Source organism: Crassostrea angulata, chromosome 3 (assembly GCF_025612915.1).
Source record: "Crassostrea angulata isolate pt1a10 chromosome 3, ASM2561291v2, whole genome shotgun sequence".
Lineage (NCBI taxonomy): Eukaryota > Metazoa > Mollusca > Bivalvia > Ostreida > Ostreidae > Magallana > Magallana angulata.
The window spans coordinates 45,221,748-45,293,836 of record NC_069113.1 but is presented as its reverse complement, the minus strand read 5'-3'; the positions used below and the strand labels follow the sequence as shown (position 1 = coordinate 45,293,836).

Sequence of the window (72,089 nt, the reverse complement as noted above, 5' to 3'; positions counted from 1 at the left end):
ACAGGGTGATTAGAGTTTACAGTACGTTTAAGGGCCAATCTTCTCTAAATTGTCACCTTTTTTGTTTCTGTTCAATTTCAATCTGATTTAGAAACAAGAGTGAAACGGCTTGTTTAAAAAAAAGGTGCATAGCATTGAACTTCTTTTGACGTGACACTGAAATATTAAGTCTGAGAGTTTTTAATTATTACTGTTTCACTTTTTGGAAAATTGAAAACTGATAAAGACAGCTCATTCAGTCGATTGCATGATATGCCGGATATTTGATTAAGACAGTCACGCTGTGTTAAGAGATTATTTTACAGATTAATGTGTCAAATTTACAGATTAATGTGTAAAGTCTTCTGATTAAAGTGTGAATTTTACAAGTTATTGTATGAATTTTACAAATTAAAGTGTTAATGTTAAACTTTAAAGTAAATATGAATTATACAGACTGAATTGTGAATATCTTTATTTAAAAAGTAAATTTTAAATATTATAGTCTAAAAAGTACAGATTAAAATGTACATTTTACAGATTAAAATCTGATTTTACAAAATAAATTGTGAAATTTCACAGATTTAAATGTACATTTTACATTTTAAAGTACAAATGATGCAGACTGAAGTGTAGAAAATAAAAATAAAATGTTAAGTGCATATGTGGCACTAAAATCCACTGTAGATATCTTTTTTTTTATCCAAGTGAAACTGTACATGTCATTCATTAATAAGGTTTTAAAATTTAATGGACATAAAGGTTAGTTTTCTGATACACTAGCTCAACGTATAATTTATATGTTATTTTGCTTTGGATCAAATTAAATATATTTTGCAATGCACAAGCGTTTGATAAATGTGTAAAGTACTGTATCTTAATGTGAAGATAAATAACAATGTCAATCGTATTTAACTGTCACAACTTTAAATTTCTAAATGTCATCATACACCACGAGTTTACACGGCTGATTTTGATGATAAAAAACTAACATGATATTTCACTAAAGTACACCGTAAATTCAAAAAATAACAACCAAAACAAATAAAGGACTCTTCCTTAACATGTAGATAAGAGCACGATCTTTGTGCACTAAATACGTTTATTAATTTAAGCAAATAAGCAAAATATCAACTTACAGCACAAGTATTCTAGTTCCTCTGGAAACTTAATAGAATATTATTTATCGAATTACCTGTCGCACAGTTTAATAACATTTTTACTTCCCGTCAAATAGACCGAGTTTTTCAACGTACATAACATTCAATAAAATGTGTTCCATTTTTTGACCCCTTTGGTTCATGCACATGACTTGCAGTAAACTCTATATAAAGGTGTTCCGACACCAGATTTTTATACATGTACAACGATGGAGACATCTACGTCATTAATCATCTGTACAATCTTCATCTGGTTTTTTTCGAGTGTTTCGGCCAAACCGCCACATATTCTTTTCATCGTAGCAGACGACCTTGGTAAGCACATTTTTAAACAACATATTCTAGCGTGCGAGTACCCATAATTGCCGAAAATACACAAGTTTCCTCTAATACTCTCTTCAAGTCAGATGTCTTAGAAAAATATCAATGCAAGTTTCTATACTGTTTATTTATTTAACTGAAATTTTTTTTTACATTATTCTAATCAATATCGACTTACTTTTGACTAAAAATAAACCCTGTACATGACTTTTTTTTTTTACAGGAAGTTAAGTACCAATTGTTGCCGGTTATATATGTTCGTAATAATTAAAAAATGAATTGGTAAAACAGCTAAAAATTTTAAAGAATCTAACAACTTAAGATAATTGTAAAATTTTAATATATTAGTATTATATCAAAAACGCAATTCGGTGATATTTAAAGCAAGTCTGTTTTCGAATTCGCTGTGGTTGGATGCACACAAACATGAGAACATACTGCTCTACACGTCTTGAGACAGAAGAACTATAATAAATAATAAATGCACTCCATATATAAAAGCTTTATTGAAATCAGTTTAGTGAGGTCAAGTAATAGAAATAATATTTGTGAAAGTAAAGAGCAATGCCGCTTTGTTTCACGGCAGGTGCATGGGAATAAATCTTTGATCCGCCTCCGGTTGCACACAAAATAACGTGTTACAAGCAAGTATATATGCTTGCTAAGTATTGTGTTGTAAATGTGGTATTTTCAATATAAATATCATTACAAGGAGGTATATATCATTAGAATTTAACCCTATTGAAATGGCCTAAAAATCAAAGAGGATTACAGTCAAATATTCAAACACTGTGTCATCACCCGGATATAAAAGGGATACATTTTCACAGGCTTATCTTTTTGTTTGATATTGAGTTCTGATAGGTTCGACGTATTTTTTTCTCACTCCTAGCGTCTTAAGAATAGCGTCATTTAAGCTAAAATAAATGAATCAATAGCAAATCTGTTGTTTTTATACGATCGGTCTTAATGGGTACTCGGCAATAATGAGATCTTGCACGTTACATGCATTCAAAAATATACATCATAATGTAAAAGGTGCATGTCAGAAATTCAGGAAAATTAAAATTACTATCTACATTCAGAATAACAACCAAATTAATTGCAAATTGTATGAACAATTTTCTTAAGGTTGGAACGATGTCGGATTTCGGAATCGTGATGTTCTCACCCCGAACATTGATAAATTAGCACGTAGTGGGATGATTCTGAATTCATCTTACGTAAACCCGGTCTGCACACCGTGAGTTTTAATAAATGTTTTTATGTTTTGGATTTAGGCCTTTACAATTCTTTTATTCATATCTATAACTTATCAAGAATAAAGCCAAAAACGCATTTTTTTCTAAAATAAAAGAATATTAAGTGGGCATTTCACAATGACGATATAATTCAAAATCTTTACTGTATAGCCATGGATTAATAGATTTATTTACGTTTCTGTGCATTTTAGATCAAGAAACTCATTCATGACTGGTCAATATGCCTTTAAATCAGGGTTACAGGTATACATTTTTAACACTATGTAAATATGTATGTACATGTATGAACCAGAGTTACTATTTATTGCTGTAAATTGCCAAAAGAATACATGTATAAATGAACATTCCTATAAGAAACTATTGTAGGGAAAACCATATCGTCGATAATAATTGTTAAAAATCGATTTCAAATACCTTAATTCAAAAAAGGACATTATTTTTTGTTCCTCGTTTTGCAAAGAAAACAGATATTATTTTTAAACGTTTATCACCTTCATTCACACCATGGCTTAAAAAACTAGTTATTTATCAATTTAAAATTAAATACTGAACGTAATATCTATGAAAGGAATATCATTATATATTTTCTTTAGCGATCTTACTCTTGAAATATGCACAGGTAAATGAAAAAGTACTTACTTGAATGACTTTGCAGCATATCGTGATCCTTCCGCCACAGGCCACTTGTTCTCCTCTCAACTATACATTTTTGCCTCAAAAGTTGAAAGAACTTGGCTATGCTACTCATGCCATTGGAAAGTGAGTAGCAATGTAATTTACCTTTATGCTGCTGAAATTGGCAACGAATCTGTACTCATACAAACATATTAAAAAAAACTTTCAAAGGATTTAATTAAGGCACACAGTAAACTACACGTTTGTTTTCTATTTTCTCTCCTATGTGTATTTCACAACCTACATGTATGCATTTTGCATCAGCACGGAGCATTTAATTTTTTTTATGAAATTTCTACTTATACAAAAAAAAAACTTTCGAGTAATCAAATCAAGGCACAGTATACCACGCAATTGTTATCTATTTTCTCTGCTATATGTGTTTCACACCCTAGATATATACATTTTGCATCAGCACGAGGCAATCAATTTTTAATGAAATATATATGAACAAGATAACACAAAACACCATAGAGATTGCAAACGTTTGTTTGAAGGTGGCATTTGGGATTTTGTAAATGGGAGTGTACCCCTACGTATCGAGGATTTGATACATTCTATGGATTTTACAACGGCGCAGAGGACTACTATACTCTAAGTGTCGGTAAGGAACATCATGTGATACATGTATCAAATCAAGAACACGATATCATTCTAGACAAATTAAACTTTAATATTATATGTGTTGGGTATTTTCAAAAGATCATAAAGTGAAAGAATATAAACATTTAAAAAAAATGTTACAAGTTCAGATATGAGTTAATTTTTCAGTAAAAATTGGAGGTAAAGACTTCAGGGACAATAAAACCCCTGTAAACGCAACAGGTGAATACTCAACAGTAAGTAATTCATTTATTTTTCTATTTGAAGGATCAAATGAGAAACAAGATTATTTAAATTGTTCCCAAATACTAAGAAATATAACTTTTTCAAACCAATAACACTTCATGTGCAAAATGAAAGACAAATGTTTTACGAGATTGTTAGTAACTTCGGGTTAATAAAGATACGCAGCTCAAGACCCGCAATATATTTTATTGCATATCCTAGAACAAGGAATAGCAAATGTTTGGTATAATTAACATATTCTTATCACCATGAAGAAAAGCATAAAGAGATAAATTTAATTGTAATAAATAATCAAAGTACTGAAGTACTGACGGGAGTTGATTTTATCGATTATCATTTATTCTAAAATCAACTTATCTTGCGTGGCAATTAGTTTCTAGTCTGTATTTAAATTACGCACATTTTTATAATATGAATTTTAATTAGACTTTTCAGACAAGAATTTAGAGAAACCCCATATGAATCTTGTTGTGTAATATTTAAAGATAGATTTCAAACTATGTATTAGTAATCGAAACAATTCTAAAAATTGTGTGGATCCAAGCACTATTGATATTGAACCCCAGTCTCGTTCAACCAGACGCTCAGCTATCTCCGTTAATCTCCGACAAGCAAAAGAGCCTCTCTGTTTGTCGGAGACGAGCGTCTGGTTGAACGAGACTATATTAAACTCTGGCGTAGGAATACTTGAGACTACATAAATATCTAAATTGTTCGTATTATATAAAATCTTACTATTTTCAAAGTGTTTATAGATAAGTTTCCTTGAAAACAATGCTTCAGCATACATTACGTCGAATTTTTCTATTATATTCAAGAACTAAGACTTGTCAGCGGTGATGATTTGTGCTTAGGTCCAAACACTGTTTCACTTTCAGTTTGCCAGAGTGACTGCATAGGAGAGTTGATTAAAATCAACTCCCAAAAACTGTTGTAAATCAAACAGTTTACTATCTGTTATACTATCAGCAATAAATAAACACTACATGTAACTAACATTCATAACCAAAAAGGAAGTTCTTGCACTTATTTTATTTTGCCAACCAGTTTATGTATGCCAAGAGAGCAGAGTCCATTATTAGGGAGCACGATGCGTCCAGACCCATATACATGTACTTACCTTTCCAATCAGTGCACCAACCTCTTCAGGTTAGTCTTAAATTGTCCAGGTAGGTCAACAGTGTGTAAACGTACGTGCACATCACGCAAGTTCAATCGAAATCTATCAATTTATTTTAATCCATCACTAAACTATTTACTTAACTTTTCAGACTCTTTAAATAAGTGATTTTTATGAATGTATTTTGCAGGTCCCTAAGAAGTATAGTGACATGTACTCTAAGGTGCATACAGAATCCCGCCGGACCTACCTAGGTAACTATCGACTTCATGGGGGTGTGCATTGTGTGAGCGAAATCACAAAATCACATGCCTGTATGGCAACAATTTGTGTATTTAGAACCACTGTCTATATTTTGTTATGTTTTAAAGGGTTGTACATAAGTGCTCAAAATGTTTTCATCCCCTGCTACATATATTAAGAAATAATGATACAGTCTAATACAGATTTTTTGGAGTTTTCAAGACATTACCATATTCTGACCGTATTTTCCATCATCAGGTATGGTAACTGCAATGGATGAAGCTATCGGCAACATTACAAAAGCTCTAAAGTCCAAAGGAATGTTAAATGACACTCTTATTATTTTTACTACTGATGTAAGTAGTCTAAAAAGTATATTTTTTCACCATTTTAAAGTAATATTTTTCTGTTTAATTTCTGGTTACAGGGTAATTAATAAAATATATTATAAATATATTTACTGTCAGTTTTCCAAACAACATGTTTTGCAATTATCTTTCATTGGTTATTCTTACCGAAAACGAACAAATAATGTAAATGAATAAATGGTGATTTTTAAAAAATTCTTTAATTTGATAATTATGCTATATTTAAATGTTACGGCTTTTTATAGAATGGTGGTATGATTCCCTACGGTGGGAATAATTACCCTTTGAGGGGAGGAAAGACCACTTTGTTTGAAGGAGGAACTAGAGCAACTGCATTTGTGTCCGGAGCAGGAATAAAAAAGTCTAACATTGAATATTCAGGGTAGGTAATTTGGCTTTAGGATAAGTCAATACCATATACATATATACGACATTCTCACATCACACTATTATCTGTAAAATGTATGTTTTAAAACCTAAAATTATATATCAATACTGTAAAACGAGAAAATTTGGCGCATACGTATTTTAGCGCAAACGCAAGTGCCAGTACATTAGCGCAATTATATTTTAGCGCATGCATCTTTTCTTTATAAAAGAATGCAAAAAATGTTGTTTGATAAACGATCACGCCCAAAATTTAGTTCTGTGTTCACTCAAGCACGTGAACACAACGACTTTGATTTCTATCTCGCATGTACGGTAAACTGTCGTTGAGAACAATACACTTACTTTTGTGTAAATCGTCAGTAGATAGATATGAAAACTTCATTTATTGGCGATGATGTGTAATTTTTCTTGGTAAACAAATTTGAGTTATCGGACTTTGAATTTAACGTGTCGACTTGGATAACACAAGAAGAGTCCCGAAACTAAAAGTGAAATCGAATGCTACATTTACCACGAGTTTCGATAACCATGAGAGAATCTTTTTCACGGTAATTTTACATTACAATAACACAAAAAAGGTATCGTCTTGTTATCTTTATATCCACTAATCAGAGATCAAAGAAATTATGATCAATCATGTATTGTCAGCGTTAACGATCGCCACGCTTAATCACATTTTCACCTCGAGGCGCTAAATGGAAGTGGCATGGGGAGAAGCACAATTTTCAAGATGCTAATGAGAGATATTAAAAAGCAATTAAAACTGAATTAATTAATCCATGTTTAGGCACTTATTCCCGATAACCCATACCGTTTACCTGTGTAACAGAACCGACAGCATCTGATATTTAAATGAGCACTTCTATATAGCCTTAAAAATGGACTGACGTTATTGTTTTGCAACTTGATTAAATACATATGGAAAATCCTTGGCGTACTATTAATTTTAGCGCTCAGAGGCAGTTGCGCCAAAGGCGCTAAAATTTGTAGTGCGCCATATTTTCTCGTTTTACAGTAGGCATAAATCAAGATTTGCTGTAAAGTCGTATAATCACCTAGATTTTCGACTGATTGTTGATTACTATTTTGTAAAGATTTTTGTTTTCTTTTTTTGTAAATTAAAACGCTCAGCGTGCGCTTAATAGACAGTTTTGTTTTTTACCATACGGCTACTCCTTGAGATTACAGTAAAGAAAATTAGGTATTTTTCAAATACCAGTTGGAAAGTGAACGAATAGATATGCCTCCTTAAGACATTTAAACACTGTTTACTTCCATATCTGTAGGAATATTTTAACTTTCATGTCCTGTCTGTGTCAAGATATGCATAGCAACGTAACACTGTCTCTCCTTCTATTTTCTTACATTTTTTTTTTACAAACAATGCTGTAAAAATACAGAAATACATGTATAATTTTGCTCTTTTCATTTATATTCAGAGGCGAATTTTGTTTTGCATCGGAAACTGTGTTGTTAATTGCGCAGGCTGATTTCAGTATTATTCAGTACGAATTATACTTGACAATGTACCAAATGCATTTAATATGTCTAAAATTCTTACATTAATAAATCATTGTTACAACTTTACTTTTATGTAAAGATTGTTCGCATTATTAAATAATCAAGGTACTGATCACGTAACTAATCAGAACTTTTGTATAGTTATAATCTTTGTAATAATTTCACATTTGTTCGAGGAAGCATTCTATGATTTCATCTTTGAACGTTTCCAGTGAATAATTTTTAAGACTACTTATAATGCGATGGACAGTTTTGCTTTTACTTTAATAATTTGAATGAATTGACGTTAAGAATAAAACTCATTAACAATTTTTGCAATATAGGATGATTCATGCAGTAGATTGGATGCCAACAGTGCTAAGCGCCGCAGGAGGAACACCAGGTACTAGTAATACGCATGTTACACGTGATGCAAAGACCGACCACAATTTAAGGTTGCTCACTACACCTTGAAAAATTTTCTCAAATCAGCAGATAATTACTTGATTGTGATAGATATCATAATGGATAAAAAGAATTGAAGTCAAATAGGCCAAAAATGTGCAATTTTGGATGAAAAGTTTCATTTTTGAAAATTTAAACCTACGACGATATACAACCCAACTTAACGATATAAACAGTTTAACAAAACATTTGAAACGCCATTTTGTGACGTAGTGTCTTAAAAAGAATAAGTTTAGGTGTAGTGAGGTACCTTAATATTTTCCATTTGCAAATCTCCCCCCCCCCCAAGTCTTTTATATTTGAAATTAAACGATTCGTATACCGTTCCTGTCCACTAAAAAACCACCTTTTTGAATGTTGTGGAAAATTAAAGGGCATTCATCGAAAAAGAAAACTGATTTATTATGATTAAAAAGATTTAGTAAACCAATTTTATGAATAAATATATGTATGTATATATTTTCAAGACCCGACATTGGATGGTATTGATCAGTGGGATAGTCTTCAAAAGGCAGGAGAATCAAAACGAACCGAGTTTATTTACAACATCGACGATTTAAAGCCGGAGAATTGTGGCCACGCTGCTATTAGGTTTGCCCGTTGCAGTTTGTATGGCATTCAATTTTTCTAACAGAATTTGATTTAATTTGTTTTATATGCAATGTGTAAAAAATAGATCCTTGACTTTCGAAGGTAAACTTGATGATTATTAATTTACTAAGTAGTTTCTAAGAAAACAAATTTTTCAAACTTTAAGTGTATCTTGATGTAGGATGGGTGACTACAAGTTGATCGATGGTTATCCTGGGGCCTACCAAGACTGGTACAAGCCAGACCAAGTCGTGTCTGACTTGTATGATGGTTATCCTGGGGCCTACCAAGACTGGTACATGCCAGACCAAGTCGTGTCTGACTTGTATGAAGATGTATCGATAAACCACACTCGCCCATTTGACGACATAATGATGCTTTTCAATCTTAAAGGTAAATGAAGACATTGGTACTTAAAAAAAAATATTTATTAAGTAGATCATGATATGTTAAATTACATGTTTTGCTTTTATTTTAGATGATCCTAACGAACATGTAGATTTGTCCAAGAAGCACCCGGATATAGTGAAAAAATTGAAGTCGAGACTCGAGTACTATCACAAACAAATTGTTCCTGCAAATTTCCCAAGCATTTCGCCTTCGTCAGCGCCGAGCAATTACGGAGGATTTTGGACACCTGGGTGGTGTTAATTTGATGTAATCTGAAAAACTCTGTGACTTCGTTCTTTAACTTATTTTATCATGAATATATGGAGCCTTACATGACATAAGGATTTTTCAAAATGCTTTTTCATTGTAAATTTAAAGTAAATTTCATTAACTTTTTCTAATAACATCAGTTGGCATGTGAAGTTTACAAATACTCACACCTGTGTTGAATAAATGAGTTTGAGATTATAAGGACACTGGCAGTTAAAGAAGAATTATTTGTTATCAAAATATTCGTTTTCGAATAAAATTTGCTTGTTTTATCATAAGAAACTGACAGCTGTATCAGTGAACATCAACAAAGAAAAATCATGTACAATTTAATGGATTACACATTTCATACACATAACTCAAACACCCTGTACATTTGTTTTTCAATAAAAGCAATTGATATTAAAAATTGATTATTTACACCTTTTCAACTACAACTCTGAAAATTATCAACAACAAAAAGACTGTATTTTTTTGTTGATTTGAAGGTTCTTATTCTTGTTATGTTGGACTTTCCAAAACCCATTATTGCCTTTCATGTGTTTGCATTTTTAAAAGAGGTCTTAGGAATGTCTTGCCGTTTTATACATGTAAAAGTTATATGTATACATAAATGTAAAGACCAATATCTTTTACAACTCATGAATAAGTTATTATTAAATGATGACTTGAGAGCATGTACGGAACATACGAAACAAATAGCATAATTTATTGTCAAAAAGGGCGAAACTTACGAGTTAAAAAATGTTTTTCAAGTTATTCCATACATACACGAGTTGTCCATCACGTTAATAACTTCAATTGTGTCTCAAATTTTTGTTTCGGTTTGAAGTATGTGCGTGTTAACATCGATATTAAATCAGTGTATGCAGTTCCGCGGCATGATGTATATTTCTAATTAAAAGCGAGGAATTAATATCCACGTAAAATTGCGAGAGACGCATCTCGCAAATTTTAAAATCTTTTTATTTTTCGGTTTGTAAACTACATAAAATATTGATTAAAATTCAGCATTCTCGATTTTATATCATACTTGCAATTTAACCTATCTATTCACTTGTAGATGTGTTAAAATGAACAGTCGCTGCAATTTGAAGTTTGAAGAACGTGCAGGATGGGTTAATACAAATCGTTTAACGGTTTTCTTAGATTAAAAAAAACCCAGATATATTTAAACCACCAAAATAGTAGTTGTATTCTTTAAAAAAAAAGATCTACAAACTAAAAGACCCTGTAGATTTGTTTGATATGACAAAAGAATATTCTTAAACAAATTAAAAATGTGATCATTTAGAATAAAAGAAAATATCGTAGGAACATCTCTCTCACACATGTGCGTATTCAGCCTTGAATTTTCCCTAAAACATTCTGACCATCAGCTTAGCAAAATTCAAAAACGGTTTATAAAAAAAACAACCTTGTGTAAATGTTTTGCAGTTTGAAAATTAAAGCTTTCTTTTTTTGTGTTCGGTATATTTCTAACCGATGTTTTTATTAAATAATTTTTATTGGCCTTATATAAGCTTTTGGTTTTTTTAATAGTTGACGATCCAACCTCGCACATATATCTGATTAGACATATTCTATCGGGTATATATCTGATTAGACATATTCTATCGGGTAAATGTGTTTTACTCAATCAAAGGTTGAAAGTTCAGATGTTACTAATTTTTTCAATGTTTTGAAAATTGTTTCTATATATATTTTTAGTATTTATTCAAGGAATGAGTACTATGAGGGGATAATTTCGGTCGGGCGTGATCAAATCTATCATAAAGCCCTTTGGGCTTTATTGGATTTTGATCACGCCCCGACCAATTATCACCTCATAATATTCAAAGATTGATTTCGTATTACTTATATTTCTTTGATTTAAGACCATCAATTTGGCGTCATTTGAAGATTTAGGTTATATAGTACAAAATCGATAGGTAGTGTTATCACAGACAAAGACGCTGGAAAATGTAAATATTTTAAATTCGTATCAAAGTTAACTTAAACAAAGACAAAACAAAATATGCCTGACATTATGTAAAACAGATTTTTTATTGAAATGTACGCCAAAAATGAAAAAGTCCGTTTCAAATGAATCATTACGATTTCCACAAAATATTTACCAAATTCGTGTTCTAAATTTGAATCGATAATTGATTTAATAAAGTACTAAATAATCGCAGTTTTTCTGACTTCATTGTATTGTAGACATTTGCATTAATAAAAGATTTTGTCGCTGTCACGTACCTTGTCCTGAAGGTAGTTAAAAATAAACAAAGAACGCCAATTGATAAGACTCTAGACTTCAAATCTACAGGAACTAGTTTTCCCCGGTATTTGATTTTAATGAGAAAACAGATTTAGAACAATAGCTTTATTTCTATTGCGATGTGTCACTCAAGATGCATTCAATCTTAATTATATGTGGGATTTATTCAAAGTGAGACAGCATAAAGATATATTAGTTTGTTTTAAATACGTAAATACCCTTTTTTACAAAATCAAAAAAAGAAAAATTAAAATCCTGCATTTGTTTAACAAATACAATCTATCATTTATTTTTTTTAGATCAAAATCACAGATGGTTTAAAGGGATTTAATGAAATGAATAATGCTCTTCAAATTTGGAGGTTGTCGTCTGCTGTGAAGTATATCATTAGGCTGGATCAGTTCTTGTAAGTTTTCCGATTGTTGTAGAATGGGAAAGAACTGTTTGACTGATTAAAACATATTATGATTTCTTGGTTTGAGGATGAGAACAATTTTTCTGTTGTTGTTCTACAATTCTTAGAAGTTCATCAATTAGTGTGTCTTTCGCCCTACATATTGCTGATTTAGTGAGTTGTGTAGGATATGTGTGTCTGGTAAGAACATTTTTAAATTCGGATAGTATTGTTTTTCTAAAGACTGTCAGAACTTAAAATTGTCCAACTATTTACTGTAAGAACAGGAGGACAAACAAACAAGATTACCAAAATAAACTAAAACTAAACTAAAGAATTTGTTCCATATGCCTTTTAAGAAAGCTAGCAGTGTCATAGATTTGATATCAATTCGATGCTCGCAAAATATTTCAGAGACCAGGTAATTACAAAAGACCTGTGCATTTACACTCATCCAAATTAAACTTGGATTCTCTCGCTTGATACTTTGCAGTAAGATTATTAGTAATACTTCTTTTTGGATTATAGTTCATCATTGGGTAAGTAATACAGAGAAAGTGGATGGAAGGAAAACTACATGTATAAGGCAGAGTTACAGAGTATTCTAAACAGTTTTTTTTTAGGTTTGACAATGAAAAAAAGTAGTTTTTTTTAATCATATGTTAAACAAATTCTTATAATGATTAGTATGTTTAACAAACTTGAAAATAAAATAAGATTATTATTTGGTATTTTTCTGATTCGTAAGTATTTCGACGTTATCAAGTAGAACATTTCAATTGTTAAGGAAAGAATTGAAGAGTTATTACTGCAGAAGAAGTTGTTTGATTTTGAGTATCCGGGGCTTCCGAAACTATGATCACGCGTTCAAATCAAGGACGGCCGATGTGGAACTGTAGAAAAATCAAAGTACTCAAAGTACTGAGAGACGGAGGCATCATTGCGGAGGAAATTAATCTAATAATTCCAAGTATCGAAGTACCGACGGGAGTTGATTTCATTGATTGCTCAGCCTTTTGACCAACAGCTTAGCCTCAACTGTAAACATTTCATCGTGACTTTCTGCAAGGGATGAAAATATTACGAATTTATACAGATTTTACTTGTGGGGTAAACAAAATTTTAGAGATATAAATTTAGAATTTCGGAAAAACATTTAACTCGCAATTGCGAGCTTTTTTTGCTGTAAAAAGGTTCAATCTTTGAGTATATGCACGACTTCTATTCTTTTATCTAACTATTGTTAAAAAGGAAAATATCCAAGATGAAGAGAATTCGCTGTAATATCTCTATAAAGCTAAATCTAAAATAATATACCGCGGTAGATCTTGTAATACCCCGTACTTCACTTTTAAAATATGTCCATTCTGTAATATGTTTTTAGCCTTTTTAACGCGAAATTCTCTTATCAGCTTGCAAAAACACACTTACTTCACAACTTACTTTGAAATCGACAGCGCTGGCCAGAGAATGCAGGATTAATCAAGCTTCACAACATATGGCCTGGGTACTCTACCTATGCACACATTGAATGTGTGTGTGTGTGTGGGGGGGTGCGTTAAAGGGTGTAATCTGGATGTTTAATTTATTTGTTTCACTATCCTTATAGTAGGTTTAGTATGCATGCCAAGTAAAGCTAAACTAAAATGTGCCATGCTACGATCACGGTTGTCTGTACTTAATTGGGGGAATACTCAAGTACACATAGCAGTGGTTCCACTTGTTGAATAATCACTTTATTAGATCGATCCCAGGGGCGGGAGTGTAGCTATTTATAGAAAGATATATCTCCGCAGGAGATTAAATGATAACGCGCAAGTAATATACGATACAGACTAAGAACCACGCCGTGTTTATCCATTGAATCTCATAATTATTCAACATTTCGGTCAACACAAGATGGCTCTTGAGGAATCCTCATTATTTGACGTCACGGACAGGAAGCTGTATAAAAAGTATAAGTAGCCACTAAACGATTACACCATTGCTTTTCTTAAACTGATGCATATTCATACTTACTTGGAATTTGATATATAAACTAAAATTGTCGAGAGAAATTATGTTTATTGATCGCAATATGTTCTATTTGTTGTAAATGCAAATTAGATGCTTATTTCAATAATAATATTGCCGCTAGGTGGTGTCCGTCAAATCCACTATCGACGTCACATGTGAGCTGACCGGTAGCAATAGAGGAGGCTCATAGAGCCTCCGTCTAAAAAGGAAACAAAGTAGGTATTCAACTGAATGTAATCAATAGGATTAGAAATTGTTGCATTTTTTCATGATCTTTGACTAGATAAACATTTTATCTTTGTGTTGGATGGGCACGATTTTGGTTTTTTTTGCTGGAATACTACAATGCAGTACCAAACTCTTTAATTTTTAACCATGTGTAATTTACACCAACTCTAGATTATGTTTAAACATTGATGATAATCGATCATCTGGATTTTTTAGGGACCATCTCAAAATACAGGTACATTTAACAATTAAGGAATATATAGTAGTCATTTTCCGCACTTTGGAGCAGATTTAAAAAATACTACATTTGTGTTTTTTCTCAAATTGTAATATGTTGTTAGTAATATCATTTTCTTAACTTTATTGAATTCTACCGTCTGATGAAGACCACCTCAAAATATTGAAATGCACCAAATTTTGCTATATATTTAGAGCATTACAGATGTAAATTGATAAAAAAAAAGGAAAAAAAAGGGAAATATCTCTGAAGATGGTATTGTAATTTGTATAAAATTTCAACGCAGTATGATTTTTACTTTTTCTTTAATGTTATTTCATTAACGTACTACAAAGCTTTATTTTTATCATAATGCTATAAAAGCATAATGGCATCTCTCACCTACCGTACAACAGAAAATCTCTTAAAAAATTTCTATATGAAAAATGTGACTTGTGTGTTGTACCAACAATTAATTTGAAATTATTTTATTACATGTATAACTTGTTATTGATACTTGTTTGTTACAGTACAAAGGAAAAATGCATATAACATAACATGTATTGCCATATTATTCTGTAACAGATAATTGATGAATCAATATTAGTTTCTAATGAACTTTCTTACCCTATTTTAAAAGACATGCTAATATATTTAAACCATTCAAGAGATTCTGGGGTTATCATACTCTGTTGAAAGACATACATGTAGGTTTTATATTTGCTATAAGGTCCATGCGATTTTACAAATTGGCGTTTTTTCGTTGAATTACATCTGACAAATTTTTAAAAGTCGTATAAAATAGCTCCATTTAGAAGCTTTGTTCTTATTCCGCCGCACACCTGCAAGTTTTATCAGGATCAGACAAGATTTAATGATTTTATTACAATTTTCATTATCCTATCCAATATATTTTTCACTGATGTTTAAACGTAAGGGATTTTTTTAATTTTTATTTATTTTTTTTTTTTACAGATTTTATTAATTAATTAATAGTAAGCATTCTAAAATTTATTCATATCAATACAATCAGACGGAAGTTTTTTGTCATTATTTCATAACTAAATACATGTTTTAAAAATTTTTTCAACCTAAAGCAAAATTTTTGTTTGTCAATGATAGATTTTTAGGAGCTAAAGAGACATCAACGACAAGTGTGGCTGATTCATTTGTCACAAGGGGGTCATTATCTAAGGAATGGGTTAGATGGAGCATATGTTTAGGAAAAATTGACAATCTGTAAAATGGGCAATGGTTTGTGATTTTTTTGATACTGTTTTATATATTAAACCAAGACTTTCTACCATTATACTTCTGTTTTAAAAATTAAAAAAATAATAAGAAAATATGAATTAAAATGAAAATCTACTTTAAAATCTAACGTTAATTGTGATGATTAATTTTTATGCACAGAATTAAAATTTTCCTCGCTCATAGAGACCGATTTCAATGAAGAAATTTTTTAGTCCCCCGTAATAATTAACACTTTCGTTTTAAAGAAATAATTTGACCACAAATTTTATTTCAATATGATTCTATCAGGAATGTATTATACTTTTTTAGTATATAACTTTGTTTTTGAATATCTGACAGAAATTCCGAAATATTTAGATATAAATTTTGGCGGAAAACGAGCTTAAGCGTTCGCAGTACTTTGATAAATCACGATCAAAACAAATAGAAAATTCTACTTCAACGGGTAGATAGAAAATCGACCTTTGTACTATAAATACTTTTATTGATCCGAGTAAATAAATACATCTTCATAGCGTATAGCACGAGTTTTCTTGTTCCTCCAGAAACGTGATAAAAAGGTCATTCATCAAAATACCAGATGCGCAGTTTGTTTATTTACATACCCTACGTCAACCAGTCCCAGTTAGTGAACCATAAACATTCAACAGGATCTTTAATCATCTACGTGCCATTTTTTAACCCCTAGTTCAATTCACATGACTTGCAGTTACCTCAGTATAGAAGTATTCTTAGACGAGATATATTAATACATGTACAACAATGGACACATCGGGCTCATTATTCGTCTTTAGCATCTTCATTCATTTTCTTCCGTATGTCTCGGCCAAACCGCCACATATTCTTTTCATCGTGGCAGACGACTATGGTATGTAGATTCTAATTACTAATTAAGCATTATATCAATTCATTATCAAATTGGTAATGCACCATGATGTATAAAAGATTGATAATATTGCAGCGCATACAGAGCTAGGCGGCATGCAAAAATCTATTTTAAATATAGTATTGTTATGAAGTTTGTCTACTTAAAAATGAAAGTAAATTGATTGCAAATTAAATGAATGTTTTTTAAGGTTGGAACGATGTTGGATTTCGCAACCCAGACGTCCTCACCCCAAACATCGATAAATTAGCCCACAGTGGGATGGTCCTGAATTCATCTTACGTAATGCCGGTCTGCACACCGTGAGTTTTAAAATATATAAATATAAGAAATATAACTTCATTTTGCATTTAGCAATGTTCAAATCTTTCTAATACAGGCACGTAGCATCAGGGGGGGGGGGGGGGGGGCAGGGGGGGGGGGGCCTGGCCCCCCGACTTTTTCTCGCAGCAACAAATTTTTTTAAATTTACATATAAAAAATTGAATTATCATGGAGTTGCCCCCCCCCCCCCCACTTTTTTGCGAGTATGTAAAAAATTGATATGAAAATAAGGAAATGAGGAGTGATAAGGAAATGAGGAGTGCCCCCCCCCCCCCACTTTCAAAAACGATGCTACGTGCCTGTAATACCAGTAATTAAACAAACCGTAAGCCAGTGTTATCTTTCATCTCAAATAAATCATTAGTAAGAAGACATTTTAAAAACCAATTTCATTTTAAATAGCTCACTTAAAGGTCTATCAACGTTCGTTTGCTTTTTAGGTCAAGGAATTCATTCATGACTGGTCATTACGCCTTTAAATCTGGATTACAGGTATGTATATTGTTAACGCCAAGCTTAAATTGACCAGAACTAGCATCATAAATTGCAGGGAGGGGATGAAATACACATTATTATCAGAAAAAAGTGTAGAAAGTAACATATCGTTCTTATATCAAAATCGATTTCAAATACACAATATCAAAATAAAGCATCTGGGTATAGTCCACTAATGCATTTTCCAAAGACGGTAATGTTAACATTAGGGTTAATAGCTACAACCCTGACTTTCGTTCAGCAACGAGGGACACCTTGAATGGATGTACATCAAATCTTCTCGCTCCTTTTAAATTTTCGTGATGTGTTTAAGTAAGATTTGTTTTCCTGCAAATGCGCCTGAATTAAAAACACTGAAAATGAAAGTAATAGTAGGGAAATTCACAGTTTGGGGAAAGGTGTACACCAAACAATTTCAATTTTTTCCTTTAAATGATAATTCAATTTTGACACTTGCTTTTAAAATTGAAAATGCTCTTTTCTGATGAATGGCAAGCACAATGATTTTAAATGTCCCAATAAATTTATATGCACTTTGTAAATATACGAACAATTTTGCTTAATGGCACTACTTTTTTGAGTTACCGATTCTAAACATAATTAGAAGGATATACATGTACCCGTGTACATTATCATTTGTGTCTTGTTTTGCAAGAAAATTGGATATTATTTTAAATGTTTTTCGGTGTAATAATTTGAATTATTTACTTATCAATTTCATTAAAAAAGATTTGCTATAAAAGGAATAACTTTAAACGTTATTTATTAAAACTGTTATTTATTTTTTTTTCAGTTATTTCAAGTTAAAATATATGATGTATTAAAAGGAACTACTTGAATGACTTTAATTTGCAGCATCTTGCGATTCTTCCAAAACAAGCCGCTTGTGCCCCTCTAAACTATACATTTTTACCTCAGAAGTTGAAGGAACTTGGTTATGCTACTCATGCGATTGGAAAGTAAGTAGCAATCTAATTTACTTATTTGGGTTATGATAACGATACTGAAGATTTGGTAAACAGAATTTGAACTAAAATGAAAGAAAACAACTAATGCTTCAAATTTTTATATCAATAACGAAATAACTCTAGTTTTACTGAACATATGCACTCTTTTATCCATTTTCTCTTTTATTGAATGAATGAAATATGAATCAGATGTAGTAAAATACTATAGGGATTGGTAACTTTTGTTTGAAGGTGGCACTTGGGATTTTGTAAATGGGAGTGTACCCCTACATATCGAGGATTTGACACATTCTTTGGATTTTACAATGGCCAGGAAGACTACTATACTCTCAGTGTCGGTAATAACTATAATGTGGTTTCAAACCAATAAAAAGGATATTGTTTTTAGAAATTTAGACTTAATCATGTATTTCTGTTACTTTCAAAAGCTCATAAGTTATATAGAAAGAACGAACACTTTAAAAAGTGTACAGGTTTCAATATGAGTTATTTTCTGTTAACAGCCGGGGGTAAAGACTTTAGAGACAATAGAACACCTGTAAATGCAACAGGTGAATACTCCACAGTAAGTAATTTACTTATTTTTCGTTACAGACAATGTCCATAGAAATTGTAAAAGTAGCAAAAACATCAACTTAATAAAATCACTTCCAACATGTCTCTTTTTTAATAACCGATAAGTTTTGCATCAGCAACAATATCTGAATTTTCATATGAGAAAATAGATTATTATAATTTTATCCAGTATAAAAATAACATTCAATTTGGTTTTTGTTTCATATGCCAAATGAAAGAAATATATGTTACGAGGCTGTTTGTACCGTTGGGTTAATAAAGATACGCAACCCAAGGGCCGCGAAATATTTCTATGCATATTCCTAGATGAAAGAAAGCAAATATCTGGTACATTGTATAATGAAAATATTCTTAACACCATCTTCGCTAGCCAAGGGTTTTCGGTCCACTTTGCTCCCCATAGACCCTTGGCGGATTTCATTACGAAAACTCGGTGATGTGGTAGCTCCATCTAGCGAGCAACTTGAGTTGCGCCCCTTCCATATATACAAACAACGGTTTATATGCACATCATGGCATTAATACAACTTGAAAATATGTTGACTACCGAATATCGGAACATAATCAACGATGCAATTAACAGTGATGAAATAACCTAGGGAAAGCACGGGATGTTTTATTCATAGTGTTTTGTAAGGACCTGTACCAAGGAGTGAAATGTCGCCGATTTATATGAAAGCTTTCATGCCATAAAACCAGGTATCGTTGTCGTGAATATTGCAGACAAAAGAAATTAAAGAAAACACAGCTCATTGAACCTTTAAAAGCAATAACCATATGCAGGAACGTATATATTAACGGGATAGGCAACTTCTACATTCGCCAAGTTTACTTCTCATGCTATCACGCGAGCCTTGCCAAGTTTGTAGAACTGGGTTCAATCCCAGTAAAATATATAGGTTTTCTAAGCGATCTGGTTAGACCATCGTTGGAGAGGCACTGAACTCGAGAACTTGTGTCTCAACTTGTTAAAAGCACCGAATATTTTACCAACGATCACACGTGTGTTTCTTTTAAAGTTTATATTTACAAGCACTGCAATTGGATCAGCTACTCGCAGCTGCAGCCAATCATAAAACGGAGCTTGTCACTGAGTTTTCGTAATGGGGAGCAAAGTAGACCGAAAACCCTTGGCTAGCGAGGATGTCTTAACACCAGCTAACTTTAAAGTTAAATTTCCATATCCATTTAATTATTAGGAATACATAAATATTCGTTCTTTAGCACTGTCAATTATCTTTTTTTGCCAAACAGTTTCTGTATGCCCGGAGAGCAGAGTCTATAATTAAGGAACATGATGCGTCCAAACCCATGTACATGTACTTGCCTTTCCAATCAGTGCACGAACCCCTTCAGGTGAGTCTATAAATGTCCAGATAGGTCAACAGTGCATAAACGCACATGCACATCACGTAACTATGTAATCCATCACTATATTTTATGATTTTGAAATTAACATTATTTAACTGAATTGAATGCCTTTTGCAGGTCCCTCAGAAGTATAGTGACATGTACTCTAAGGTACATACAGAATCCCGTCGGACCTACCTGGGTAACTATCTACTTTGTAGTTTCATCTGTTTATTTCATAAACTCCGGATCAACAAAATCAAATGCCTATCGAAATTAGAAACATGATACAAATTTGTTAAGGGTAATTTTATTATGCGTCAGACACCCTCAGATTTTTCTTTGTAATAATGCATTAATTATGATCCGAATATGACTAAGACGTGTTTTTAAAAATGCAGATTTGGAACCATTGTCTACTAGTTAACATATTTCAAACCTGTGCAATTTACAATATCCACGAAAATTCATGCTTACGAATTTGAATATAACTAATGATTATAATTCAGAGCAATTTAATAGATTTTTATTTTAAACAGACTTTGGGGGTTTCAAGGGGTTATCCATAAGTTCTAAAAATGTTATTTCTTCTCTTCCTACAAAATATTTGGAAAATTATTACACTTATTATACAATCATATATTTTTTGACATCCCCTGACTTCTCTTATAATTTGACGGTTTCTTCTATCATCAGGTATGGTAACTGCAATGGATGAAGCTATCGGCAACATTACAAAAGCTCTAAAGACAAAGGGAATGTTCAACGACACTCTCATCATTTTTACTGCTGATGTGAGTTCTTTACAAAGAAAATATACTTCTCCATAAATCTAAATGAAAATTTTACAATTGTTAAAAATGCAATAGATTTACCGTATCTGTAGTGTTATAAGACGTTTGTTAATACCTACAGTTTCAAAGAACATAGTTGTTGGCTTGCTTTCATATTCACCATTCATACTTATCGAAAAAAAAAATCTAAATCAATCGTCGGGTATTTTTAGAATGGCGGTTGGATTACCTACGCTGGAAATAATTACCCTTTGAGGGGTGGAAAGGCAACGGTATTTGAAGGAGGAACTAGAGCAACTGCCTTTGTGTCCGGGGCAGGAATTCAAAAGTCTAACTATGTATATCCAGGGTAGGTTATTTGGCTCTAAGATAAATTTATATACTGTATTTTTGGGAGTTGATTATAATCAACTCTCATATGCAGTTACTCTGGCAAACCGAAAGTGAAACAGTGTTTGGACCTAAGCACAAATCATCGCCGCTGACAAGACTTAGATCTTGAAAATATTAGATAAATTCTGTGTACTGTATGCTGATCCATTAATTTTAAAGGAAACGTATTTATAAATACCTTGAAAATAATCAGATTTAAAATAGTAAGAACAATTTAGATATATTTTGTAGTCGTATGTATTCTTACGCCAGAGTTCAATTTAGTCTCGTTCAACCAGACGCTCGGCTGTATCCGTAAATCACCGACAAACAGTAAGTCTCTCTTGGTAGTCGGAGATTAACGGAGACAGCCGAGCATCTGGTTGAACGAGACTAGAGTTCAATATTGCTTGGATTCAGACATGTGTACAATTTTTAGAAATATTTCGATTACTGATACATAGTTTGATGGAATTAATTCTATCTTTTAATATTACACAACATGATTCATATGGGGTTTTCTCGAAATTCTTGTCGGAAATGTTCGAGAATTACAAAATTTCATATTATGGACCTTTCCTAGCTAATACTTCAGGAATGCTTATAATACGATCAAAAGATATGCACTATCTTTATACGTTAACAATGCCATCATGGGACGTTAAGAATTAACCTCTATTTTAAATTTTGCAATATAGAATGATTCATGCAGTGGATTGGATGCCAACAGTGCTTCGCGCTGCAGGAGGAACACCAGGTAAATCGGATGTCACACGTGTTGAAAAGAACACGTTTTGATTTTTCATCACAATTCATCACAAACCTAATTACTTAATCAAAGTATAACGTTTCTTATATAGTTTATATGCACAAAAACGCTACATTGTATATTAGAATGTGGTGGAAATTAAACGTGCACTTACTTTAAAAAAGATAGACAACTTAAAATACAATTATATAATAAACCAATTTTATGAGTAAGAATATGTATATTTTTATGAAGACCCGACATTGGATGGCATCGATCAGTGGGATAGTCTACGAACAGCAGGGGAATCAAAACGAACCGAGTTTATCTACAACATCGACGATTTAAGGCCGGAGATCTGTGGTCACGCTGCCATTAGGTATACCCGATTCAGCATGTACATTGTATAAAGACACTAAACTATTTTGATAGAATAAATTTGATTTTTTTTGACAATGTTTTGTACACAAAGTTTTTAAAACTCTGCTTTTGACAGGCAAACTTGCTGAATTATAAGGTCAGTTTTTTTTAAACCAATATTTTTATGTGAGTGCATCTTGATTTAGGATGGGTGACTACAAGTTGGTCGATGGTTTTCCTGGGTTTTACCAAGGTTGGTACAAGCCAGACCAAGTAGACTATGGCCTGTATGAAGATGTATCGACAAACTACACGCGCCCATTTTTCGACAAAGTTATGCTTTTCAACCTTAAGGGTAAGTTAAATCGTCGGTGCTCATGATATTTATGGAGTAGTTCATGATTTGTTATAATAACATATTTTTGTTTCATTTTAGACGATCCTAATGAACATGTCGATTTATCCAAGAAGCACCCAGATATAGTTAAGAAATTGAAGTCGAGACTCGAGTACTATCACAAACAAATTGTTCCTGCAAATTTTCCCAAAAATTCGGCATCGTCTGCCCCAACAAATTACGGTGGATTTTGGACACCAGGCTGGTGTTAATGTGATGTAGTCTGAAAGCGTCTGTGGTTTCGTTCTTTTACATATTCATCTTGAATATCTAGAGTTTTACATGACATAAGGATTATTTGATTGATCATATATTTGTTTTTATAAAGTAAAGTAGAATGTCATTTACTGTTACGTTTTCTTAATACATTTGTAGGTACATGAGCAGGCATGTGTTGAATAAATGTGTTTGAATTTATTTAGTCACTGGCAGTCGTGATTTATGTATAACCATTTGACCCCAGAGAAAACTTTCGTTTTCGAAAAAAAAATTTGACATCATTTATGAAATTATATCTCTCAACAAAAAAACCTGTCCAACATAAAGGCTTACACTTTTGGCACATAATTCTTATATTCATGTACACATGGGATTTTTTTCTTCAGAAATAGAACTTGTAATTTAATTTTGATGGTATCCAATTTTCTCTAAAAATCAAATACGTCAATACAATCCATTATTACGTTGAAAGGATTATGTGCGGTATGGTCAAATATCTGCCCCCGATTTCAACCAATTTTAAATAGTATCGTATAAAAATAAAATCTTCACAAATCATTGTATAGAAGATGCCTATAACTTTAATGTCGATTTTAGTCACCATTGCTCTTTGGCTGTGTATCTATGACGTCACCTAAATGACCTAATTCCCGCAAATTTGCAAACAAATGAAAATATGCTCATTTTTGCTCTATATTTTGCATTTGGAAGTATAGAGCGCAGGTCTGCTCAAGTGCGATTTTAATATATGTTTTTCTTCAGATAGTTATACAAATTATACTAAGAAATGGTACTTGAGCAAGCCTGCGCTCGATGTTTTCCAGTCGAAAAACCATATTTTGCCACAAAACATCAATTTATCAAAATAATGCAATCTTCATGACGTCATTTTTCCATTATGACGTCACTGTGGTGATAACCTTTTACACCTTTATTTCCAATATGATTTTAACTATCTTTCACCTTATTTTTAAAGCTCTTTCTAAAACTTTGATTTTTGGGGGCAAAAAATGCATAATACCGCACATAGTCCTTACGTGCATTTATAAAAGAAGTCTTAAGAATATCTTCCCGTCCTACATAGATTATTTATAAAAATAAAAGACCAATTAACGTCAATTGATAAAAATCAAGAAAAAATCTCATACTTGTTTTGCTCTGTTTAATTTTGATTGTTAATCAAATTTACATAAATTTTTAAATGTTTTAAATCCAAACTTCTGATTGATTCATTTAAAGTAAAACGCGATAAGGGGAAAAATGTGGTGACTTGACAGAAAAAACGCCCTTGCACTTGCATGTTTTATAAAATAAAATCTTGTCGTTTCATGAAATTCAATATAATTCTATGATTCTTTCGATCGATACGCAAAATTAAATCGATGACGAGTAAACAAGATTTATATATGTTACATGACGTTCCTTTGAAATAATAACGCTACACCTTTTATGATCGGGTTTCTCCTATAAATTAAATTGTGGCGATGGTTTACAGTATTCTAAATCAGAAATCCAAAGGAAAATACAAAATTATGCAACAGACCAAATACGGACTTCTACAAAATCTAATTCTATTGTCCAAAGTGGTTTTAAATTATTAATTATTATTAATGTTTTTGGGGGTTTAAAAAAAAAATTATGATTGCAAAGAAGACACGTTTCGGTAGAAATCTCGCTGCATTAATGATGAATATCTTAAGATACACTACGTTTTATATTTTAATAAATATATAATTAATCAAAAAAGAGAAAAAAGAAATATTAACTATTGACCTATGGATAAGAAATTGTGATATACATGTAATCACGCGAGATTATGTATCGAACATATTGCATATTTTATTTTCATAAGGGACGGAGCCCCGGCGTATCAAAAGATTGTACAAACTTTCCCATACATGCATGAGTTATCAAACATGTAACTGATTTGTCCGATATGATGATGACTAAAGGTTTCCCGATTGATTTTGCAAACTGTGTCAAATAACTTCGATGTAGGACCAGCTCAGTCGGTTTCGTGTCATGTTAAAGATATAAACGCAACGGTTTCATAATTTCATAACTTTAAACTACGGAAAGCTAATGTTTAAAAGCTTTTTAGATGATGATGCAGAATTCATTCAATTTGTAGATTTGTATTTTGATATACATGCACATGTACATAATCTGAAACTAAGTTTATGTTGTAAATACTTAGATTTTTATGCATACATGTACATTCGCCGTGATTTAAAAAAAAACGCAGAGATTTAATATTATAAACTAGATGATATCTCGCACAAGCTTCTGCTTCTCCTTCGTTGACTAGTATATTTATTTCTTAGTTGAAAATAAAATCTGTAATACCCCATTAGGTGAAAAATGATGTAAATGGTAACATATGTTGTTTGCTTGAGTTACTTTTTAAAACAATTATTGTTAAACCGCGAATGCATACTATAAAACTATAGCACTATTAACTACGTTACATGTTATCTTAACATCTTAACAGGCACGTAGCATCGGGGGTGGGGGGGGGGGGGGTGGCAACAATCATTTTACAAATGGAAAAGTAAATTAAAATGGAGTTGGCACCCACTGTTTTGCGAGCAAGTCACAATGGTATTGAAAGGGAGGAAATTATCAATGAATTTGATGCTATGTGATGTTACAGGTACATCCGCGTCCACAGATTATGATTTTCGTGGTTTTGTTTTGTTTGTTTTTTGGTTTTGTTTTGCTTGTCAAGAGTATTTAGATGAGTTAGCCACCCCCCCCCCCCCCCCCAATTTTTTAAAACGATGTTACGTGCCTGCTTAACTATGTAAATACACTATAACGTTACTTTGGTATAAAGAAGACGTTTGATTTTTACCAAACTTTAATAATAGTACTAGAATATGCACTCATTGTGAGATGAAAAAACCCCCCACCAAACACGTCTGAGTCGTAATTTATTGATCATTATCTTTGAAAATAGGTAAGAGAATCACTTTTTTAAAAAAATTAAGATTCTCTTCTTGGTGATGTTATTCAATATCTTTACCAACAGAACAATGTTTAATACAACTCTATTTTTTATTGAGGCATGAAAAATGTATTAATGTCAAAAGATAAGAGATAATTTCGTCTCTAAAATGAATCAATTGTTCTTCCTCTCGAAATAAACAAGTCAAATTTTATATTATTTTTCCACTTCCAAATGCATTACCTAACAACGCAGCGTGATGGTGGATGGTGTAGAGCGTTAACTACGTATATGTACTTTTTCACATTATTATCAAGACAAGACATGTTCATAGTTACATGTATCTGCAATAAACAGCAATGGAGACATCGGCCTCATCATTCGTCTGTAGCTTCGTCATCCATGTGCTTGTTTGTCTCGGCCAAACTATTACATATTTTTTCAATCGTAGCAGACAACTTCGGTAGGTAGAATTTTTGAAACCAATGCTAATTAATAATTAAGCATCATGACAATTAAATAGCATACATCGGCATTTAGAAGGTGCCTGTCGGAAATACGGGGAATGCAAAGTTACTGTATCTACATTCAAAATTACAATCAATTTCCTTGCATATTAAATGTATGTTTTTCTCAAGTTTGAAACGATGATGGATTCCGCAACCCCGATGTCCTTACCCTAAACAATTTTGAATTGGTGCACAGTGGGATGATCCTGAATTCATCTTACGCAATGTCGGTCTACACACCGTGAAATTTTATCAATAAATTAAAAAAGGGAAAACAACTTGTTTTTGCATTTAGCCATGTTCAAATCATTTACATGTTCCAGTAACTAATAAATGATGAAGCCCATTTAAGCCTTTTGTCTGAATTAAAACATTTTATAATGACAGTTTTATCTTAAATTTCTACGTTAGAGCTAAGGAAATATTTTGGTTTTTTGATACGTTTCTTTCCTTTTTAAGTCAAAGAATTCAACCATGACTGGTCATTATGCCTTAAAAACTTGATAACAGGTATGCATTGTTAGCACCAAGCATTTATTTACCAGATTAATTATGAATAACCGTATATTTTTTTTTTTTTTAGAAATATACGATTTCAAAATACAGTATGTAAAGTTAATTTACTCTTTCTTGTTTTTGCGATATTTTTTAAAAATGTATTTTAGCTTGATACATACCATGGTTTAAGTTAAACATTTATTAATTTCATTCAAAATATTTGACCCAATTTCTATGAAAGGAATAACAAAATGTAATGTTTTTTAAGTACTTCATTGTTAAAATATGCATAAAAAACTAACTTGAATGATGTTGCATCTTTTTGTGATTCCTCACCACAAGCCGCTTGCGCCCCTCTTATTTTAATATTTTACCTCAGAAGTTAAAGGAACTTGTTAATGCTACTCATGCAAATGGAAAGTTAATTGCAATATACATGTAATTTTTCGTAATGAGTGCTGCAAATGGTAAATAGAATTTGTACTTACACTTAGATAGAAGATTATCGACGAATTAAATTTAGTTTCAGTGAAGGTGCACTTTGGATCCATTGTCTTTGCTATTTCACTACCTTCATGTATGAATTTTACATCAGGACGATTCATTTAATTTCTTTATTAATATGAACAATAATAAGACGTAGAAGAACACTATACAGGTGAAACTTTTGTTTGAAGGTTGCATTTGTGATTTTGTAAAGGGAATGCACCCCTACATATCGAAGATTTGACACATTGGAATTTAATAACGGTGAAGACGACTTCTCAACTATCAGTTACTCTCAGTCACGTTAATGAACATCATGTTGTATCAATCTAACACCACTGTACCAATTTACAATTAAGTTTTTGCACTTATTTTCTACATCAGTTTTTTGTATTTTCGGAAAGCAATTCCAAAAGGAAAGAGCATGGTTCCATGTACATGCACTTACCTTTCAAATCTGTGCACGCACCCCTTCTGATGAGTCTTAAATCATCCAGGTGAGTCAACAGTGCGTAAACGTACATGCACATCACGCAAATTTGATTGATCTTTGGTATTGTGTAGCAATCCATCACTTAACTATTTACTGTACTTTTAAGAGTTTTCAAATTAGTATTATTTTCATGAATGCATTTTGCATGTCCCTCAAAAGTATAGTGACATTTACTCTAACGTACATACCAAATTTCATTTTTTTTCCGGCAAAGTTCGTACTTTAGCGGATCTACAAAATCAAATGCATAGGAAATGCATATAAACAGGAAATACGGCACCTATGAATTTAGAAACATTGTCTACTGAACGTATTTTCGAAACTGCAATAGCATTTTACAAAATCCATGAAAATTAATGCCTGAGAACACGAATATTGAAAGCAAAGATTATGATTTCAAAATTTATTACATTTGATTCGAACATTTTTATTGCTATGTTTTCACGAAGTTATGCACTAGTTCTTATGATGTAATTTTCATTGTCTTGCATTTATTGAGAAGAATATTATTCACTCTTAATACACACTTTTTGAGTTAAAAAATCTTTACTATATTCGACCATGTATTCCATCATCAGGTATGGTAACTGCAATGGATGGAGCTATCGGCAACATAACAAAAGGTCTTAAGACAGCGGTAATTTTTAATGACACTGTTATCATTTTTAATGCTGATAAAATCAGCCAAAAAGTATATTTTCTCATCTTTTAAATTAATATTTTTAAGTTAAGGACGGTCTACGCTCAATGTCATTTTAGGTTAAATGGAATCGGGCTACTCTTAAAATATAAATCGGATAAGAATCGGATAGTCTCTCTGACTGAAAATTTAAACTTCTGTTAAATCTAATATCCAGAGACAAATGTTATTCCTTAAAGAATAGTAAAAACCTGAATGCTTAAAATATATTGCTTACAGTTTTCAAAAGATTAAGAGTTTAATGTTAAGTCCAAGGTATTTTTTCATCGGAAAATGTGTTGTTTATTGTGCAGGCTGATTTCGGTATAATTCATGGCAAATAATACTTGTGTCAAACACATTGAAAATGTCATAAATGCTTCAATGAATAACCCAATAACCAAATATTTGATTTTTTTAATGTATGTAAAGTTTTTAGCACAGTAATTAAAAAATCTAGTATCTGATCACTTGAAATGACAACCTTCGTATAGGTATAACATTTGTATACAATGTATTTTGACATAAATTAGATTGGTTTGATAAGATGACGCATTTTATAATTTCATCTCCGGACTTCTCACAGTGAATTATTTTCAGGACCCCTAAAAATGCAATGGAAAATTTTGCTTTTACTCTTTTTATTTGAAAGATAAGAATTTAAATATAAACCTCTTTTTCTTTTTTTTTATTTTGAATGATTCATGTAGAAGATTGGATGTCAATCATTTAAAGCGCTGCAGGAATAACGCCAGGTAATTTGCACGTTACACGTGCTGAACAAACACGTTTCGATATTTTACATTCGCAACAATTCATCACATACCCTACTTCATATTCGAAGTAAAAAGGTTTCTTAAATCGTTCACATGCAAAAAGCCACGCTATCTAAGAAAACTGGAAAGTTAACGTGCATTTATTGAAAAAGAAAAGTAACTTAATCTTATAAAAATGATTTAACAAGTTTATTTTATGAGTTTGAATACACACACACACACACATATATATATATATATATATATATATATATATATATCTTTTTCTTAGACTAAAAATTAAATGGTATTGATCAGTGGAACGTCTTTGAAAAGCAAGAGATTCGAGACGAATCAAGTATACTTACAACAGCGACGCTTTATTGCCGTAGTATTGTGGTCACACTGCTATAAGGTATGCCTGTATGACATCAAAATTTCGAATAGAAATGGCTGATTTAATTTGTTTACCAAGGTGTTTAAATATTTCTCCGGCTTTCGAACTAAACTTGATAATTATTACCAGTCGATTATTAGAAAGCATTTTTTAAATCAAAGTGTATCTTGATGTAGGATGGGTGATTATACGTTGATCAATAGTTACCCTGGGTTTTATAGAGGTTGGTACAGGCCAGACCAAGAAGACTATGGCCTGTTTGAAGATGTATCGATAAACTACAAAATTGTCGACAAAAATGTGCTTTTCAACCTAAAAGACAAGTGAACACAGTGGTGGTTATAAAAGATGTTAGTGAGAAGATCATGATATGTTAAATTAAGTATTGTTGTCTTTATTTCAGACAATCCTAGCACTTGATCAAAGAAGCACCAAGTTACAGTTAAACGTTTAAGTCGAGACTCGAGTACTATCACAAACAAATTGTACCTGCAAAGTTCCCCAAATTTCCTGTTTTATCAATCCGAGCAATTTCGATAGATTTTGGACTCCGGATTGCAGGTGTTAATGTGATGTAGTCTGAAAGGGTCTGAGATTTCGTTCTTTTACATATTTAACCTTGAATATCTAGATCTTTATAAACATAATGGTTATTTGATTAGTCATCTGTTTGTTTAAAGACCGGGGTTGACCTAGTAAAATATCCACACGGACGGCAATTAAGCATATAAGGAGGCAGGCAACACCTCCTCACTGATAACACTGCAGAGTGAAGTTATTTATAGATAGCTGCATACCACAAGCACGTGCTGATAAGAGAATTAAAAGATCACAAGAAACCTGATTAATTTTTATTATTTCCTTCGTTTTGAAAACACAGATTTAATGTATCTTTTCCAAATGTTATTTCTGAACTGATATGTTTGTTTCTTGTAGTTCTTTTTACCCACTTTTCTTCTTGGGGCTTTAGGGTCACTTTTGTAAGAAACTGAAGTGAAATCCCTCCCAACATTTTCATTCCAGTGACATGTACCTAAAAATGCCCGCACTTTATACTGGTCACTACCGAAAGCAATCCTTTTGTCTTCATAAATATTTAAAGTGTTGTTAAAACTTTCAACATAGTAAGTGTCACGTCCTAATTTAAAATCTTCAGGGTATTTATAAATCAGTGAATTGATAATGACATTTCTCAATAATTTTTCAGCGACTGGGTTCTGTATAACAATTTTAGATGGTTCATAGTTAGGTCCTTTTTACATCTTGATTCCGAATGACACTGCTTGTGATTCCCTTTGTAGTGTTCCACACAGTTTTCTAACATTGATCTTAAAGTGCTGGAATCTCCATTGCAATTCTTTATCGCCCAATAAAAATGAGTTGCTACAGGTTCAGGTTTGTCATACAACTCCTCGGACCAGGTTTCCCCTCTTTGTATCTAGGCCCGCTAGAAACTAATGACATTGCCTTTTTTACACTTTTAATCCCATGCCAGATATCATTTTGGTTTGTTGTACTCACTGCTTCCTTCACCATTTTATTGATGGAAAGGTTGCGGTCATGGGTGTGAATTTGAACAGTGACTTGTTCTGCTTCTAAATCACGGTAAATTTTTTCAGTCCCGATTTTTTCATGTCGCTGTGTTACAGGATCATCAGCAGTGGTAATGTGCACGCAATTTAAAATCTTGTGACTTTTTTCGCCAACTGCTACTACACTCGTGTCCTTGGCATTTTTCCGCCACCCGTGCCGAGCATCTGTGATAATCAACTCTCCAGTGCAGTTACTCTAGTAAACCAGATGTGAAACAGAGTTTGGACCTAAACAAAAATCATCGCCGCGGACAAGAATTACATGTAGGTCTTGAAAATAACCAATGAATTTGCTGTAATGTATGATGAAGCATTGTTTTTCGAAGAAACTAATTATGAATACCTTGAAAATAGTCAGATTTCAAATAGTACGAACAATGTAGATATTTTTGTTGTCGTATGTATTCCTACGGCAGAGTTCAATGTATTCAAATTCAACCAGACGCTCGGCTGTCTCCATAAATCTCCGACAAACAGAGAGTCTCTCTTGCTTGTTGAAGATTAATAGAGGCAGAAGAGCATCTGGTTGAACGAAAATAGAGTTTGATATTGTTTGGATCCATACAATTTTCAGAAATGTTTACTGATAAATAGTTTGATGGAATTAATTCTATCTTTGAATATAACACAACATGATTCGTTTGGAGCTTTCTCCATATTCTTGTCGGAAAAGTCCGATAAATCGTATTCTACAAATGTGGGTCACTATTTAAAATACAGACATGAAAACACATTGACGCAAACGTCAAATGGGCCACAAAAAATATAATTGTTGTTTGAATCATCATTTGTTGTTTACATAAAAAACACACACCACAAAGAAGAAAGTAACGAGTTGATTGTACTAATTTAAAGCTTAAGGTAAATTTAAATATATTTTTAGCAACACGTTTTGAAGTTTAACAACTTTCTATTATTTTTAAGAAAAGGTTTGTTACTGTAAGCATTTTTAACGGTAATTGTATCACCATTGCCATAGTATGGAGTAATGGAGAACACATGCATGAATTTGTACATCATTCTAATACAAAGTTCAAATCGTCATTATCCTCTTGGAGATTATGTATTTCAAACCATTTTTATTTTTTATTGCATTGTATTGAATAACAACTTAATGCATTAGTTTATAGAATTTCAAGGGACCACATTATAAAATTGAAATGGATTATTTTAAAGGTACATGTAAGATCATATGCTCATCCGGTAAAAACTACACAATTTTAAAGGTAAAAAATAAGCCGGATAATTATTTTTCTAAATGGAGTTATAAATCTTATCTACACTTCAGTTTATGAAGATATAATCATTGTTATTTAATGAGGTTCTCAAAAGTATTGAAAATAAATCAGGTCAGCTCAAATTTTCAGGTCCTTCATATTTATGCGCAAATAATATTTATATGGATGTAATTTAAAAAAATTTCTACCATATTTCACATGGAAATGTAAATAAATAAATACACGCACAAAGTCATTTTATTTGATGCAGAACATAGAAATTCAAATATATCATTCATACAAAATTATATGTCGTTCAGGTCTGTAGTATTTCAGGTCTTAAGTATGTCCCGTATACCGATCCCGATATATTGTTTTGAAAAGAATGAAAAATGAAGAAATTTTCCGAATAGATAAAAGTATCGATCAAACGCGCCTAAAAAGACAGTCTTTAACCTAATTTACATTTAAAAGTAAAACAAAATCTATGTAATATTTTTAAAGGCATAAACCATATTTCTACATGCAAATTTACTTTAAATTAACAAAAATAAGCATAATATTAATTTTAAAAAACCTATCCCACAGAAACGCAGTTACAATATCTAAATGTATACTAGTAACAAATAACGGACCGCCTCCTGGCGGCCCATAATTAGAAACAATTTGACATGCAAAATAACATATCGTTGAGTTTAAAATAAAAAAAAAACAATAAAATCAACTCCCTTTAGTACTTCATTACTTTGATTTTCCATTAAGTATGACTTGAATTGAATACAGCATATGCAACTTTTAAGTTTCTTTAAATGAAAGTATTTTTATCTTTGTTTTTTTTTTTTAAATTTGGCTACTCTTTTAGACATTTTGTTCTTTCACTGGTGTTTACAAAGAGTATTAATGCCACATTTGCACTTCACATCTTTTTATTTTCTTTACCTTTAACTGCAAAACTTGCACAATGAAGTGAACAATTTACTCCAAAATCTGTAAATTCACACTTTAAAGTGTTAAGTTCACACTTTTATTTGTAGATTTTGCACTTTGAATTGTAAAATTTACACTTTAATCTATAAATTTTACACTAAAATCTGTAATTCACACTTTATCCTGTAAAAGTGACTGATATATACACATACGTTAGAGATTTTTTATCAATTGCAATGTTTAATCGAAGCATTATGCACCGAAATTTTTTAATTAGTGGATGTTTCAAATTCGGTTTTAATTACAGTGACATCATTAATCAAAAGTGGTTTTTGTAAGGAAAACATGTGGTATTTAAAAGGATTTAAGAGATTTTATGTCCCGGCTTATTCACTTGCGCTTTATGTTGATTTCACAATTACAAATACAAACTATATAAATTAACTGTTCATTCAAAGCGTAATCATGAATCATGAATCACATCGTCTAAACCTCAATTCAGTTTAAGTACTTTTAGTACCTTCATTTGTTAATGCACTACAAATACATAATTAGATAAAATTATACTGTATCCAAATGAATAAAATGTATGCTTTGAACAAGTTAAAGTTGACGTTCACTTTACATTTAGCTGAAAGACTGTGTATCTGCATAAATTTTAGTAAACAACTAGTAAAACCCCCGAAAATGGTTACAGATAATTCTACATTTTATGTGGCGGCCGCATGAAATAATGCGGTGGCCGCAAAATAAATAAGAGGCGACTGGTATTGAGACCGCCACTTATTTATTTGCCACCGTCACATAAAAATATAGCGGTCTCCAAATCAGCAGCGGCCTGCTACCTTATTATTTGGCGGCCGTCAGATAATTAACTTGTGGTGGCCGGCTGATAAACAAGTGGTGGCCGCCAGCCTATTGTATGACGACCGCTCCTTCTATTATTTATCTGGCGGCCGCCAGATAACAATCTTCATTTGTTCATTCATTCATTATTTATTTTTTAAGCTTTGCAGCTCATCATATTATACAAATTTATACCGAAGAACATTGTAAGGTACAGAAGTTGTTTTCCAAAATTTGTGGTGGCTACCAGATGAATAAGTAGCGGCCACCAGATATTATGTGGCGGTTGCCAGATTATTTGGTTACACTGTGACAATCTGGCTTCCTTATGTTACGTACATTAACTTTATTATTTAATATCTCGTAAAGTCTCAGATTTATCTTAAAGTGCCTATGAGAAAACTGCTTAAAAATGAGTTTAAAAAAGTACGCGTTTGACAAACAAATGTCATCATCTTAACATTGCAAATTCGTAGCTAGTTTTATTCTCTATCAACATAATTGATGCTCAATTTTACAGAAAAAAACCAAAGGAAAACCTGAAAATAATGCATGATGATTTGTGCAGTGTAAGGTACATTCGAAATTCAGGAACAAATATTTTTAAGACAGGGTGATTATAGTTTATAGTACCTTTAAGGACTTCTCAAAAATTTTTTTGTTTCTATTCAAATTTCAATCTGATTTAAAAACGGTGCATAGCATTGAACTTCTTTTGACGTGACACTGAAATATTAAGTTTGAGAGTTTCTAATCATTACTGTTTCACTTTTTGGAAAATTAAAAACTGATAAGACAGCTCATCGTCGATTGCAATATTTATTATTCAAGCATGATCAAAGAAATGCCGGATATTTAATTAAGACAGTCGCGCTGTGTTAAGAGATTATTTTACAGATTAATGTGTCAAATGTACAGATTAATGTGTAAATTTAAAGTGTGAATTTTACAAGTTAGTGTATGAATTTTACAAAATAAAGTGTTAATATTAAACTTTAAAGTAAATATGAATTATACAGACTTAATTTTGAATATTATAATTTAAAAAGTAAATTTTAATTATTAAAGTATAAAAAGAACAGATTTAAATGTAAATTTTACATTTTAAAGTGCAAATGTTGCAGATTGAAGTGTAGAAAATAAAGAGAAAATGTTAAGTGCATATGTGGCTCTAAAACGCCACTGTAGATATCATTTTTTTTATCCAAGTGAAACTGTACATGTCATTCATTAATAAGGTTTTAAAATTTAATTGCCAAAAAGGTTAGTTTTCTGATACACTAGCTCAACGTATGATTTTATATGTTAATTTGCTTTGGATCAAATTAAATATATTTTGCAATGCACAAGCGTTTGATCAATGTGTAAAGTACTGTATCTTAATGTGAAGATGAATAACAATGTCAATCCTATTTAACTGTCACAACTTTAAATATCTAAATGTCATCATACACCACGAGTTAACACGGCTTATTTTGATGATAAAAAAACCACATGATATTTCTCTTAAAGTACACCGTAAATTCAAAAAATAACAACCAAAACAAATAAAGGACTCTTCCTTAACATGTAGATAAGAGCACGATCTGTATGCACTAAATACTTTCATTGATTTAAGCAAATAAGCAAAGTATTAACTTACAGTACAAGTATTCTAGTTCCTCTGGAAACTTGATAGAATATTATTTATCGAATAACCTGATGCACAGTTTAATAATATTTTTACTTCCCGTCAAATAGACCGAGTTTTTCAACGTACATACATTCAATAAAATGTGTTCCATTTATTGACCCCTTTGGTTCATGCACATGACTTGCAGTAAACTCAATATAAAGGTGTTCCGAGTCAAGATTTTTATAAAACTACAAAGATGGACACATCTGCAACATTAGTCATCTGTACAATCTTCATCTATTTTTTTCCGAGTGTTTCGGCCAAACCACCACATATTCTTTTCATCGTAGCAGACGACCTCGGTAAGTATATTTTTAAACAACATATTCTAGCGTGCAGGTACCCATCAATGGCGTTGCTAGACCAGAAACAAAGTGCATGATTATAATAAGGCAGGGGGTGTTGGGGCCGCCATGAGGCCCCCAGTGGGTCCAGGATGAAGCCTGGTGAGAGCCCAGGGGGCGAAGGCCCCGGAAGCTCATGGTCATTGGATTCTGACGATTTTTAAAACAAAAAATCATCGCAGAAATTGAAAGGAATGCTCACTATTTAAGCATATTTTTAAGCAGTTAAAATTGTTTTGGTAATAGTTTAGGCATAAAATAAAATTACAAAACTTATTAAAAGCTAACAGAAGAAAAAAATTTTGACGTTTGTTTTTTACCCATTCAAAGCTTTTATTATTAAGTTCATTTTTACCTCGTTTATGGTTATGAATATCTCAATAAAGCTGTGATATTCTATAGGGGAAATTTAAAATTAATGATGTGTAAAACTAAGTTCAAATGCAAAATAAATCTTGCTTTAGTCGTTGTTTAGCATTGATTCCGGATAAGTAGGACCGGGTGACGGAAACGGGTTGATGGAATAACTGAGTATGGACCTTAATACTTGAATTCTTTTTTTTTTTTTTTTTTTTTCTCTTTTTTTTACTGAGTTTCTTCCTTCCCCCCAAATGATGTGCATGCTCAGGCATATAAGCATACATGGTAGCTACGCCACTGCCCATAATTGCCGAAAATACACAAGTTTAATTTCCTCTAATACTCTCTTCAAGTCAGATGTCTTGGAAAAATATCAATGCAAGTTTCTGTAATGTTTATTTATTTAACTTAAGTTTTTCTTTTACATTATTCTTATCAATATCGACTTCCTTTTGACTAAAAATAAACCCTGTCCATGACTTTTTATTTACAGGAAGTTAAGTACCAATTGTTGCCGGTGTAATGAAGTATAATGACCCCCGTAGAATAATGACCGGGGGTCATTATTCTACGTAGAATAATGACCCCCCTTGCTGAAGAATAATTGGATTTTTCTGAAGAAAAAAGACCCAGGGGTTATTTTTCTTCATTTTAAACATGAAGAAAAATGACCCCCATAAAAAAATGACCCCCCCCCCCCCCACGTAAACATGAATAGAAATTGGTTACCCCGTATCCAAGATATGACTTTGAAATTACTTTATTTTTCACTCTGTTCAACTGATTTTGAAGTTATAAACATCGATCTTGTAAATAAATCGCTGTATATAGTTTTTCCTATCCGTAACAAGCACACGCAAAACACTCTTACATTGCCACAAATTGATTGTTAACAGTTACGTTACTTCTCTCGTCGACAAACGGCGGGAACTGACGCATATAAAGAAAAATTCATACACAATGAGGATATTGTGTGATAATTAACGAACAATAATCATGAAAGAATAATTGTTGTAATAATATAAGCAATATTCATTGGTGAATGAATTGTCATATGAATACTTCTTATTTTCATTTCTTGGGGAAAGTGATTTTTAAAAAAGCATTCTGCGTTAGTTTTGTTTTCTTCTACGTAATACATGAACATCAATATTCTAAACATTTGTTGTAATGTTGTATTTGTGATCATGGGTAGACTTTATTCTTTTAGAGCAAATTTGTGAAGAGTACCTGACTATAGTAAATCTTAATAGATAATAAACACTGATCGATTATAATAAGAAAAGATTGTTTCTAAAAGCGTTGATAAGAGGTTAGGACCCATGTTAGGGGTTTATATCCCGCTTGATTTTGATCACACGATCTTTATTGTATCCAACGTTACCAATGCTCATACAAACTATTGATGCATTAATCATCTTGATATTAACTAAACTTACTAAAGTATGCCGAGGATAAAGTAAAATAAATTTTCTGTACGAGTACTCTCAGTACTTTGACAATTTTCCGTATTGGCCGTTAACCTCTACTGGCGTAATGGCTCTAACTTCCGCTTGGTTATGATGCCTAACAGTGGAGTAAACTTTTCAGAATTTTGGTTAAATCATTAATTCTGGGTGATGCACTTGTATACCCAGCAGTTTGTATTGCGGAAATCCTCAATGCAAGTATAATTCATGAACAATATGAAGCTTAAGAATATAGAAGATGCGATGGCAAAGCGCGAAGATGCGAAGACGAAAGTGCTAAGTTGCGAAGGCGAAGAAGTGATACTACTACCGCTTCTTCGCCTTTGCAACTTCGCACTCTCGCCTTCGAATCTTCGTGCTTTCGCCTTTTTAGCTCACCTAGACGAAGTCAATGGGCGCATATGCTATACCCCCGGCGTCGGCGTCCGGAGCTGGTTAAAGTTTTAGTTGCAGCTCCTGTATCTAAGCTATTACTTGTCCTCTCTTCACCAAGGTTACAAGGAGGATGCATCTGGACCTACTGAATCTGGTTCTTAACTTTCAGATGCTGGAGGAGGTTAAGGTTTTTGGAGCAGGTTAAAGTTTTTGTTGCAGGTGTCTTAAATAGCAATATCTAAGTTACTGCTGGTCCGTACGTCACCAAACTTGCATTGATGGTGTGTCTTATGATACTGATACACCAGACAGGCTTGAATGCTGAATCTGAGCTATAGGTTTCGGATGCAGGAAGAGGTAAAGGTTTTTGGAGCTGGTTAAAGTTTCTGTTGCAGGTGCCCTCTAATGATAATATCTTAGTTACTACTGGTCATAACTTCATTAAACTTGTATGGATGTTGCGTCTTATTATAGGGATGCACCTGACAGGCTTAAATGCTGAATCTGAGCCACAGGTTTCGGATGCTGGAGGAGGTTAAGATTTTAAGAGCTGGTTTAAGTTTTTGAAACAGGTGCCCTCTGATGACGATATCTTAGTTATTACTGGTCCTAACTTCACCAATCTTGCATTGATATAGTCTTATGATACTGATGCACCTGACAGGCTTGAATGCTGAATCAGAACCATAGGTTTATGATTCTTGATGAGGTTTAGTTTTTTGGAACAGGTCACATGTTTTATAGCTAGATAGATAGCTTGCATAGTTGATTTAACTATATTATAAATGAAACGCAAAGGTTGCTTCAGATGCAGAGCCTGATCTCCATTATCAAGGATGCTAAAACAATCTCCTACCTCAGTCAAACCTGCTTGATAGATAGATGTAGTTGTTGTTAAATGCTGTAACATGATCCTTATGATATTGTAATATTATATAATATCGTATCATACGATATTGTATAATACGATATTGGTTTATATGATATATTATCATATCACATGAAATTGTATTTATGAGATTTTATCATATATTATTGTATCATATGATACAATGTGTATAGTATGATTGTATTATAGCGAGCGCAGCTCGCCGGCGCGCAGCGCCGGCTAGCGAAGCGAGCTCTAAGAACCAGTGTGCGCGGGAAAAAGAACGAGCTAAACCTACAGTTCATCAAACAAAATTTTTTGTCTACGTCCCATAATGCTCTCTAATGTTTACACCCGTGGTGCTATGCCAAAAATGGCCGACTTTTAACTCGTAATTTACGGTGACTTAAAGTTTGAAGACACGTTTTGAGTACCGCATATGCTTTGGCGAGACTCAAAAGATTTGTTACATGCTTCCATACCTTCGTATTGAGTCGAGAAACGTAAACAAAGACGAACAAAGTCATGGATGACGTCACAGTGCACTCGCGCTATATTTCCCGCGAAAAATTTAGAGGTGGATCAAACATCTGTAATGAGTGTACTGGCTATTTCAGTATAGTCTGCGATACCTGCCTCATTGACATATGATTTGTTTTTAATCTTTTTTTAATATAGAGATTATATATATATATATAAACTAGCAAGGGCCATACTTTACTGTCATGTCGATCCATTTTTAAAGTAATTGTGCATGCATGTACCGTGCAGTAGGCAGGTAAGTATATGAGTAGGGAGGAAATAAACAATAGGACATTTTGAACTAAATAAAAAGGAATAAAATGAAAAAATAAACAGGTAAAAAAATTATGTAGATATTGCATATAGTCATACCATTAAATAAAAGTGGGAAATTACACACCTACAAACAGGTACCGGGCTCTCTCTCTCTCTCTCTCTCTCTCTCTCTCTCTCTCTCTCTCTCTCTCTCTCTCTCTGGGTAGGGGGTTGCGCTGTATATATCATAACCATTAAAATTAGTACATTTGGCAAACTTATTGTAAAGCAATACTCTCTCAAAAATTCTTTGACGTTCGTTGATACCTAAATAAAAATATAAGTTGACAATGATGCAAGGTACAGTTTGTGTAATTCTTGCTGCGCTCGCCAGAACGGTAGCACCGTAAAACATATTATTATATTTTCCTTTATCACATGATATTGTTTCATTTGATATGATACAATGTTTATCAAATTATATTGTATTATATAATACAATATCATACTATGTATCAAATATGATACAGTATCATACAATACAATATCATACTATAATGTTTACATTCACTTTCTTTCCCTCTATTAAATTGCATTGGTTAAATTTAGTGATATTTACACACAACACAGAAGACTTACTCACCAAATCTGGTGCGTAAGAATACATTAAGTATTTCTTCAGTATTTCTCGAAGAAGAACTGACTCTTCTCGCGACTTCAATCCGGATAACGACCTGATATTATACTTACGCTGATAAATATTTCATTGATGTAAATATATTTTGGCAGTTAAATGAATTCAATTGATTAATTTCTTAGAATACCAAGAGTAAATTCATTAAATTACAGAAATAAAAATAAAATTGTATTATTAGAATTTAAAACACTGCGTACTATTTTTGTCAGCATATTGTGGCTGTTCCAGTGGCCATTCTGTTAATTTCGCTTTACTTGTTGAATAAGACAGAGCCTTTTAAAAAAATCATATTTGCGGGAAGGAAATACATGTTTAAAAAACGTAAATATAAGCATTGAATCATTATTTTTTGAAAGATGTGGTCTCATAACTGCAACAATGAGTGCAAACAAATTTTCATAACGCGCTAGCGCGCGTTATACAATTTGTATGCACACACCGTTGCAGTTATGAAACCACTTCTTTCAAATAATATTGATTCAATGCTTAATTATACAATGTCATATCAGACGTTACAATTTCATATTTCACAACTTTTTACGGTATTTTATGGTATTATATTATATATATTGTAATTATGATAGGATGCAATTTCAATTTTATATCATTGTATTGATTAACATATGATTAACATACAATTTTTTAACAGATGATATACGATATTGTTTCCAAACAGAATCCATGAATATCCAAGATAATAAAGGATGGTTGTCATATAATATGATAAAGGTAGTCTCATAAAGGTGATGCCTCATAAAGGTGATGCCTCGTCTCGGTGAGCTTTGTAATCTGTGATTACCTATGTTTTATAATTACGAGCTCTCCATCGTTTCAAAGGTTCCGAGGCATATTTTGGAAATTTTATTTTTATAAATTTAATAAAATAAAATTATCCAGGGGGATGGGGTCCGGACCCCCTCTCCCCTTTTACTGCGTGAAATTATTAATATTGAATTTTCCGGGGGGGGGGGGGGTGGACCCACTATCCCCCTCTAGATCCATGCCTGAGCAAGGAGTGTCGCATAACGAAATTACATTGTTACTGTGTTTGGTCCACGGTAAAGAGACGGCTGGTAAGTGACAGGAGTCTAAAAGTGCATATGTACACATTATGGCGGACATTAAATTTTGTGTGGAGTAGATAATAATTAGGCATAGCCAGCACTGGTAAACATATATGTTACATGTACACATTAAAATATTTATAAACATTCATAGTTAGCGCGATGGCCTAGCGCATGCGTACATGTACCAATAATACCATGGATTAATCGGAAAACCTTGGCAAGTACGGTGTCTGTATTAAATTCTATGTAATCGACCGAGACTTGCTGAATGCAATCAAAAAAGGCGAAGGCGAAAGTGCGAAGATGCGAAGGCCAGAGAGCAAAGTTGGGAAGGAGCGATAGAAGTATCGCTCCTTCGCCTTTGCACCTTCGCACTTAAGGCATCACATCTTCGCGCGTCGTCGTCGCATCTTCGCACTTTTGCTCTTTCGCCTTTGCAACTTCGCATCTTCGCCCTAAGGTCAAAGTGGCCCTATCGGAACACCATAGATATATGTAAATGTAATTGTTAAGATGACAACCATACCCCGATGCAATACGTCAATATCTTGTTATAACGGAGGGATTTTTATTTTCTAAGATATACCCCTTCTTTCACTTTAAGTTTATTTGAATATGAATTATAATTTCTATTACCTTCTGTAAACTTCAGCAGTAAAAATTACAATAATGTAAAGACTATTTCACAAATAATAAAAAAATATACTGAAAAACTTTAATCTACAAGGGGGTCATTCTTCTACAGGGGTCACTTTTCTTCATGTGGAGTGTGCTCATTTTTATGAAAATGACACTTATTCTTCAGGCAAAGGGGTCATTTTTCTACGTAGAATAATGACCGGGGGGTCATTTTTCTGCGTAGAATAATGACCGGGGGGTCATTTTTCTACGTAGAAAAATGACCCCCGGTCATTATTCTACGGGGGTCATTATTCTTCATTACACCGGTTATATCTGTTCGTAATAATTAAGTAATATGTTGGTAAAACAGCTAAAAATTTTAAAAAATCTAACAACGTAAGATAATTGTAAAATTTTAATATACTAGTATTATATCATAAACGCAATTCGATGATATTTAAAGCAAGTTTGTTTTCGATTTCGCTGTGGTCGTATGCACACAAACATAAGAACATACTGCTCTACATGTCTTGAGACAGAAGAACAATAATAAACAATAAATGCACTCCATATATAAGAGCTTTATTGAAATCAGTTTAGTGAGGTCAAGTAATAGAAATAATATTTGTGAAAGTAAAGAGAAATGCCGCTATGTTTCACGGCAGGTGCATGGGGATAAATCTTTGATCCGCCTCCGTTGCACACAAAATAACGTCTTAAAAGCAAGTATATGCTTGCTAAATATTGTGTTGTAAATGTGGTATTTCCAATAAAGGACAATGTGCGATATGGTCAAATATCTGCCCCCAATTTCAACCAATTTTTAAATAGAATCGTATTAAAAACAATCTTCATAAATCATTGCATAGAGGATGCCTATAACTTTAATCTTGATTTTAGTCATCATTGCTCATTGGCTGTCCATCTATGACGTCACCTAAATGACCTTATTCCCGCAAATTTGCAAACAAATGAAAATATTCTCTCTTTTTCTCTATATTTTGCATTCGGAAGTATAGAGCGCAGGTTTGCTCAAGTGCGATTTTAACATATGTTTTTCTTTAGATAGTTATACACATTATTCTAAAAAATGGTACTTGAGCAAGCCTGCGCTCGATGTTTCCCAGTCGAAAAACAATCGGAAAACACCCATATTTTGCTACAAAACATCAATTTATCAAAATAATGCAATCTTCATGACATCATTTCTACGTTATGACGTCACTGTGGTGATAAACTTTTAAACCTTTATTTCCAATATGATTTTAACTATCTTTCATCTTATTTTTAAAGCTCTTTCTAAAACTTTGATTTTGGGGGCAAAAAATGCATAAAACCGCACATAGTCCTTTGTCAAATATCGTTACAAGGAGGTATATATCATTAGAATTTAACCCTATTAAAATGGCCTAAAAACAAAGAGGATTACAGTCAAATATTCAAAGACTGTGTCATCACCCAGATATAAAAGGGATACATTTTCACAGGCTTATCTTTTTGATTGATATTGAGTTCTGATAGGTTCGACGTATTTTTTCTCTCACTCCTAGCGTCTTAAGAGTAGCGTCATTTAAGCTAAAATCAATGAATCAATAGCAAATCTGTTGTTTTTATACGATCGGTCTTAATGGGTACTCGGCAATAATGAGATCTTGCACGTTAAATGCATTCAAAAATATACATCAGCATGGAAAAGGTGCATGTCAGAACTTCAGGAAAATTAAAATTACTATCCACATTCAGAATAACAACCAAATTAATTGCAAATTGTATGAACGATTTTCTTAAGGTTGGAACGATGTCGGATTTCGCAACCCCGATGTCCTCACCCCAAACATCGATAAATTGGCGCGAAGTGGGATGATCCTGAATTCATCTTACGTTAACCCGGTCTGCACACCGTGAGTTTTAATAAATGTTTTTATGTTTTGGATTTAGGCCTTTACAATTCTTTTATTCATATCTATAACTTATCAAGAATAAAGCCCAAAAACGCCTTTTTCTAAAATGAAAAATATTAAGGGGGCATTTCACAATGACGATATAATTCAAAATCTTTACTGTATAGCCATGGATTAATAGATTTATTTACGTTTCTGTGCATTTTAGATCAAGAAACTCATTCATGACTGGTCAATATGCCTTTAAATCAGGGTTACAGGTATACATTCTTAAGACTATGTAAATATGTATGTACATGTATGAACCAGAGTTACTATTTATTGCTGTAAATTGCCAAAAGAATACATGTATAAAAGAACATTCTTATAAGAAACAATTGTAGGAAAAACCATATCGTACAATAATAATTGTTAAAAATCGATTTCAAATACCTTAATTAAAAAAGGACATTATTTATTGTTCCTTGTTTTGCAAAGAAAACAGTTATTATTTTTAATTAATGTTTATCACCTTAATTCACACCATGGCATAAAAAATTAGTTATTTATCAATTTAAAATTAAATACTGAACCTAATATCTATGAGAGAAGTATCATTATATAATTTCTTTAGCGATCTTACTCTTGAAATATGCACAGGTATATGAAAAAGTACTTACTTGAATGACTTTGCAGCATATCGTGATCCTTCCGCCACAGGCCACTTGTTCTCCTCTCAACTATACATTTTTGCCTCAAAAGTTGAAGGAACTTGGCTATGCTACTCATGCCATTGGAAAGTGAGTAGCAATGTAATTTACCTTTATACTGCTGAAATTGGCAACGAATCTGTACTCATACTAAAATTAAAAAAACAAAGTTTCAAAGGATTTAATTAAGGCACAGTAAACTACACATTTGTTTTCTATTTTCTCTGCTATGTGTATTTCACAATCTACATGTATGCATTTTGCATCAGCACGGAGCATTTAAATTTTTTATGAAATTTCTACTTAAACCAAAAAAAAAATTCAAATAATCAAATCAAGGCACAGTATACTACGCAATTGTTATCTATTTTCTCTGCTACATGTGTTTCACACCCTAGATATATATATTTTGCATCAGCACGAGGCAATCAATTTTTAATGAAATAAATATGAACAAGATAACACAAAACACCATAGAGATTGCAAACGTTTGTTTGAAGGTGGCATTTGGGATTTTGTAAATGGGAGTGTACCCCTACGTATCGAGGATTTGACACATTCTATGGATTTTACAACGGCGCAGAGGACTACTATACTCTAAGTGTCGGTAAGGAACATCATGTGATACATGTATCAAATCAACAACACGATATCATTCTAGACAAATTAAACTTTATTATCATATGTGTTGGGTATTTTCAATAGATCATAAAGTGAAAGAATATAAACATTTTAAAAAAATATTACAAGTTCAGATATGAGTTAATTTTTCAGTAAAAATTGGAGGTAAAGACTTCAGAGACAATAAAACTCCTGTAAACGCAACAGGTGAATACTCAACAGTAAGTAATTCATTTATTTTTCTATTTGAAGGATCTAATGAGAAACAAGATTATTTAAATTGTTCCCAAATCCTAAGAAATATAACTTTTTCAAACCAATAACACTTTATGTGCAAAATGAAAGACAAATGTTTTACGAGATTGTTAGTAACTTCGGGTTGATAAAGATACGCAGCTCAAGACCCGCGATTTATTTTATTGCATATCCTAGAATAAGGAATAGCAAATGTTTGGTATAATTAACATATTCTTATCACCATGAAGAAAAGCATAAAGAGATAAATTTAATTGTAATAAATAAAAACTGTTGTAAATCAAACAGTTTACTATCAGTTATACTATCAGCAATAAATAAACACTACATGTAACTAACATTCATAACCAAAAAGGAAGTTCTTGCACTTATTTTATTTTGCCAACCAGTTTTTGTATGCCCGGAGAGCAGAGTCTATAATTAAGGAACATGATGCGTCCAAACCCATGTACATGTACTTACCTTTCCAATCAGTGCACCAACCTCTTCAGGTGAGTCTTAAATTGTCCAGATAGGTCAACAGTGTGTAAACGTATGTGCACATCACGCAAGTTCAATCGAAATCTATCAATTTATTTTAATCCATCACTAAACTATTTACTGAACTTTTCAGACTCTTTAAATAAGTGGTTTTTATGAATGTATTTTGCAGGTCCCTCAGAAGTATAGTGACATGTACTCTAAGGTGCATACAGAATCCCGCCGGACCTACCTAGGTAACTATCGACTTCATGGGGGTGTGCATTGTGTGAGCGAAATCACAAAATCACATGCCTGTATGGCAACAATTTGTGTATTTAGAACCACTGTCTATATATTGTTATGTTTTAAAGGGTTGTACATAAGTTCTCAAAATGTTTTCATCCCCTGCTACATATATTAAGAAATTATGATACAGTCTAATACAGATTTTTTGGAGTTTTCAAGACATTGCCATATTCTGACCGTATTTTCCATCATCAGGTATGGTAACTGCAATGGATGAAGCTATCGGCAACATTACAAAAGCTCTAAAGTCCAAAGGAATGTTAAATGACACTCTTATTATTTTTACTACTGATGTAAGTAGTCTAAAGAGTATATTTTTTCACCATTTTAAAGTAATATTTTACTGTTTCATTTCGGGTTAAAGGGTAATTGATAAATATATTATAAATATATTTACTGTCAGTTTCCCAAACAACATGTTTTGCAATTATCTTTCATTGTTTATTCTTACCGAAAAAGAACAAATAATGTAAATGAATAAATGATAATTTTAAAAAAAAATTCTTTAATTTGATAAGTATGCTATATTTGTAAATGTTACGGCTTTTTATGGAATGGTGGTATGATTCCCTACGGTGGGAATAATTACCCTTTGAGGGGAGGAAAGACCACTTTGTTTGAAGGAGGAACTAGAGCAACTGCATTTGTGTCCGGAGCAGGAATAAAAAAGTCTAACATTGAATATTCAGGGTAGGTATTTGGCTTAGGATAAATCAATACCATATACATATATACGACATTCTCACATCACACTATTATCTGTAAAATGTATGTTTTAAAACCTAAAATTATATATCAATAGGCATACATGTAAGTCAAGATTTGCTGTAAAGTCGTATAATCACCTAGATTTTCGACTGATTGTTGATTACTAATTTGTAAAGATTTTTGTTTTCTTTTTTGTAAATTAAAACGCTCAGCGCGCGCTTAATAGACAGTTTTGTTTTTTACCATACGGCTACTCCTTGAGATTACAGTAAAGAAAATAAGGTATTTTTCAAATACCAGTTGGAAAGTGAACGAATAGATATGCCTCCTAAAGACATTTAAACACTGTTAACTTCCATATCTGTAGGAATATTTGAACTTTAATGTCCTGTCTGTGTCAAGATATGCATTGCAACGTAACACTGTCTCTCCTTCTATTTCCTTACATTTTTATTTTTACAAACAATGCTGTAAAAATACAGAAAAACATGTATAATTTTGCTCTTTTCATTTATATTCAGAGGCGAATTTTGTTTTGCATCGGAAACTGTGTTGTTAATTGCGCAGGCTGATTTCAGTATTATTCAATACGAATTATACTTGTACCAAATGCATTTAATATGTCTAAAATTCTTACATTAATAAATCATTGTTACAACTTTACTTTTATGTAAAGATTGTTCGCATTATTAAATAATCAAGGTACTGATCACGTAACTAATCAGAACTTTTGTATAGTTATAATCTTTGTAATAATTTCACATTTGTTCGAGGAAGAATGCTATGATTTCATCTTTGAACGTTTCCAGTGAATAATTTTTAAGACTACTTATAATGCGATGGACAGTTTTGCTTTTACTTTAATAATTTGAATGAATTGACGTTAAGAATAAAACTCATTATCAATTTTTGCAATATAGGATGATTCATGCAGTAGATTGGATGCCAACAGTGCTAAGCGCCGCAGGAGGAACGCCAGGTACTAGTAATACGCATGTTACACGTGATGCAAAGACTGACCACAATTTAAGGTGGCTCACTACACCTTGAAAGATTTTCTCAAATCAGCAGATAATTATTTGATTGTGATAGATATCATAATGGATAAGAAGAATTGAAGTCAAATAGGCAAAAAATGTGCAATTTTGGATGAAAAGTTTCATTTTTGAAAATTTAAACCTACGACGATATACAACCCAACTTAACGATATAAACAGTTTAACAAAACATTTGAAACGCCTCTTTGTGACGTAGTGTCTTAAAAAGAATAAGTCTAGGTGTAGTGAGGTACCTTAATATTTTCCATTTGCAAATCTCCCCCCCCCCCCAAGTCTTTTATATTTGAAATTAAACGATTCGTATACCGTTCCTGTCCACTAAAAAACCACCTTTTTGAATGTTGTGGAAAATTAAAGGACATTCATCGAAAAAGAAAACTGATTTATTATGATAAAAAAGATTTAGTAAACCAATTTTATGAATGAATATATGTATGTATATATTTTCAAGACCCGACATTGGATGGTATTGATCAGTGGGATAGTCTTCAAAAGGCAGGAGAATCAAAACGAACCGAGTTTATTTACAACATCGACGATTTAAAGCCGGAGAATTGTGGCCACGCTGCTATAAGGTTTGCCCGTTGCAGTTTGTATGGCATTCAATTTTTCTAACAGAATTTTATTTAATTTGTTTTATATGCAATGTGTAAAAAATAGATCCTTGACTTTCGAAGGTAAACTTGATGATTATTAATTTACTAAGTCGTTTCCAAGAAAACAAATTTTTCAAACTTTAAGTGTATCTTGATGTAGGATGGGTTACTACAAGTTGATCGATGGTTATCCTGGGGCCTACCAAGACTGGTACAAGCCAGACCAAGTCATGTCTGACTTGTATGATGGTTATCCTGGGGCCTACCAAGACTGGTACATGCCAGACCAAGTCGTGTCTGACTTGTATGAAGATGTATCGATAAACCACACTCGCCCATTTGACGACATAATGATGCTTTTCAATCTTAAAGGTAAATGAAGACATTGGTACTTAAAAAAAAATATTTATTAAGTAGATCATGATATGTTAAATTACATGTTTTGCTTTTATTTTAGATGATCCTAACGAACATGTAGATTTGTCCAAGAAGCACCCGGATATAGTGAAAAAATTGAAGTCGAGACTCGAGTACTATCACAAACAAATTGTTCCTGCAAATTTCCCAAGCATTTCGCCTTCGTCAGCGCCGAGCAATTACGGAGGATTTTGGACACCTGGGTGGTGTTAATTTGATGTAATCTGAAAGACTCTGTGACTTCGTTCTTTAACTTATTTTATCATGAATATATGGAGCCTTACATGACATAAGGATTTTTCAAAATGGTTTTTCATTGTAAATTTAAAGTAAATTTCATTAACTTTTTCTAATAACATCTGTTGGCATGTGAAGTTTACAAATACTCACACCTGTGTTGAATAAATGAGTTTGAGATTATAAGGACACTGGCAGTTAAAGAAGAATTATTTGTTATCAAAATATTCGTTTTCGAATAAAATTTGCTTGTTTTATCATAAGAAACTGACAGCTGTATCAGTGAACATCAACAAAGAAAAATCATGTACACAGCAAAATGTGCCACATACGTTTCACATACGTTAAACATGTGTGATACGTATGTGACCTCACGTACGTTTAACGTGATTTAAGTACCACGTGTGTTTAACGTACGTTAATGAACACATGTGAAACGTATGTTACACGTGTGTTAGACATACGTGATACATTCCATACGTTTTACGTATGTGGATCCAACGTACGTTTTTTACATGAATTACATACGTATCACATGTAAATTGCTTAAAATTGAATTACTTGAATATTTTTAATTTTTCAGTTCATTCTTGATATACTTCATCTTGCTACTTGAATCACTTCAATTGATTACTCAGTTACTTCAGTGGATCTTTGGAAATATTCATTTTGCATTTCCAGCTTCTTGTTAATCTAAAACTAGAGTTACAGAAAAAAGACAATTTCGAGATTAAAAATGAATTTTAATTCCTTGAATGATTACATTTAGATTTATATTGTTGTCATTCTTCTGTGCTTTAATAGTTTCTGGAAAAAAAACAAAGAATTTTACATTAATTTTCATTTTATGATAAAGTAAAATTTGTCAATGCCTCAGTTGCATTTTTATTCAACAATATTGTTAAAGAATAACAGGATCCATTTAGATTTTATTGCAAATACAACATGAAGAAAGTTTACAATTAATCATTTTTTCTTTTATTTGCAAGCTCTCAGAAAGAGAGAGAGAGAGGGGGGGGGGGGCAAAATAGAAGGTCAATCACAAGTATTAATTTGACAAAACAATTTTTACCTCTAGTATATTCATCCTGATTTTTGTCCACCTCCAACTTCTTCCTTTTTCATGTTTTCCCATGACAATGCTTGTTTGAACTTCTTTCTAAAATATTAATGCAAACTTAAGTACATACAATCATTAGAGTTTTTAAATACACGATAAAAAAAATAATTTATACATGTAAGCGGAAAACAACGTATACAGGTAAATATTTTTTATGCAAATAAGCTTGAATCATTTGGGTGAAATGATATTCTAAAGTACACTTGCACATAGTTTCACATAGTCCCCAGAAAAGTGTGTGTGTGTGTGTGTGTGTGTGCATGCATTGAGGGGGGGGGGGGGGCAACTCCTTGATAATTCACTTTTTATATGAAAATTTAAGTAAAATCTTTGCTGCAACAAAAATAGGGGGTAACTGGATACATGCCTGTATTAATTCTTATCTATAAATTGAATTACCTTAATCTGTCACTAAATTAGCAACCACATTGCAACTGTCTTTGAACTCCGCGAAGAACTTTTGGATCCTGGATCATTCATTACAAAATCTTCAGGCTACATCAAAACAGATCTTTGAAATTTTTGTATTATATCCATTTGCTACAAAATATAATACATGCATTAGATAATTAGATATATCAAAATTTTACACTTACTTACTAAGAAATACAAATGTACATGTAGGTGTCATGCAACAGATTATCATTAATGATCCTGAACACCCAGTGACTTCCACTTTTAATGAACTATGTCATAGAAATCCATACCTTTGAGTTATTTATTAGGTTGGATTTGTATGGAAAAAAATTTCCCAGCGGTGTTGATGACCCTTAAAAAATGTTTAAATTGTGAAATGCAATGGTATGTGTACTTACATTATGATTTTATCAATTCAAAGAGGCATCTGTCATTGACTGTGTTAGCTAGTTGGTGTCCTCTTCCAGGGATATGTCAAGCAGCCAGTGCATGCCTATAAAAAATTTCAATTACCATGCAATAAGAATACAACTTAATAGAGGCAATTCAATAATCATCTCACTTAGTTGCAATGGAAGACCTACTCGTTACTTTGCATAGGCTTTGCTCTAGTTTTTCTCTACTTTCAAATATTTCAGTTTTCAAATGCGTCTTATCCAAGATCGACATATATTTGATGGGTTTTAATAAGTATTGGTTCTTCTATATTAACTAAACCAAATAGCTGCTTAGTTGTAGCTTTCTGGGGAAACATCATTTTTATCGTCATTTATTCAACCCGAATTTTCCCGGAGAACACAGTTACAGCTCCGTGCTACATGTTTACTCTTTTGACATCGGTAATTGTACGGTATAATTTTCAAATGCAAGTAAATAAAAACGAATACTTGACAATCATTAGGCCTACCTCTGCTAAATCCTGCAGTTCGATCTTCTGCCTCCGTGACGTAAAAATGTGACGTATATTTTGTCATCGACAAAACTAAAACCGATTTCGTATTAATTCCGGATTCGTTATCGAATTGACACGTGGCTTCTGTTAATGAAACAACTTTATTTATGCAGAGTTTAAACCAATAAACACGCACAGTAGCAAGGCTTTTCTTCACACATGTTCACATGCATTCATTTCAGAGACATGAGTGATAAAGCAACATCAGACATGTACATGCAGATCATGCGCGGATCCAGAAATTTTTTTCCGGGGGGGGGGGGGGGTCCGAAGGATAATTGTGTTTGCCGGGGGGGGGGGGGGTCCGAGGCATATTTGCGATGATTTTACTGTGTAAATTTCATTAACTTTCATTTTCCGGGGGGGGGGGGGATCCCTCCGACCCCCCCCCCCCCCCCGCCCATTAGATCCGCGCATGCAGATAATTTTCATGTAAAGTTATTCAAATGCATGCCTTCAGTTCACACATATGTAAAACATATATATTATTAACGCACGTGTAACATGGTTTTTAGAACTCATGTTAACCATGTGTTTATTAACATATGTGTAACATGTGGTTGAGATCTACATATGTAAAACATGTGATTCACATATGTTAAACATATGTAAAATCTAACGTATGTTAAACATATGTGATGTTGAACGTATGTTATCACACGTATGTTAACCATGCGTTTCTCAACATATGTTTAACGTACGGTTTGATTTCACATGTGTGTAACGTATGTTTAACGTATGTTGTACGTGTGTTAAGTTCAAACATATGTGAAACGTATGTGGCACAATTAGCTGTGTACAATTTAATGGATTACACATTTCATACACATAACTCAAACACCCTGTACATTTGTTTTTCAATAAAAGCAATTGATATTAAAAATTGATTATTTACACCTTTTCAACTACAACTCTGAAAATTATCAACAACAAAAAGACTGTATTTTTTTGTTGATTTGAAGGTTCTTATTCTTGTTATGTTGGACTTTCCAAAACCCATTATTGCCTTTCATGTGTTTGCATTTTTAAAAGAGGTCTTAGGAATGTCTTGCCGTTTTATACATGTAAAAGTTATATGTATACATAAATGTAAAGACCAATATCTTTTACAACTCATGAATAAGTTATTATTAAATGATGACTTGAGAGCATGTACGGAACATACGAAACAAATAGCATAATTTATTGTCAAAAAGGGCGAAACTTACGAGTTAAAAAATGTTTTACAAGTTATTCCATACATACACGAGTTGTCCATCACGTTAATAACTTCAATTGTGTCTCAAATTTTTGTTTCGGTTTGAAGTATGTGCGTGTTAACATCGATATTAAATCAGTGTATGCAGTTCCGCGGCATGATGTATATTTCTAATTAAAAGCGAGGAATTAATATCCACGTAAAATTGCGAGAGACGCATCTCGCAAATTTTAAAATCTTTTTATTTTTCGGTTTGTAAACTACATAAAATATTGATTAAAATTCAGCATTCTCGATTTTATATCATACTTGCAATTTAACCTATCTATTCACTTGTAGATGTGTTAAAATGAACAGTCGCTGCAATTTGAAGTTTGAAGAACGTGCAGGATGGGTTAATACACATCGTTTAACGGTTTTCTTAGATTTAAAAAAACCCCAGATATATTTAAACCACCAAAATAGTAGTTGTATTCTTTAAAAAAAGAGATCTACAAACTAAAAGACGCCTGTAGATTTGTTTGATATGACAAAAGAATATTCTTAAACAAATTATAAATGTGATCATTTAGAATAAAAGAAAATATCGTAGGAACATCTCTCTCACACATGTGCGTATTCAGCCTTTAATTTCCCCTAAAACATTCTGACTATCAGCTTAGCAAAATTCAAAAATGGTTTATAAAAAAAACAACCTTGTGTAAATGTTTTGAAGTTTGAAAATTAAAGCTTTCTTTTTTTGTGTTCGGTATATTTCTAACCGATGTTTTTATTAAATAATTTATTGGCCTTATATAACCTTTGGTTTTTTTAATAGTTCACGATCCAACCTCGCACATATATGTGATTTGACATATTCTATCGGGTATATATCTGATTAGACATATTCTATTGGGTAAATGTGTTTTACTCAATCAAAGGTTGAAAGTTCAGATGTTACTAATTTTTTCAATGTTTTGAAAATTGTTTCTATATATATTTTTAGTATTTATTCAAGGAATGAGTACTATGAGGGGATAATTTCGGTCGGGCGTGATCAAATCTATCGTAAAGCCCTTTGGGCTTTATTGGATTTTGATCACGCCCCGACCAATTATCACCTCATAATATTCAAAGATTGATTTCGTATTACTTATATTTCTATGATTTAAGGCCATCAATTTGGCGTCATTTGAAGATTTAGGTTATATAGTACAAAATCGATACGTAGTGTTGTCACAGGCAAAGACGCTGGAAAATGTAAATATTTTAAATTCGTATCAAAGTTAACTTAAACAAAGACAAAACAAAATATGCCTGACATTATGTAAAACAGATTTTATATTGAAATGTACGCCAAAAATGAAAAAGTCCGTTTTCAATCATTACGATTTTACAAAATATTTACCAAATTCGTGTTCTAAATTTGAATCGATAATTGATTTAATAATGATCGCGGTTTTTCTGACTTCATTGTATTGTTGACATTTGCATAAATAAAAGATTTTGTCGCTGTCACGTACCTTGTCCTGAAGGTAGTTAAAAATAAACAAAGAACGCCAATTGATAAGACTCTAGACTTCAAATCTACAGGAACTAGTTTTCCCCGGTATTTGATTTTAATGACAAAACAGATTTAGAACAATAGCTTTATTTCTATTGCGATGTGTCACTCCAGATGCATTCAATCTTAATTATATGTGGGATTTATTCAAAGTGAAACAGCATAAAGATATATTAGTTTGTTTTAAATACGTAAACACCCTTTTTTACAAAAACAAAAAAAGAAAAATTAAAATCCTGCATTTGTTTAACAAATACAATTTATCATTTATTTTTTTTAGATCAAAATCACAGATGGTTTAACGGGATTTAATGAAATGAATAATGCTCTTCAAATTTGGAGGTTGGCGTCTGCTGTGAAGTATATCATTAGGCTGGATCAGTTCTTGTAAGTTTTCCGATTGTTGTAGAATGGGAAAGAACTGTTTGGCTGATTAAAACATATTATGATTTCTTGGTTTGAGGATGAGAACAAAAGAAATTTTTCTGTTGTTGGTCTACAATTCTTAGAAGTTCATCAATTAGTGTGTCTTTCGCCCTACATATTGCTGATTTAGTGAGTTGTGTAGGATATGTGTGTCTGGTAAGAACATTTTTAAATTCGGATAGTATTGTTTTTCTAAAGACTGTCCGAATTTAAAATTTTCCAACTATTTACTGTAAGAACAGGAGGACAAACAAACAAGATTGCCAAAATAAATTAAAACTAAACTTAAGTATTTGTTCCATATGCCTTTTAAGAAAGCTAGCAGTGTCATAGATTTGATATCATTTCCATGCTCGCAAAATATTTCAGAGACCAGGTAAGTACAAAAGACTGTGCATTTACACTCATCCAAACTAAACTTGGATTATCTCGCTTGATACTTGTGCAGTAAGATTATTAGTAATACTTCTTTTTGGATTATAGTTCATCATTGGGAAAGTAATACAGAGAAAGTGGATGGAAGGAAAACTATAAGGCAGAGTTACAGAGTATTCTAAACAGAGTTTTTTTAGGTTTGACAATGAAAAAAAAGTATTTTTTTTTATTATATGTTAAACAAATTCTTATAATGATTAGTATGTTTAACAAACTTGAAAATAAAATAAGATTATTATTTGGTTTTTTCTGATTCGTAAGTATTTCGACGTTATCAAGTAGAACATTTCAATTGTTAAGGAAAGAATTGAAGAGTTATTACTGCAGAAGAAGTTGTTTGATTTTGAGTATCCGGGGCTTCCGAAAGTATGATCACGCGTTCAAATCAAGGACGGCCGATGTGGAACTGTAGAAAAATCAAAGTACTGAGAGACGGAGGCATCATTGCGGAGGAGATTAATCTGATAATTCCAAGAATCGAAGTACCGACGGGAGTTGATTTCATTGATTGATATTTATCTTAAAATGAACAATATGTAATTTCGCATGCCAAGTAGTTTCTTATCCGTAATTGAATAACGCATATTTCATAATATGAATTTTCGGGCTTTTTCGACAATTTTAAGAATTCTAGGAAAACATCATATGAATCATGTTGCGTAATATTTTAAGATAGAATAAATTCCATCAAACTATGTTTCAGTAATGTAAATATTTCATGAAAATTTTACGGATCCAAGCAATATTTAATTATAATAATATTTAATCCTCAGAATGCATTACATCGAATTTATCGATTATTTTCGAGAACAAGGTCTTGTCAGCGGCGATGATCTGTGGTTAGGTCCAAACACAGTTTCACTTCCGGTTTGCCAGAGTAACTGCATAGAAGAGTTGATAAAAATCAACTCCCAAAAATAACAATGGGTTTTTCTTCTTCAAATTTTAAGGTATAGAAGGTTTAGAGTATCAATTAAGAGTTTGCAATACTAAATACTACAGGACAGAAACTACTTTGCTAATATATTCATGCACTTTTATGGAATATGCAAAAACAAATTACAAACAAAAAATATTTTGTTAGTAAGTACTATACCTAATGATTCACAATACTGAAATTTATGATATATAATCAATAAAAGCTTCTGAACAGTGAACTTTTTTTCATATGAAAAAAAATCGTTCATGCTTAAAAACCCGTAATGTTACATGTTGCATAGCTGTTGTTCGTTTTCTTTTGCAGAATGTACGATTCGATTGCAGAGAGTGATCAGATACATTTCTAAGCGTTTCAAAAAGTTATGAAGGTGAAATATTTATATCTAAAAGACGCTACAGCTCATTTTGTTCAATTTTGCTCAAAATTACCGTTAATTTAATCATTTCAGGCGGTCCAAAAGGTAAATATTGCTAGCTCAGCCTTTTGATCAACAGCTTAGCCCATCAACTGTAAACATTTCATCGTGACTTTCTGCAACGGATGAAAATATTACGAATTTATACAGATTTTACTTGTGGGGTAAACAAAATTTTAGAGATATAAATTTAGAATTTCGGAAAAACATTTAACACGCAATTGCGAGCTTTTTTTGCTGTAAAAAGGTTCAATCTTTCAGTATATGCACGACTTCTATTCTTTTATCTAACTATTGTTAAAAAGGAAAATATCCAAGATGAAGAGAATTCCCTGTAATATCTCTATAAAGCTAAATTTAAAATAATATACCGCGGTAGGTGTTGTAATACCCCGTACTTTACTTTTAAAAGAAAATATGTCCATTCTGTAAAATGTGTTTAGCCTTTTTAACGCGAAACACTTTTATCAGCTTGCAAAAACATACTTACTTCACAACTTACTTTGGAATCGACAGCGCTGGCCAGAGAATGCAGGATTAATCAAGCTTCACAACATGTGGCCTGGGTACTCTACCTATGCACACATTGAATGTGTGTGTGTGTGTGTGGGGGGGGGGGTTGCATTAAAGGGTGTAATCTGGATGTTTAATTTATTTGTTTCACTATCCTTATATAGTAGGTTTAGTATGCATGCCAAGTAAAGCTAAACTAAAATGTGCCATGCTACGATCACGGTTGTCTGTACTTAATTGGGGAAATACTCAAGTTCACATAGCAGTGGTTCCACTTGTTGAATAATAATTTTATTAGATCGATCCCGGGGGCGGGAGTGTAGCTATATATAGAAAGATATATCTCCGCAGGAGATTAATTGATAACGCGCAAGTAATATACGATACAGACTAAGAACCACGCCGTGTTTATCCATTGAATCTCATAATTATTCAACATTTCGGTCAACACAAGATGGTTCTTGAGGAATCCTCATTATTTGACGTCACGGACAGTAAGCTGTATAAAAAGTATAATTAGCCACTAAACGATTACACCATTGCTATTCTTAAACTGATGCATATTCATACTTCCTTAGAATTTGATATATAAACTAAAATTGTGGAGAGAAATTATGTTTATTGATCGCAATATGTATAGTTCTATTTGTTGTAAATGCAAATTAGATGCTTATTTCAATAATAATATTGAAATTTGAATCCCAAACGAATATTGCAATTTTTGCCGCTAGGTGGTGTCCGTCAAATCCACTATCGACGTCACATGTGAGCTGACCGGTAGCAATAGAGGAGGCTCATAGAGCCTCCGTCTAAAAAGGAAACAAAGTAGGTATTCAACTGAATGTAATCAATAGGATTAGAATTTGTTGCATTTTTTCATGATCTTTGACTAGATAAACATTTTATCTTTGTATTGGATGGGCACGATTTTGGTTTTTTTGTTGGAATACTACAATGCAGTACCAAACTGTTTAATTTTTAACCATATGTAATTTACACCAACTCTAGATTATGTTTAAACATTGATGATAATCGATCATCTGGATTTTTAGGGACCATCTCAAAATACAGGTACATTTACAATTAAGGAATATATAGTAGTCATTTTCCGCACTTCGAAACAGATTTAAAAAATACTACATTATATTTTTTTTTACAAAATGTATTATGTTGTTAGTAATATCATTTTCTTAACTTTATTGAATTCTACCGTCTGATGAAGACCATCTCAAAATATTGAAATGCACCAAATTTTGCTATATAATTGGAGCATTACAGATGTAAATTGATAAAAAAAAAAGTAAAAAAGGGAAATATCTCTGAAGATGGTATTGTGATTTGTATAAAATTTCAACGCGGTATGATTTTTACTTTTTCTTCAATGTTATTTCATTAACGTACTGCAAAGCTTTATTTTTATCATAATGCTATAAAAGCATAATGTCAACGCGCACCTACCGTACAACAGAAAATCTTTTAAAAAATGTCTATATGAAAAATGTGACTTGTGTGTTGTACCAACAATTAATTTGAAATTATTTTATTACATGTACATTGTATAATTTGTTATTGATACTTGTTTGCTACAGTACAAAGGAAAAATGCATATAACATAACATGTTTTGCCATATTATTCTGTAACAGATAATTGATGAATCAATGTTAGTTTTTTATGAACTTCCTTATCCTATTTTAAAAGACATGCTAATATATTTAAACCATTCAAGAGATTCTGGGGTTATCATACTCTGTTGAAATACATACATGTAGGTTTTATATTTGCTATAAGGTCAATGCGATTTAACAAATTGGCGTTTTTTCATTGAATTACATCTGACAGATTTTTAAAAGTCGTATAAAATAGCTCCATTTAGAAGCTTTGTTCTTATTCCGCCGCACACCTGCGTTTTATCAGGATCAGACAAGATTTAATGATTTTATTACAATTTTCATTATCCTATCCAATATATTCTTCACTGATGTTTAAACGTAAGGGATTTTTTTTTATTTTTATTTATTTTTTTTTTTACAGATTTTATTAATTAATTAATAGTAAGCATTCTAAAATTTATTTATATCAATACAATCAGACGGAAGTTTTTTGTCATTATTTCATAACAAAATACATGTTTTAAATTTTTTTTCAACCTAAAGCAAAATTTTTGTTTGTCAATGATAGATTTTTAGGAGCTAAAGAGACATCAACGACAAGTGTGGCTAATTCATTTGTCCCAATGGGGTCATTATCTGAGCAATGGATTAGATGGCGCATATGTTTAGGAAAAGGTGACAATCTGTAAAATGGGCAATGGTTTGTGATTTTTTTGATACTGTTTTATATATTAAATTTTATATATTTATATATAAAAAGACTTTCTACCATTATACTTCCGTTTTAAAAATTCAAAAAATAATAAGAAAATATGAATTAAAATGAAAATTTACTTTAAAATCTAACGTTAATTGTGATGATTAATTTTTATGCACATGATTAAAAATTTCCTCGCTCATAGAGACCGATTTCAATGAAGAAATTTTTTAGTCCCCCGTAATAATCAACACTTTCGTTTTAAAAAAATAATTTGACCACAAATTTTATTTTAATATGATTCAATCAGGAATGTATTATACTTTTTAAGAATATAACTTTGTTTTTGAATATCTGACAGAAATTCCGAAATATTTAAATATAAATTTTGGCGGGAAACGAGCTTAAGCGTTCGCAGTTCTTTGATAAATCACGATCAAAACAAATAGAAAAATCTACTTCAACAGGTACATATATATATATATATATATGCGTTATTTTTAAAATTGTGAAAAATCATACGTCTGCTAAGTAAATATAGGAAATTGGAGTCGAAGCGTAGACCGTCCGAAGTTCCGACACTTGCACCTTTTCCAGAGACAAGATCTGAGGGCTTGCGAATAAAGTGGATGAAGTTTATGACTGTCCACTGCTCAAAAGAGAATAATGCTAACAATATGATAGCAGCTTGTAACGTTATTAAAACAAATTTAAGAGTAAATCTGAATTTGATCATTCCAACATGATGGTTAACGAAATTAAACTCACAGTCATTAACTAATAATATTCTAAACATGTTTAGGACTTTGAGGACTTTCTTTCCATATCTTTTTCTCTACATGTGTATGTTGTGGTGTCATTGAAACACTAGCATATATTTTATTTAGATGTCACCAATATCCAGTTGAATGGGATTTTGCTCTATGTAACTAAAGCTAAATACAATGTACGTACATATTTATTGCTAATTTTGTCTCTTTTGTCTATTATTTTGATGTGGAAGCCCACACCGTACCAACGCTTAGGCGTCAACTGTTTACATACCACAAAAGCTTGCGACATCACATGAAGTTGAATATAACAATCTTGGGCGTTACAGTCCGTACCGGGATGTAAATCAGATATTTGAAAAATTATATTCAATACTTTACATGCGTCTAAATTAAATTTTATTGCATGAAGAGTTTATAACTGAATGAAACTTGATGAAAAATAAGAACAAACATTGCTCACCCATTTAAACAGTTATTGAATTATGCACATGTAGCTTTAAAGCATTAATCTACGAGGACCAGATTTTGTACATGTATAAATGAATGCTCTGATGTTTTTAATCATAGTATCTTCTTGTTTTTCGATAATTGAATTGTTCATTAAAGTCAATGGACAAAGCATATTTTATCAAGATCTGGTAAAAAGAAATAACATGAATTCCATACATATGACTCAGTGAATACATTCATAAACGCTCTCTTTTTCAAATATGGAATAAAGCGATCATTCACCTACAAATATATTTTGAAAAAATACCTCTGATCAATGGAAGATAACTCTTCAAACAGTTTTCACTGCTAAATAGTCGGCTTCTTATATGTCATCAGTCATTTTACTTTCATCGTTATTGTGCGATAAATATCGTACTTATTTAGAATGATTCAAAATTGTCCAATAACTCTTTACTAAGTATTATAAATCGAATACCTCAAGCTTCATTGAATTCAAGTATTTTCATCACATTATACAATGTGATTCTGTTTCTTAACCTTAATTACTCCATTTGATGTTTAGATATTTTAACTGTAATGTTAGTTTGATATTTTCTTTCATATTTTGTCAATTTGAAACTGGGGCTTGTCATTCAATAATTGGTTTGTTCTCTTTAAATGCTATATTATTAGCTTAAACATTATGGCTACAATGGCTCAACGTCCGGTTTTACCTGCCGATTTGTTTCGGATCAAACTGATTCTGTTTTGAAATGCAGTAACAATTATAACGTGTTCAAGTGTGCAAATTAAATATCAAAGCTCATAATAACTTTGAATAATCTAAAGTTTACCATACATCACGAGTTAAAACTGCTGATTTTAGTGATAAAACAACATATGATCATTATTTATTGATTTTATATTATCATATGCGGTAAATCGATAAATAACGATAAAAAAAATCTAATTCAACAATTAGGTAGAAAAACTACCTTTGTACAATAAATACTTTAACCAACTGGAAAAAATATGTACTCTTAACTTATTGCATGAGTATTCTAATTTCTCTAGAAACTTCATAAAAAAATCATTCATCGAAATACCCGATGCGCAGTTTTTTTTTTTATCTTCACTGCGTCAAACAGACCCAGTTATTGAACGTATGTACATACTCAAGACATTTTTAATAATCAGTGTCCCATTTTTTGATCCCTTTGGCTATTCACATGACTTACGCCAATATATAAGTATTCCGAGACAAAATATATTAATACATTATCAACAATGGAGACAACAGTCTCAGTATTCGTCTTTTGCATCTTCATTCATTTTCTTCCGTATGTCTCGGCCAAACCGCCACACATTCTTTTCATCGTGGCAGACGACTATGGTACGTAGATTTTCTAATTACTAATTAAGCATCATATCAGATTCTAGTAATGCACCTAGATGTATAATATATGAATAACATTGAAGAGCATACAGAAAGCTAAGCGTGTAAAATTGTCAACACAAAAATCACAATTTAGTTTATTGCAAAGTAAATGAATGTTTTCTTCCAGGTTGGAACGATGTTGGATTTCGCAACCCTAGTGTCCTCACCCCAAATATCGATAAATTGGCTCGCAGTGGGATGATCCTGAATTCATCTTACGTAATGCCAGTCTGCACACCGTGAGTTTTAATAAATAAATTAAAAAAATACATTCTTTTTGGATTTAGTCCTGTTCAAATCATTCAAATACCTGTAATTTATCAAAATCGTAACCCTACCTAAGCATTCATCTTCATATTCATTTTAAACCAGTTATAGCTTAAGAGAGATATTGGTTTTATAACCTTTTTTTTTTTGCTTTTTAGATCAAGAAATTCATTTATGACCGGTCAATATGCCTTTAAATCAGGATTACAGGTATACATACATTTTTAACAACTATCATGTATTAATCAGAGTTAATGTTATTACTGTAAATTGTAGAAGAAAAATTGAAATACACATTATAATCAGAGAAATGGTATACCAACTACATAATTTAATTTTTTAAAAATCGATTTTAAATATACGATTTTAAAATAAAGCATGTACATTATCAATTGTGTTTTGTTTTGCAAATACACAAACATTATTTTCAAATGTACTACGACTTTATATATAATTTGAATTATTCGCTCCTCAATTTCATTAAAAAAACATCATTAGACCCAATTCCTATAGGGTATATAATTGAAACAAAAATTGTTATTTTTTTTTTTAGCAATTTCACGGTTAGAATAAATAATATATCAAAAATAATTACAATGAATTATATTGCAGCATATTGTGATCTTACCACAACAAGCCACTTGTGCCCCTCTTAACAATACATTTTTACCTCAGAAGTTGAAGGAACTTGGGTACGCAACTCATGCGATTGGAAAGTAAGTAACAATCTACTAGATTGCGTTCTGCTAATGATATATGGTTTAGAACATTTACATTCACAATTGATAACAAAACCATCCACGGATTGAATCTACTTATAGTTAAGGTGCAGTTTGTTTTAACCTTTGCATTTTGCATTAACACGAATAACTCATTCTCGTCAATGAAATAATTATTAGTCAGATATAACGTACAAATATATATTTATGAAACGTTTGCTTCTAAGGTGGCATTTGGGATTTTGTAAGTGGGAGTGTACCCCTACGTATCGAGGATTTGACACATTCTACGGATATTACAACGGCGCAGAGGACTACTACAATCTCAGTATCGGTAATAACCATAATAATTATGGTACATGTATTTAATTAATAACACTATATCATTCTAAACATATTAAACCATATTATCATATGTTCTGGGTACTTTTAAAAAGATCATGATACAAAAAAGATAAACATAAACGGTGGATTACTATTCTCTCAGTATCGGTACTGAGTATCATGCGTCATCAAACCAATTTACAACTATATCATTTTTGTTTTCCAAAAATTAGATATGATCCTATATATTGAAAAAATTTCAAAAGTTTACAAGCTATTTAGAAAGAACGTTCACTCAAAACTGTCTACAAGTTTCCAAAGGAGTTAATTTTCGTTAACAGCTGGAGGTAAAGACTTCAGAGACAATAGAACACCTGTTAACGCAACAGGTGAATACTCCACGGTGAGTAAACTTCGTATTTCTTCAGGGAAAATCAATGTAGGTAAAAGTAAATTATACAAGAAGCAGCAGACTTGATTAGCTTCAATCTTAAACCCATTCATTTTGTTTTTAATCCTGTTCGGTTATTTGATTATCTTAATACTTTTACCAGTTTAGAAGTTTCAAAGTTTACAATATTTGGGCTAAAATATGTTTTAAATTTTCATCGATAAGTAAAAAATTATAAAAATCCAAGCGGGATTTGAACTTGAGACCTACAAATCAGCAGGTAACGCACTAACCTATTATGCTAAGCTGCTATGTAACCAAATTGGGAAAGAGAACATTTCTAAAATTATACTTAATTGTTAATTTCGATAGAACGTACGTCCAAACATGGAAATGTCCCATACCAACTTAAATCAATGTCCGTAGAAATTGTAAAAGTAGCAGGCACAACGATTGGTACAAAAATAATAAAAATGTACGTAATGTTAGAATCAAAGTTCAATGAAATGTTCCATTAATTTTTTTCTACTGGACTTGCACCTGAAGAAGGTTCCTTTCTATGTCTATATCAATATTAACAATTTTTGAATGATCATATGAGAAAAAAGATAATTAAATTGTTTTAAATAATTTTCTTCAGTCTGGATTTTATTTCATAAACCAGATGAAAAATTAAATTTACGAGGCTGTTGGTAGCTTTAGGTTCATAAATGTACGTAAATGTACGTAACTCAAGAGCCGCGACATATATGAATTTCATCCTTAAGTAAAAAAAAAAATAGCAAGTATCGAACATTATGAAAATATTCTTTACATCTGATTCAGAGAAAATAATCGTACAGACATAAAACCACTATTAAAGGAAGAGAAGTGTTTTAAATTGTTAAATTCCCTTTCGCCTTTCCGTTAGTTATCCGGGAAACATAAACTTTCTTTCATTTAAAGTTTTGCACTTATTTCGCCAAACAGATTTTGTATGCCAGGCGAGCAGAGTCCATTATTAAAGACCACGATGCATCTAAACCTATGTACATGTATTTACCTTTCCAATCAGTACACGAACCCCTTCAGGTGAGTCTTGAATCGTCCAGGTGAGTCGACAGTGCGTAAAAGTACATGCACATCACATATACGATTGATTGAACTTTACTTATCTATTGTAATCCATCACTGTACTTTTTAGAGTTTCGAAATTAACATTATTTAACTGAATTGAATGCCTTTTGCAGGTCCCTCAGAAGTATAGCGACATGTACTCTAAGGTACATACAGAATCCCGCCGGACCTACCTAGGTAACTATGAATATGGGTCTTCGTATGTTTATTATGTAAACATCGTTATTGAACGGGTTCACAAAATCAAATGTCTATCGAAATAAAAAATAAGAGGCCCATGGGCCACAAATCGCTCACCTGAACAATAGTCCGTGTATCATTTTATTTCGAAAGGGTTTATTATGAAGTGAACCCTGAATAAATATTGTAAAACTCATATATTTCAAGATTTTGCCATATATTAAACAATACATAAAAAGAAGAAAATTTTATCTTTGGCATGTTTTTATTCAAAGTTATTTTACACATCAAATGAGACTGAATTTTAAGCTCTAAAATACCCTTTTGCGTTAAAAAAAATCCAATTTCACTGAAAAAATTGAAATATATTCGTTAAATAATTAAAAGATGATATGTTTTGTATTTCAATCATTAAAAGCTTCTTTATCGATTCATCGAATAAAAATATTGCAGGTGTGATGGGGACATTAGGCATATTAGATTTTGCATTCTCATCGATCATCTGTCTTATAGACTAAACTCAAAAAACATGGAAAGTCTATATATATAGTTGATAAAGTATATCAATGATTCCTACTTTTTTCCATAACCATTTTTTATCTTTTGTTCCTTTATCTTTCCTAACTGTGTGTTTGTGAATCAAAACTTCGTGAAGACTAACATCCACACCTTTTTGAAGTTGTTTGAATTTATGATCTTTAATCCAGATCACTTGGATCCCGATATGTGAGTAATTGATGTCGGGATCGAAATTCCAAAAAAACCAAAAAACTAGTCGATAAACATTCACAGATGATCTAACTATGATAAACTTATCCTGGAAATTTCTTTTTTCTTTTTTTTAATACTTCTTTTAATAAAAAATGATTTAAACAATTTAGAATCTACACTATCTTAGAATGATTGCACAGTAATCTCACAAACTGTAGCATTGTAATTCTTAAAAAAAAGAGTTTAAAACATTTTTCCATTATATAAGTCTATGTTAAACTTTAAACATATTTTGGAGCCATACGTAGTATTAGTCCGGGGATCACGGTTTTCACAATTTAGAATCTTCACTATCTCAGGGTACTATTATAGTAATCTAACTAATTTTAGCACTGTAGTCCTTGAGAATACATTTTTAAAAACATTTCCCCCCATATATTTCTATGTTAATTTTGTCTTTTTTAATCAACTTACAACCCCTCTTGGGACCCCAGTATTGACCCGAGGATCGCGATTTTTACAATTTAGAATCTTCACTATATATACAAGCTTCGTTGTAAATATTGGCATATCTGGTGCAGTGGTTCTTAAGAAGAAGATATTTTAAGACACCCACCCAATTTTCGCAGTTTTGCAATTATCTCCTTTTTAAAAAGGGTTGTGCCCTTTATTTTAACAATTTAGAATCCCCTTTCCATAAGGATGCTTTGTACCAAGTTTGGTTAAATTTGGCTCAGTGGTTCTAGAGAAGAAGTAAAAAATGTGAAAAGTTTACAGACGGACGGACGGACGGACGACGGACAACAGGTGATCAGAAAAGCTCACTTGAACCTTCGGAGCTTGACACAAAGTTGCATAGCTTGATTTAACAAGAAAAAATATCATTATAAATTATACATATTTTTTTAGTTATCCAGCTTTCATTTTTTTTTACCTTGTCTTCCATCATCAGGAATGGTAACTGCAATGGATGAAGCTATCGGCAACATTACAAAAGCTCTAAAGACAAAGGGAATGTTCAACGACACTCTCATAGTATTTACTGCCGATGTGAGTTCTCTGGAAAGGAGATATACTTCACCATAAATCTGAATAAATACATGTAGTTAAAAATTGTTAAAAAGGCAATAGATTTACCGTATCTGTAGTGTTATAAGACGTTTGTCAATACCTACAGTTTCAGAGAACTATAGTTGTTGGCTTGTTTTCATCTTCATCATCCTTACCGAAAACAAGCAATTAAAGTAAATGAATCTTCTGGTATTTTTAGAATGGAGGTTGGATTACATACGCTGGGAATAATTACCCTTTAAGGGGTGGAAAGACCACTGTGTTTGAAGGAGGAACTAGAGCAACTGCTTTTGTTTCCGGGGCAGGGATTCAAAAGTCAAACTATGTTTATCCAGGGTAGGTCATTTTATTTTACTCTAGGATTCATCAATAAAATATTTGAACATGGTATCAATAAATGTAAATAAAAAATATATGTTTTTTTTTTTTACACATAAAGTCTTTAAAAATCAATAGGCATAAATCACAACTCGGCTGTAATAAAAAAAATAATCAAAAGGATCTGATCACTGACCAATCATTTAGGTTTCTTGTAAGTTTCGATATAAATTCGAGAAGTTTGATGACATGAACCATTTTGATTATTTCTTCTATCTTTTTTTTGCCATTGAATTTTTTTCAAGTCTACTTATAATCATTTTGCTGTTACTTTATCTTTTTTTCTAATGATGGAACTTTAGTTTAAAAAAAAAATATTGATTTATAGAATGATTCATGCAGTAGATTGGATGCCAACAGTGCTAAGCGCCGCAGGAGGAACGCCAGGTAATACTATGTAACACGTGCTAAAATGTCCATGTTTCCGGCATTTGAAAAAATTAATCAAAACCCTCAATTTTATATTCAAAGCATGAAGTTTGTGTTGTATTGGTTTTTAATGTTATTTGTGAATGCAGAATGCTGCATAAAGTAAACGTTTACTTGGTTATCTTTGAATTACATATATATATATATATGTATATATATATATATATATATATATATATATATATATATATATATATATATATATATATATATATATATATATATATATATATTAGACCCGACATTGGATGGCATCGATCAGTGGGATAGTCTACGAACAGCAGGGGAATCAAAACGAACCGAGTTTATCTACAACATCGACGATTTAAGGCCGGAGATCTGTGGTCATGCTGCCATTAGGTATGCTCGTTTCAGCTTGTGTGACAATAAACGATTTTTTAATAAAATTCACTGTTTTAATTTTTATGAATTGTTTTGTACGTAAGTTTTTGGAAATTTCACTCGCTTTTCCGAAGAAATCTTGCTGAATATTTGAGTCGGTTATATGAAATTAATATTTCTTTTTTGATATAAGTGTATCTTGATGTAGGATGGGTGACTATAAGTTGATCGATGGTTACCCTGGGGCCTACCAAGACTGGTATAAGCCAGACCAAGTCGTGTCTGACTTGTATGAAAATGTATCTTTAAACGACACGCGTCCTTTTTTCGACAAAATGATGCTTTTTAATCTTAAAGGTAAGTAAATCGTTGGTGCGTGTAAAAATCTTTACTAAGCGGATCAAGATTTGTTATATCACATATATTTGTTCTTATTTTAGACGATCCTAACGAACATGTCGATATATCCAAGAAGCACCCAGATATTATTAAAAAACTGAAGTCGAGACTCGAGTACTATCACAAACAAATTGTTCCTGCAAATTTTCCCAAAAATTCGGCATCGTCAGCACCTACCAATTACGGAGGATTTTGGACACCAGGCTGGTGTTAATGTGATGTAGTCTGAATAAGTCTGTGAATTTCTTATTTTATATATTTCATCTAAACTTTACATCACAGAATATTCACTTGATTAGTCTCATCTTGGTTATCAAAAAATAGTTTACACTGTTAATAAATATTACTTTATCTTCATTCGAATGCATGTAAAGCACTTGTTTGTTTGATAAATTTGTTTGGTGCTTTTAATTAAAAGCTTTTAATTAAAAGTAGATCCAGTGTTTTATGATGTCATACTTTTTTGTAAAACTTTGAATTCTTTAAAATTTATGCAAGATAGTTTAATATATTTTATGTGAATAGAATCACATGGAAGTAACTAGAATTACTGTTAAGTTCAAGATATTTTCGCAGTTTGATTTTATTCTAAATTTCCAATTTTTTTTAATACATTTTATCTATGTTAAAGGGAAAACTCTTTTTCTGACTTTTTTCTCAGTTGTATGTCTAAATGCTATAGTTTTTCTTATCCCAACAATTAATTTTAAAATGTGTTTGTAGATTTTGTTTTCTGATAAAGTTGACAATAAAATTAAACAAGATAAACAAATTTCTGCCTAAAAAATTTTACTTTTAACAAAACAATACGGTTTTCTGATGCTAAAATATGCTTTAGTTTACGTTTATCTGACATCTCAAAAAGTGTGATGACGTGTATATTTTTTCTTACAATTGATGAAATTTAAGTCTATTAAGTTGAAATCAGTCCGGTTTTCCAACTTTCATCAGATAATTTTAAGAGTTTTACCATAAGTCACTGGCAGTCCTGAATTTTCAAAGTACTATTTGATCTCAAATAACATCATTTTAAAAAATTGTATCAGTAAATAAAAAACTGTACAAAATATGGGGTTCCAGTTTGGAACTCATTTCTAATAAATGTATACTATGTTAACATTTTATTTCCAATAAAGGCATTTGTTATTTGAGTTTGTTGGTATCCACTTTTCTCTGACATCAAATCCCTTAATTCAATGTTGCGATTGATTAAAGAAGGCAATGTTTTATACTTCAGATTTTCCATTATTGCATGTTTTACATTAACGAAAGATATCCTAAGAATATCGTTTGACCTACAAATGCTATTAATAGAAAAAAAATATTTCCGTCCATTTGTAAAGGTCAAGATAAAAAAAATCTGTTGAGTTTATTCTGATTGTTAATCAAATGTAAATAAGGGTTTAATTTGTAATTTGACTTTTCAGATGTATTAAATCAAAACTTCTGATTGATTTATTTAAAGGGGCATTGTCACGATTTTGATCAAATTTTATTTTTCTGTTTTTATTATTTGCAATGCTTTCGGAATGCATTTCTAATAATTAAATGAAATTTGGGTGCCAGTCGTTGAGTTTTAAGCAAGATACATGGATCACAATTCTTCGTCATGTAAACAAGGCTCGTGACCTGTTTTTGTTTACATAGGTTCAATAAACCAGTAAAAAATCTGTTTAAAGCTGGTTCGTCTATCTTATTATTCATTTAAAGCATAAATAAACGGTTCCTAACGATTAACACATTTATTTTAGTTCTTAAACTGGAATTTTCACCTCAACATTGGAAATGTAAACAAACGCTTTGTTTACATAGCGAATAATTGTAAGCTCTGTAACTCGCTTTTAACTCATCAAATGACACTCAAATTTTGGTTGCCTATTAAAAATGACTTACTGAAGCATTGTAAACATCAAAATCGAAAAATTAATTTTTTGACCAAATCATGACCATGCCCTTAAAGTGAAACACGATAAGGAAAAAGTGTAGTTCATGATGATTAGACAAAAAATATGCCTTTTCACTTTTAAACGAAATAAGATTGTGTCGTTTTATTAAAGCAAACATATAATTATTTTGATCTATATGCAATGAAAAATCTATGACAAGTTAAGAAGACATATTATATTACACTCCACTTAAAAAGGAACGCTACACCTTTTTTAAATTCGAATTTCTCCTCTAAAATCTTTTTTTCTTGTTTAAAGTGGTTAAATTGTTAAATATCATAAATGTTTTGGGTTTTTTAAAAAGTTTTGTTAATATTTGCAAACAAAATACGTTATAAAATTATGAACAACTATTGATTTATTTATACTTTTACAAATATTTGTGTTAGAGTACTAAGGATTAATACAGATACTATGGGCACATTGCTCTGTTACGAATAATGCTTCTTAAAAAAGTTTGAATCAACATACATGTAAGTTTCCTATGACCCCCCTCCCCTTCGTGCTTTAAAAAGAATATATTCAAGCCATTCTGCCTTAGTCTCTTTCTGACGGCTCGTGGTTATCGTTTTTACAGCCATTTAACATTTCTCTGAATGTCAGTACTAGCCTA

At 31.9% G+C, this 72,089-nt stretch overlaps 4 protein-coding genes, 1 long non-coding RNA gene and 1 pseudogene across 5 annotated transcripts; 5 read left to right on the top strand and 1 right to left on the bottom strand.

Annotated features, from left to right (window-relative positions):
* The first annotated feature begins 1,226 nt into the window (after positions 1–1,226).
* On the top strand, positions 1,227–9,969 carry LOC128175979 (arylsulfatase B-like). The gene is made up of 14 exons (XM_052841919.1): positions 1,227–1,454; positions 2,592–2,703; positions 2,914–2,965; positions 3,378–3,481; positions 3,895–4,001; positions 4,169–4,236; positions 5,294–5,395; positions 5,557–5,620; positions 5,868–5,965; positions 6,223–6,359; positions 8,212–8,270; positions 8,800–8,923; positions 9,105–9,316; positions 9,402–9,969. Exons 1-14 carry the CDS (start codon positions 1,349–1,351, stop codon positions 9,572–9,574), a joined length of 1,518 nt encoding a protein of 505 aa, XP_052697879.1. The 5' UTR covers positions 1,227–1,348; the 3' UTR covers positions 9,575–9,969.
* Positions 9,970–16,634: 6,665 nt separating this feature from the next.
* Positions 16,635–23,847, top strand: LOC128175975 (arylsulfatase B-like). Its single transcript, XM_052841915.1, has 14 exons — positions 16,635–16,823; positions 17,032–17,143; positions 17,606–17,657; positions 18,516–18,619; positions 18,860–18,966; positions 19,132–19,193; positions 20,459–20,560; positions 20,693–20,756; positions 21,251–21,348; positions 21,561–21,697; positions 22,419–22,477; positions 22,724–22,847; positions 23,035–23,183; positions 23,265–23,847. The coding sequence occupies exons 1-14, from the start codon at positions 16,718–16,720 to the stop codon at positions 23,435–23,437; spliced, it is 1,449 nt and encodes a 482-aa protein (XP_052697875.1). The 5' UTR covers positions 16,635–16,717; the 3' UTR covers positions 23,438–23,847.
* Positions 23,848–26,005: 2,158 nt separating this feature from the next.
* Positions 26,006–29,311, top strand: LOC128176911 (arylsulfatase B-like; annotated as a pseudogene).
* A 7,313-nt stretch (positions 29,312–36,624) lies between these two features.
* On the top strand, positions 36,625–50,599 carry LOC128175977 (arylsulfatase B-like). The gene is made up of 14 exons (XM_052841918.1): positions 36,625–36,767; positions 44,833–44,944; positions 45,153–45,204; positions 45,620–45,723; positions 46,134–46,240; positions 46,408–46,475; positions 46,899–47,000; positions 47,162–47,225; positions 47,473–47,570; positions 47,831–47,967; positions 48,906–48,964; positions 49,495–49,618; positions 49,800–50,011; positions 50,097–50,599. Exons 1-14 carry the CDS (start codon positions 36,662–36,664, stop codon positions 50,267–50,269), a joined length of 1,518 nt encoding a protein of 505 aa, XP_052697878.1. The 5' UTR covers positions 36,625–36,661; the 3' UTR covers positions 50,270–50,599.
* Positions 50,600–50,999: 400 nt separating this feature from the next.
* Positions 51,000–52,823, bottom strand: LOC128175978 (uncharacterized). Its single transcript, XR_008242740.1, has 5 exons — positions 52,738–52,823; positions 52,229–52,323; positions 51,813–51,953; positions 51,366–51,452; positions 51,000–51,100 (listed from the first exon to the last, which is right to left on the bottom strand). It is a non-coding gene; the product is annotated as an uncharacterized LOC128175978 (long non-coding RNA).
* A 9,982-nt stretch (positions 52,824–62,805) lies between these two features.
* On the top strand, positions 62,806–70,681 carry LOC128175976 (arylsulfatase B-like). The gene is made up of 14 exons (XM_052841916.1): positions 62,806–63,158; positions 63,331–63,442; positions 63,629–63,680; positions 64,083–64,186; positions 64,417–64,523; positions 64,855–64,916; positions 65,874–65,975; positions 66,134–66,197; positions 67,864–67,961; positions 68,182–68,318; positions 68,689–68,747; positions 69,026–69,149; positions 69,340–69,488; positions 69,572–70,681. Exons 1-14 carry the CDS (start codon positions 63,053–63,055, stop codon positions 69,742–69,744), a joined length of 1,449 nt encoding a protein of 482 aa, XP_052697876.1. The 5' UTR covers positions 62,806–63,052; the 3' UTR covers positions 69,745–70,681.
* The last annotated feature ends 1,408 nt before the right edge of the window (positions 70,682–72,089 follow it).

Bases quoted from the DNA above. Each gene is read 5' to 3' on its own strand.
- LOC128175976 (XM_052841916.1), top strand. From the start codon at position 63,053: ATGGAGACAACAGTCTCAGTATTCGTCTTTTGCATCTTCATTCATTTT. The intron at 69,150-69,339 runs GTATGCTCGTTT...ATCTTGATGTAG, and splicing joins TGTGGTCATGCTGCCATTAG to GATGGGTGACTATAAGTTGA. The intron at 69,489-69,571 runs GTAAGTAAATCG...TTCTTATTTTAG, and splicing joins GATGCTTTTTAATCTTAAAG to ACGATCCTAACGAACATGTC.
- LOC128175979 (XM_052841919.1), top strand. From the start codon at position 1,349: ATGGAGACATCTACGTCATTAATCATCTGTACAATCTTCATCTGGTTT. The intron at 5,621-5,867 runs GTAACTATCGAC...TTCCATCATCAG, and splicing joins ATCCCGCCGGACCTACCTAG to GTATGGTAACTGCAATGGAT. The intron at 8,924-9,104 runs GTTTGCCCGTTG...ATCTTGATGTAG, and splicing joins TGTGGCCACGCTGCTATTAG to GATGGGTGACTACAAGTTGA.
- LOC128175977 (XM_052841918.1), top strand. From the start codon at position 36,662: ATGGACACATCTGCAACATTAGTCATCTGTACAATCTTCATCTATTTT. The intron at 46,241-46,407 runs GTAAGGAACATC...TTAATTTTTCAG, and splicing joins CTACTATACTCTAAGTGTCG to TAAAAATTGGAGGTAAAGAC. The intron at 47,226-47,472 runs GTAACTATCGAC...TTCCATCATCAG, and splicing joins ATCCCGCCGGACCTACCTAG to GTATGGTAACTGCAATGGAT.
- LOC128175975 (XM_052841915.1), top strand. From the start codon at position 16,718: ATGGACACATCGGGCTCATTATTCGTCTTTAGCATCTTCATTCATTTT. The intron at 21,349-21,560 runs GTGAGTTCTTTA...GGGTATTTTTAG, and splicing joins TCATCATTTTTACTGCTGAT to AATGGCGGTTGGATTACCTA. The intron at 23,184-23,264 runs GTAAGTTAAATC...GTTTCATTTTAG, and splicing joins TATGCTTTTCAACCTTAAGG to ACGATCCTAATGAACATGTC.